The sequence below is a fragment of the Miniopterus natalensis genome, chromosome 3 (genome assembly GCF_054644295.1).
Source record: "Miniopterus natalensis isolate mMinNat1 chromosome 3, mMinNat1.hap1, whole genome shotgun sequence".
NCBI classification, from domain to species: Eukaryota; Metazoa; Chordata; class Mammalia; order Chiroptera; family Miniopteridae; genus Miniopterus; species Miniopterus natalensis.
Window position 1 is genome coordinate 8,539,068 of NC_142083.1, and position 64,530 is coordinate 8,603,597.

Below are 64,530 nucleotides of genomic sequence, written 5' to 3' on the forward strand. Positions count from 1 at the left end.
AAGCCCCTGCCACAGGCAAAGCCCAGCCTGCCTCAGGCTGGCCTCGCAGACGCCACAAAGACTCTCTTCCTGGGAAACAGAACCATCCTTCCATGAGCTGATCCAAAATGCTGTTCATCTTTGAAGAGGCTAACCTGCCTTTAAGCATGACATGGCAATCCTTCCTTTAATTATTAATCAAATAATTAAAGGCGTCCAAATATCCCTAATTCTTGGCTTTGGACATGGTTTTATATTCACATATGAGATGTTCTAAAAACTTTAAGAATAAAAGTAAAGCATGTTGCAGAGATCTGGAGTGAAACAGGCTTGAAAATAGCCTAAGACCTTCCTCTCCCTCCCTCTGGGCCTCCACCCTCCAGAGCGTGGGGCGGGGTGCCAACTGTTTAAGACCCCGGGGTACCCATGCACGCGAGTACTCTAGGAATTCCTAGAAGTGACTTCTCCGGAACCTCATTTGTGACTATGGACACAAATAATGTAACTGGAAAACATCTTTGGCCAGGGAAGTAGGCTGTTTCTGTTCCTTACGAGTGTGATTTTGACTCTGGTAGCAAAGCTTTGCTGTCCTGTCTGGAACCAGAAAGGTCAGTTTGAGGTTAAGCCTGAGTGAATAGTCCACCGTGAAATAAACAGCACAACCCAGGGCTACGTGCAATGTTATTCTTCCACCTTCTTCCTGGAATTTCAGAGACTGTGCAAACATCACAGTGCCAAATAATGCCAGCAGGGAAACCTGTTTCCTTGAGGATTCCAGAAGAAATAAAACATACTTTAACTATGGATGTGTACATCTCTGCTCCCTGCTCCCTAACACCCCCCTCTTCTCTCGAAAAGAAAAACTGAGTTTCTCTTATCTTTTCTTTCTTTCCACAAGATTTTTCTTGTTTCCAAAACCCTTTCTTTCTCCCTCTCTCTCCTATACACACACAGAGAACAAAGCACAGGATATTCACATTGGATGGGGGACCTGAAAAATCAGCAAATCCAGTGCTTTTCAAACTTTTTTTTACACCAAAGGATGTGATTATTGAACAAATGTATTTGTAACCTATATTAGCTATGGCTGCAATAATGCCATGTAACAAACCACCCCCAAATAAAATGGCTCTTAACAAAGTAGAACAGCATTTATTCTCATGCTCACAGAACTGTGGGCGGAGGTAAGCTGGTCTAGGAGGGACTCAGATGAGTTCTGCTTCAGGCTACAGGTTGGTGTAGGTCTGTTCCACAGATGTCTCCTTCTCCTTGGACCCGTGGCTACCCATGGGTACATTCTCATAGTAAATGGAAGAGCACAGAGACAAGCCAACCCATGCAAGTACATTTAAAACCTCTACTCACATCACATCCTCTCACCCTCCATTGGTCAAGGTCAGTCATATGGCCAAGCCCAACGTCAAGGACAGGAGAGTGACATCTGCTCCAAGGGGGAGAGGGAGGGGAATGATTACTTGCTGACCTATAATCAACTTATCACAGACACCAAATATATCAAATAGACATAAGTGGCCCTTTGCTAGTTGAACGAGGGATGAGGGGAGCCTAGAGCCCTTCTCTCCTTGTCCCCGAATTCCCAGTGAGTCCTCTGTCTACTCCCAGGGCTTCAAAGAACATAGCACGAAATGCAAGACAACCTTTTTTGCAGATAAAGAAAACTGAGATGCAAATAATAACTTGGCCACAACCTGAGAAATAACTGGCATGAGACCACAAGTGAGAGGAGCTTGCAAATCCGATGACAGCCAGTCATTTTCCAGCCTCCAGTCATAGTTAGAGAGATTACAACAGTTTTACAATGGTTTACAATTTGTGTCAATTGCTTGCAGCTGGAGAAAATGCTCCCAAACCAGGTAGCATAGTAAATAAAGGAAAGAGGGGAGTGGAGGATTACTATTCTGACTACCGAACCTCAAACCATTCATTTCACAGGGCAAAACCTAGAGCCAACCTCTTGCGTTCCCACCACCCACCCAGGATTCGATGTAGGCCAGAGCAGTGGCAGACAAAATGGGAAAGAACATAGTCGAGCTAAATTCTAAGTGCGTCTCTGATGAAGAAAATTTTCAAATGAAAAAATAAAAGTAAGACCGTAAGTCTACTTGTTGGTAAAGGAGGCCTTTAGAAGCCAGAGCTCTGGGAAGGGGAGAGAAGCTTTCCCAAGGCCGTGACTCCCGAGCACTGCAGAGAGCAGCCATGGACTGAGGATGTTGGCCACCAAAGAAACCTACAGGTCCAGGGAGAGGATTCAGCAGGAAGAGATGAAAGAGACAGAGTTGAGTCAACACCAAGAAAAACAGCTACGTAAAGGGACCCCAGGGTGAAGCCAGAGGCACATCAGAATCCCAAAGGGGGCCAGGTGTTTTCCACCTTACCTGGCCCACAATCGCAAAGTCAAGGATTGGTACAACGATGGGCCCCTCAGTGGTTAGGGGGTTGGGGGCGAAACCAAAACACAGCAGCATCTGGGGCCGAGATGAAATGGGGTAGGTTATTCCTTGATCTGAGGGTGCCAAGGGCTCCCTGCCCAGTCTTTGCCACGCTCCCCACCTGAGCTCTAGTTATCTTTGCCTCTCCAAGACTGAAATGGGAGGTGAGTAGAGTGCACAGGCCACTCTGTACTAAAGCTTCTACTGCGTATAATCTACGTGAGGCCCCCACTGTCCTGATCCTGTGCTGTGTCACAGGCCTAAGCAGGCACTACATTTCCCAGAATTCTCCCCTGTATGGTTCTAGATTAAGGCTACAAGCAAGAAAACTCTGCATGAGATTTGGAAGGTGGAATGAAGCCGGGACCTTTAGGCACAGTAGAAGCATCTGGAGAGTTTTAGAATTCACTAATGCCAAACCTCACCTCAAAACCTCTATTTTTTAATGTTCCCCAGTTCATCGTAACGTGCAAGGAGGATTGGGAAGCAAAGTGTTGACCCAGTACAACTCTGGGCTCAAGATTTTCTTCCATTTGAGCTCCCAGAATTTCCTCACACTCTAGTCTGATTTAGTTGGGCTCTTGAATTAAGTGACTGTGAGTGCTAGGTGGTTGTAAAGTAGATGAGAGAAAAGGATCCTTCCCAGGGTGGAGAAAAAGATGAACCTAATTTTAGATGGAGGACTCTACCTGCTTTTTACCGGGGATGAAAGAAGCAGGGAAATAATCTACAAATTAAAGCAGTAGAAAGGGTATATAAGCTGGAGGGGACCCCCACAGCTGGGATAAGGGGCAGCCCTTGTCCACAGCCTTGAGGTAGAGTTGTCTTATTTTCTACAATGCCCAAAGGCTGAATGGAACAAGAGAAATTGTAAACAATGATGGCAATTGTTAGCATTTGTCAAATACCTATCAAGGGTCAGGCACTCTGCTAAGTTCTTTTCATGTAGAAGCTCCTATAATTAATTCTCAGGGTAACCCTATGCTGTGGATGTCTACACTCTCCCCACTTTACAGATGAAGAAACTGAAGCAGATTGGCTGAAGAACTTGCCCAAGTTCACTCAAGCAACAGAGCTGGGATATGTGTCTCAGGAATATGCCTCCGGAGTCCATATCCTAACACTGCACCACACCACAGCTCTATCCCTGTGAGCCTCGGGTAGGTACTGTCCCCATTTTACAGGTGAGGAGACTGAGGTTAAGTGAGTTTCTCAAGCTGACACATCTCACTAGCACAGCCTGGATTTGGAGCCTCCACAAATGGAATGAACATTCTAGAGGCGCTGAGGAGTTTGGCTTAGAGGCAGAGAGATGTTTCTAAATGCCCGTCCCTCCCCTAACACCACTCCACCCTTCACACTCAGAGGCAACACAGAAATCACATGCCAGGATCTTTCAAAGTAACTACATTTTTAAACATCTACCCGAGACCCAAACCAGCACAGGCATGTGTGTGGAGTCTGAAAATGACACATAAATAGAAGGAAAGGGTGAATCCAGCCGTGCTCCAGGTTGGGCAAAACATCTCAGATTATTTGTTTCTAACATTTTGCAATTGGCAAGACCCAAACCACATTTTTCCAACCCTTCCCTTCTCCACCCCGCCCCGCCCCGCCCCCACTGCCCCACTTTACATCGTAAGCCCATGTGTATTTCCCCAAAAATGTGATCCATATGTCTCTGATCTGTTTACACTTAACTCATCAAACTGTTGTTTGCTAAGAGTTGTTTGCTGCGCAAGAAGCCTTCCGAGACTGTCTGTGAGGCCTTCAAAAGGCCCCTTCGGCATCTTTTCTTAGAAACAGGAAGCTACGCTTAGCCAAGGGCAAATGGAATTGAAAATGCTGGCGGTGGGAGGCGAGAGGCTCCGGGACCAAAAGGTTGTTCTTACTCCCCACATGGCAGAACAGCAAGGAGGTGCCCCCTGAGGGGATAGGTCAAGTCCTGGAAACTGGCCTGGGCTAGAACACCAAGGCCAAGGTTGGGTCCAATTTTGTTTTCAGCCACTCTCACAGTCCCCCTGTTGCCACAGCCCCTGAGGTGGCTGTGGGATGTCATGGGGAGTCAGTGGCATGACCCTGGCCTGGGTCACCTGTGATCCTGATGGTATGGACTTCTTTGCTGGAACTGGACCCTGTACACTGGGTTTCTATCTCAGTGGCTAAAGACCTCACAAGTTCTGCGTTTCTATCTGCCTTTACAAACCACGCACACATGTAGACAGCAGACCAAACACTTCTCAGAACAAACCATTACATCTGATATGGCTTAACTCATCCATGTTTTGTGGCTTCGGCAAAAGGTTCTAGTTTTGTGCTTTTGGTTTGTGTGTTTTTTTTTAATTGCTGAAGTTCAGCTAACTTCTGTCCTCTGGGAAAACTGATCTATGTAAATGTGATTTAACGAAAGGGCCTGAGCCATTCACATGTGTTTTACATTTTCTAATCATCCTGAGCTCTGTACACAGGGAGCAGACTGAAAAATGATGGTGGTCTCATTTCAACAGCAATTTTTATCCATTCTATCTCCCCAGAACACCGAATGATGGCTGGAGAGAATCCCGCTTCCTATCCAGACAATCAGAAGCTGGTATTTATGGAAACCCTGCAAGTTGACAGAATGGGAAGGAGACTCAAGGGAAGAGAGCAAATCTTTAAGATGTCTACATTCTTCAAATTGGCCAGAACTTTATTAGAGATTCATTATAAATATTCTATTTCCCTGATTAAATTCAACAAAGATTTAAGAAATGTCTGCTGCGTTCGTTTCTATTGTTGCGTAAAAATCTCCACAACTTCAGTGGCTTCGAATAACATACATTTCCTATCCCATAGCTCCTACGGGTCAGGAGTCCAGCATGGCTGACCTGGCTCTCTGCTCAGGCTCATAAGGTTGCAATTAAGGTGTCAACGGGGCTACATTCCCATCCGGAGGCTTGACTGGGGAAGAATCCACTTCCAAGTGTCTTTGGGTTGTAGGCAGAATTCACTTCCTTGTAGCTGTATGGCTGAGCTCCCAATTTTTGCAAAGTTGTTGGCCATGAACTGCTCTCAACTCCTAGAGGCCACCCGCAGATCCTTACCATTTGGGTCAATGTTCTGCCTGTTTCTCCTAAGTTAGCAGGAGAAACTCTTCCTTCAGGAAGGGCCCAGTCCTTATTCAAAGTCTTTCACCTAATTAAGACAGGCCTCCTCAGTATAATCTCCCTTTTCATGAACTCATTTGAGACCTTAATTACATCTGCATAACCCCTTACCTTAGCCACATAATATAAACTTTCAGGGGAGTGACATCAATCGTACTCACAGATCTCATCCACACTCAAGAAGAAGGAATTTTATAAGGAGTGTATGTAGGGCAGGGGGTAGAGGGTAGGAATCTCAGGGGCGATCCTAGAATTCTGCACATCACATCTTCTGTGTCCAAGGGTATAGTGATACATAAGTTATGAACCCCACTCTCACAAAACTCACATCCTAACAAAGGCAGTGGATATGCAACAAATAATTACTAGTCCATGAGATATATTCCATCTAGAGACATGTTCAATGTTCAGAAGTAGCACAGAGGTGGTCATATAGAAACTGGGATTTGTAAGATGTATAGGAGTTCACAAGCAAGTTTGCAGAAGGGGGAATTACGTAGGACTGGCTTAAAATGAAATGATGTTATTAACAAATTATCAGGAATTTGATTTTGCTAAGAGTTCAGCAAATGTGCTGAGCATTTGTATTTGTTTTATTTTTACTTATATTCTTAAAAAAGAAATAAAAGTATTGCCTTAAACCCTATGTGTATGACATGTTGCATGTGACTCGCTTGCTTACAGCAATCATTAGAATAACGCCGAGGGGAAATGCATAATGAGTTAACACTCCAGCTGCTATGGACTGAATTTTTATGTCCCCTCCAAATTCCTATATTGAAGCCCTAATGCTCAGCATGATGATATTCAGAGGTGGGGCCTCTGAGTGATAGTTAGGTCATGAGGGTGGAGCCCTAGTGGTAGGATTAGTGCACTTATAAAAAGAAACAAGAGAAATGATCTCTCTCTGCCATGTGGGGATACAAGAAGGCAGCTGTCTGTAAACCCTATGTGTATGACATGTTGCATGCATGAAGAGGGGCCTCACCAGAGCCCAACCGTGCTGGCACTCTGATCTGACTTCCAGCCTGCAGAATGTGAGAAATAAGTGTTTTTGGTAGAGCCACCCAGCCTATGATGTCTTGTTGTCGCAGCCTGAGGTGACTGGGACACCAAGCCTATAAGAAAATGTGCACTTGGCCAGAGTGGCTCAGTTGGCTAAGGACTGTCCTGGGCACACCAATAGGTTGCCAGTTCAATTCCTGTTCAGGGCACATACCTGGGTTGCAGGTTCAATCCCCCATGGAGGTGTATATGGAAGGCAACCAATGTTTCTCTCTCTCTGTCTTTCTCCCTACCCCCTTTCTCAGTATGTCCTTGAATGAAAAAGAAAGAAAGAAAGAAAGAAAGAAAGAGAGAGAGAGAGAGAGAGAGAGAGAGAGAGAGAGAGAGAGAGAGAAAGAAAGAAAGAAAGAAAGAAAGAAAGAAAGAAAGAAAGAAAGAAAGAAAGAAAGAAAGAAAGAAAGAAAGAAAGAAAGAAAGGAGAGAGAGAGAAAGAGGGGGGGAGGGAGGAAGGAAGGAAAGAAGGGAGGAAGGGAAGGAGGGAGGGAGGAAGGAGAGAGAGAGAGAGAGAGAGAGAAAGAGAGAGAGAGAGAGAGAGAGAGAGAGAGAGAAAGAAAGAAAGAAAGAAAGAAAGAAAGAAAGAAAGAAAGAAAGAAAGAAAGAAAGAAAGAAAGAAAGAAAGAAAGAAAGAAAGAGAGGGAAAGAAAGAGAGGGAAAGAAAGAGAGAGAGAAAACGTGCTCCTGGCTTTCCTGTGGAATGGGTGGGCTTTTACAATCAGAAGCTTTCCTTCAAACCTGTTCTATCCCAGGAAGGTGGAGATGAGTCCGTACCTACAGGCATAAGGACAGGAAATGCCAAGGCAGTGTCTGTAGCCCAGAGGACAAAGCAGCAGCCGGGCTGTGAAGCCAAGCCCATCCCCGAGCCTGAGTGACACATGCTAACTGTGCCCCACATCCTGGCCCTTTCGTAACCTGAAACAAGGTTCTCTTTTGAAACCTGAAGCTTCTGACTCTTCCACCGCAGTATATAAACATGGGCCAGGAAGAAAATGGCTCTGAGAGATACAGTAGCCTTTATGTCACCTCCAAAATACCTCTCGGGCCACTGGGAAGTCAACAACACTACACACAAAACACAGCCACCTTGCAGGCAGTCTGGGTCCACACGTTTACCTCCTTTGGCGAGTCTGATGGTGGGGTATTTCTGGTTACTCAGGGGTAACATTACTCAGACCTGCTCACGTTAGTTGGCCCCTCTGTGGCCTTCCTTTGAGCCAAATAGTGGAGGGAAAAGTACTTTAGATACGACATTAGGACACCTGGGTTCTAGTCTCAATTTAATTTGTTCAGTTTGTGCCCAGGACTATTGGGGAACAAGTGAGTTTTCCACTTATTGGGTAAGTGAGTTTTCCAGATAACTAGAGATGTGCTAGCTACAAGATATCTGCACTTTACTAAGTATTGGAAATTCTTGTCAGATGTGGTATATATGAAGAGCACAGGCCTGGAGCCAGGGCGCCTGGGTTTGCATCCAGCTCCATCACGTGCTTGCTCTGTGATGTTGGGCAAGAGACTCAACTTCTCTGAGTCTCTGGGGATAGTCCCTAGTTCATAAAGTAGTGGCGAAGGTTAAAGAAATTAACTATATAAAAACACGTAGAACAACACCCGGCACATAATAATCATTTCAATGAGTATTATCGTTATTACTATAAAACAATGTAAAATATGAAAGTAAGTGAGGCTTTTCTGTTTCGGGTCATTACCATAAACACTAACCAAGATACCATATGTACACGCACATACTATGTACCACTACACACCCACTCCCACTAACCGTGTATAAATGCACACGCCTAAATACAAATATATATTATCACGCCTTTGTGACCCGCCAGAAGACCATGCTGACCTTGAATGACCTCAGGGGCGGCACTAATGACCGGCCTGCCTGCCAGGGGTGGCGTCCAGCCCTGTCCGACTGTCCTCCCCTCCGGGCTGGTCTTCTGTCCTTCTGGAACCGGGTAACCCAGTTGCAAAGCCGTGAGAACTGAGGCTAGAATACAAGCACAGAGATCTGAATGAGAGTCTCACAGGCGCCTTTAAAAACCCACGGTATGGGCTTAACCACTTGGGCTTGTGTCACTTATTTTGATTGATCAGAGAACAGTATTTAGCTTGCTTTCTGGATCTTGAACATAGTCCAAGCCTGTGGTTTTCGGCTACGTTCACAGGAATTCATGCTCTGTGAGCACATCTCAGGGGCCCCACCGTGCGGGGAAGGGGGAGCACGAGGCGTTTTATTGGGTCGGGATCCAAGCCCTCCGCCTCCCTTCACCCGGAGAAGCTCTAATACGTGTTCTTTACAACGGGGGCTGCAGGAGTGCCACTGGAAGAAAGGGCTCCGCTGCTAAATCAATAAATAAAGTTGACAGCTACTGTTCTACAGAGTCGTGCGAGGAAGATAAATGATATCTAGACATACACACTTTTCTGTAGGCTTGAAATATTTCAAACGCCAGAGAGACAGAGACAGAGATAGAGAGAGCCAAAACATCAGTAGAAATTAAACATTACAAGAAATTTTTTTTTTGTTAATCCTTACTCAAAGATATTTTTTTCTGTTGATTTTTAGATAGAGTAGAAGGAAGGGGGACAGAGTGAGAGAGAGGAACATCAATGTGAGAGAGACACATGTGCCTTGACAGGGACTGGGAATCAAACCTGCAACCCAAGTACATGCCCTTGACTGGGAATCGAACCTGAGACCCTTCGGTGCCTGGGCCAATGTTCTAACCATTGAGCAACACCAGCCAGGGCACATATCAAAGAATTTATACACAATGAATGAGACTAGACATCTATAGAAAGTGTTTCTAAATAAGCCACCATAACTGTGATTTGTAAAAAATTTTAATGAGATTAGGCTAACCCCATATCCCACCATAGAGCTGCCAAGTTAAAAGTAAATTAATAGAAAATAAGTCATAATTTGGGGAAGTCTAAAATATTAATGATGGATACAAAGAGATGGGAGTGAATTGCATGGCTGAGAAAATGAGAATTAATAACAACAATTTGTCAGTGTTTTTCCAGAACTCACCAAAAATGATTCCAATTGCTGATGCTGGGTTTCTATTTGGAACCATCCTTAGAGCAAAGATGGACACCACTGCTTTAAAAAGCAGGGACTATCCCCCGAGACTCAGAGAAGTTGAGTCTCACCCAGCGTCACACAGCATGTGGCGGAGCTGGGACCCAAACCCAGGCATCCTGGCTCCAGGGCCTATGCTCTTACTATATACCACATCTGAGAAGAATTTCCAATATTTAAACAATAAAGTGCAAACATCTTGTAGCTAGCAAGTTTTTCAGTTATGATGTAAATGACCTTTTGGCAACATCAAACTCCCTCTTGTTCTCTAATTCTATCCTTACCACCCCTATCAGTTAGGATAGTTTGGTTGCAAAAAAAAAAAAAGAAAAACACAAAAGAGGCTCTTAAAAGCTTAAATGTGACCCAAGTTTATTTCTCTCTCGCAGTTGTGAAGGCTGGAGGTAGTTAGTCCAGGGCAGGCACAACAGGCTTCGGCTTCAGGGACCCAGGCTTCGTCTACCATACTGCTCTGCCATGGTGGCTTCCATTCTCAAGGACCCTTCTGGTCCAAAGTGGCTGCTAGAGCTCCAGACATTACGAATACATTCCAGGCAGCAGGAAGCAGGGAGAAAAGGAGGCGGAAAATCCCCTTCCTTTAAAGAGACTTTTTAAAAGTTTCACACACCCCTTCTGTTTCCATCATATTGGCCACAATTTAGTCCCATGGCCACCCTTAGCTGAACAGAAGCCTGAGAAATGTAGCGTTAATTCCAGACAGTTCTGTGAGCGGCCAACAATCAGGCTTTCTATTGCTATGAAAGAAGGGAGAACAGATACTGAATGACAACAACAGTCTCTGCCATGCCAAGTCACCTCCTGGTTTCCATCTGGACTCATTCCTACGTGGACCCAATCAGGGGAACAGAGCGTTAACCCACTATTCACTCTTCCCCCGATTACACTTTTTAAAGTCACATTTCAAGTCAAGTAATGCCACAAACACTTGTTAAGTACCTGTTATGGTTCATACAATGGAACGCTATTCAGCAATAAAAAGGAACAAATTCTTAAAGTGTAGAACAACATTGATGAACCTCGAAAGAATCTTGCTGAGTGAAAACAGTCAGCCCCTCCCCACATAAAAAAGAATACATGTTATGCGATTCCATTTCTATAAAATTCTAGTAAACGCAAGCTGGTCTATAGTGTCAGAAAGCAGGACTGCGGCCATCTGGGAACAGTGAAACGGAGGGCAAAGCATCGCGAAGGAACACAGGGAAACCTGGGGGGGATGAATATGTGCATTATCTTGACTGGCGTGATGGTTTCCTGAGTGTATACACGGATCAAGGCTCGTCCAATGGAAAACTTTAAAAATGCAGGGCTGATTCTACATCACTTATACTTCAAAAAAGCTGTAAACTATTTTTTTTTAAAAAAACTAATTGCATGCCTGGCACTGTGTTAGGTACTGAGGATACAAAAGAAGCTGTGAGTCCTGTCCCCAAGGGCCTCACAGTCCAGTAAGTTGTTGTAATGAATCAAATAGGCTTCTGAGTGAAGATGGGGCGAGAGGGTCCCCCAACACGGAGCACCCACCTTCCATGAGCGGACTTAGCCAGGCCCTCCATCGACCCACGGAGGGCCAGGCCCCGGCCACGCACCCAGCCCACCGCCACGCAGCCCGAGACGGCTCCCGGGCTTCACCCTTTGACAGTGAGAAGCGGTGTCCATGTATGTGCCACCCTTTTGATCTGTTTCTACATATGGCGATGGACATATATGGAGAATAATATTAATGCTTTCAAAGTCCCCAAGCTAACTGCGTTTTCCACTTTTAGAAACGGAACCCAATGGCGCTCTCTTCACTTCTCACATCTGCGCTGCAGAGCAGGGAGGGTCATGTGGCAAAGACAAGTAGCCGGCCCAAGGGATGCCTCAGACAGAACAGTCTAGCAAGACAGAGCCGGCTGTTTCTGATGACCAGCACCCCTCACGTCTTGACATTTCTTGGTTCTGCTCGTGTAGCATGGGCAACGTTGCTAAGTTCTGGAAATCTCAGCTGTCAGCTGAAGGGCAAATATCATAATCAAATTCTTTACACTCTTTTTCTCCTCGATTTCCCCCCTTAGTTCCCCTTAGGACTTCTGAAGGTTAATAGGACCTTTCCTTAGAACGAAAAGCTGTTGCTCCTGCCTTTTCCACTTTGGAAAAAAAATCATAACAGACCAGTGTTTGCCAGGGGCTGGGAGGTGAGTAGGCCGGGCAGTGAAGATCCTCTCTGTGATACCATAAGATGGATGCATGTCGTTACACACTTGTCCAAGTCTACAGGCCGTACACGGCCAGAGTGAACTGCGACGCAAACCATGGGCTGGGGGTGATGGTCATAGGTCAATGCAGAGTCATCCATTGTAACAAATACACAACTCTGGCGGGGGTGTTGGTGATGGGGGAGGCTATGCATGAGCTTAAAAAAGGGGTTATATGCAAGACCTCTGTCCTTTCCCTCAATTTTGTTTGTGAACCCGAAACTGCTTTAAAATTTTTTTAATTTAAAAAGTCAGCATTCAAAATAGTAATCAATTTCATTAGAGTTATGTAAACTCTAATAAAAATGGCAATGAGATGTTATTTCCCAACATACTGACTTTTTTAATAACAATCAAGGTGCTCATTTGCAGTAGGTAAGGGTATACATTGGCATATTCCGCTCGACAATAATTTGGCAAGATACATAAGGAGGTTTTTGAAAAGTTCTTGACAATATGTGCATAAAACATTTCCAAAAAATTATATAGTAAATTGTTAACTGATTTTTTTTTTAATCAAGATTTGAGCAAGTCAAATTTCATGTCAAAGAAAGAAAACTTTTTCCCATAGCCCATGAGGCCTTCCCTTGTGGGGCAGTGTGGCCCAAATATCACTGAGTAGGGTACGTCATGCACAGTTGCCTCAAATGCTCCCCACAACCCCAAACATCTCCCCTTCTTATCTCGCCCGACACCCCTGCATTATTGATCCGTCTGGGGGGGACGGAGCAAAAGCCCAACTGGCTCACATTGCCCAGGGAGCCTTACAGGACCGGTGTGAGGTCAATGGGCAGGGGCCACAGGGTTGGTCTGCGTGGTCCCCGTGGAGCTTGCGGGAGTGTGACAAAGGTCAATGAGAGATGCCAATAATGACAATAAACTTTGGTTATGGGAAATTTCCTCAAGAGCCAGTACTTCTTATTGTAAAAAAACTAATCTGGAGTGAAGTGATGAATTATTCCATACAAAATCACCACATTTAATTCTTTTCACATGTTGATGTATTTTTAAAGATCCATGATTCCAAGCACTCCTTTCACTTTTATCCAACTCCTGAATAAAAGCAGACTTGCTCTCCTCATTAAGCCTAATTGGTTGGCATTTGAAGGGTATTGACTTACTGGTATCTGATTGCCCTAATTCCAGTGCAACTTCCAAAGGCAAGGAACTCTGCTGATGCAAATAATCCCTCCTTAATATTTCCTTTCTGACAGGGCACCTCTGTGCATTGGAGACACATTTTCAGTGCAAACCTGCACGGGCTCTCTTAGCTCTTATTGCATTAATCTTGTGGTCTTACCTTTCCTACTGGAAAGTCCATTTCTTCTACAAGTCTTTTTCATAGAAGCATTTTGGGAATGGCCTGAGATGATGCATCATCAATGACAAGGCCCGGAGCAGATGTGAGAGAAAGGAGAGAGGAATCAATGACAAGCGTCAACATTTGTTCTTTAATGACAAGCAGCTTGACCCTCCGGAATAGAACACTTTAATAAACTCCTCACCCCTGAAGCTCATGGAAATCATTCTGTCTAAAACAGAAGTCCCTCATTAGGATGTGGTTTTCATGAGCTAATATTTCCAGGGGGGACGTGCGGAGGGTAGGGACAGGGAGATGTCAAAACAAGGCCATCAAACCTAACGTTGTAAAGCCTACAGAACTCATACAGCTTCAAGCTGGAGTCAGTCCCAGTTCCCAGCATGTCACAGAAGCATTCCGCAGCACTTACCACATCACCCCTGTGATGCCCCCAAGCACTGGGACCAGCTACTTCTGGCCTCTCAGTATCACTTCTCTTCCATACAGAGAAAAGGCTGAACTAGGGGGACCTCTATATCCATCACAGTCGATCCCATTCTCAAATGCAGTCCGTGGAATTACCTTGACTCTCCCCAGTGGTCATGCTTTGTCTCACTGCCTTAATTCTTTGTGACATCACTGTTCCCGAGACTCTTCAAGGAAGTGTACTGTGATATTTTTAAAAACAAGTCTAAAATGCCAAGACAGCACCTCTTCAGGTGGTTCATGGAGGACAGTAGTAAAGGCCTACTGTGTGCTGAAGAGTCCTTCTAGATACCATGTACACAGAATGTCCCAGACCTGGGAGGTGATTTTGACCCTCAGGGTACATCTGGCAATGTCTGGAGACATTTTTGTCACAACTTGGGTGGGGAGGGAGCAGAGGATGCTCTTTGCATCGAGTGGGTAGAAGCCAGCGAAGCTACTAGACATCCTCCAATGCACAGGACAGCCACCAATGACAACAAAGACTAATCTGGCCCAAAGTGTCAATGGTGCCAAGGTTGAGAGCCCCTGACCTAGTCCACAGGATCAGTGGTGTGGTGCAGCCAGCTCCCTCCAGCCCCTCAAAGTCCACTGTGTGCATCTCTTTCCAGTTCCACATTCATGAGGCTACTTGGTGGCTTGACATGAGCCACTGTGGGAGTGTTTACACCACAGGCATCAGCACACCCTACAGATGACGGCAACTTTATTTCTGAGAGCCAGGCGTTCAGCAAGTACCAACATAACCACTACTCAGAACCAACACCTGAAAAGACTGATTCAAAACTCGAAAGAGCTTTCATCAAGAGGCTGTGCTGTATGGAAACCAGAGATGACTTTACTCACAGACGAGGAGTCCAACCTCACAGCCTCACCATAACAACGACGACTAAGAGGAAAGGAACAGCACAAGGGGCGTGTGGCAGGTGCTTGAAGACTCGTGTCTTATTGTTTGGTTTGCTTAGTCACACATACCCTACTTTCTTCCAAAGAGTATTTGAGGGGACAGTTTAGGAAATAAGCAACAGGCTTGTTTATTAAACTCCCCAGAGGAAAAGCATGATTGAATAATGAATAATTCAATACAGTTAATTTGGGAAATTAGACATACAAAAATAAAAATCAATACACAACAGGTGCAAGGCCTGAGGAGCCAGTCAGTCGGTCCTTCTGCACCTGGCCAGGCCACCTGAGAGATGCATTTCCTGATGGGAATGAAGTCAGCGAAGCTGGACTCCCCTGGATCCCCCCCTCCCCCCCCAGGAACCACAGGGCCAGCTCTTGCCTTCCAGGGCTTTGCACAGACAATGGATCCCCCACCGAAACTCAAGCCTCGTTGCAGGGAAACCCGGCCCCAAGGTTCTCTCTCCTGCTGTCTTGATATTTGCCTCTGGTTGCTATGACAAAATGTGGTGTTGAAATTTTTCCGGAAACAAAGAGGAAATAGTTGGAGGGGGGGTGGTTCAAGACCCTACACACATTTAAGTTTGGTTATAAAGACTCCTAGCAAAATAAAACATTGACTCATTAAACCCAAAACAAACCCGAAAAATATTTTTTTAATCCCCATTCAAAAACTGTTGGTTTGTTCCAGAAGTGACCAGCTAGGAAGCTGTTTGTTCTTGTAGACAAGGTCACCAGCGAAGTGAATGAAGAGGGTGGAGCACTGAGCAGTGAGTGGGGTACTGGTCACCGTGTACCGAGACACCCTCTGCTTTTGATGCATCTGATTTCTGGAGCTGGATGTGCTAACCCCCCACAGCAGAGATTTTCCACTTGCCAGAGCTGATGATTTTGTCCAGCCTCACTGGAGAGAGAACCAGGACTAGGGCCATTCAAAATCCGGCTCCAAGAATCTGGAACATCTTACAAGGGCGTGCAGGCCTGTGACACATCTCAGGCCCAGATGTGCTGGGGTGTCTCTTTCTTTTTGTCTGTCTTTCTCTAAGGTCTCTATATCTGAAAATTTGTTCCAGAGTCTCCACCTTCCACCTAAGTCCAAATTAATCTCTCAGTTCACATCCATTGACTTGTCTTCTAGGGTAGACAAGAAGCAGCTGCCACCCCCGCACCTGAAGGGAGTGTGAAAGCCCACTCCACCCTCGGTAGCCTGGCCAGTGTGTGTCCACAGCATGGAAGGCTATTGTCAAACACAGAAACTCCAAGGAGATGCACTGGAGAACTATTCTATGGATCCTTCAAATGGCCATCTGGCTCCGACCCATTTTTCCCATCCTATCCCCTAATGCTCCCTAATGAAACTGCCCCACTCCAGGCACACTCGTACCTCACTATCTCTTGTATCCACCATAAATACTCAGAAACCATGATGAAGACACATTATCACATATAACAGTTTTCATCTCTCAGAACTTCACTCAAGAGAGAGATTTCTTTGGAAGGAATATTTAGGTAAGCCGCTTGGGGAAGAGAGGCAAGATCTCAAGGGCTGTTCAAATAGCAAACAATGGTCACTGAACCACTATTCATGAAATGAGGAAAGGGGGGAAAACAACAGACAACGGGAGGCTGGCCTGTGTGGGAGGAGACTAAACTGGTACTAACTATAAGACTAACTACTTACCTACTGCTCATCTCTACCTGGCGCTGCCCCAGGCTCTCAGCTCATTTAACTCTTACAACAACCCTATGAAGCAGTTAGTAATATTATCCCCATTTTACGGCGGGAAACAAAGGCCCAGAGTGGCCCAGTAACTTGTTCAAGGTCACTCGGCTAGTGAAGAAGGGCAGAGCTAGGGAGCAACAGGCTGACTCCGGAGTCTGTGCTTTGAACCACTCTCCTGAGGACCTCACTAGGGAAGCCTGTGGTCCCAGCTGAGGAAGGCTACAAGGGTTTCATCAAATATGAGAAGGTGCCCTTGTAAGTCACACCGTTATTTTATGTTGCTACGAAAGTGCTGCCAATTATACGTATGCTATGACACACCATCCTCATACGCCAGATTCTGGTTCAGAGATAGCAAATATCCTTGGGGTGGTGAACGCACAATACCGTGTACAGGTGATGTGTTGTGGAATTATGCACCTGAAACCTGTATGATTTTGTTAACCAGTGTCACCCCCAAAAATTCAATAAAATGGGGTAAAACATAAAAAAAGACATAGCAAATACTCAAATATGAAAAAGGTGCATCTTAGAAACGATGAAATACAGTACTGAAGGGGGATTATGGACCTGTTCGCTCTGGAGTGTGGAATGAACTCTTCTCCTTCATCTTCCCTTGGAAATCCACAGGGAAGTCTACATTTCTCACTAATGCTCTGCGGGTATACATTCTTGGGGGAGGTGGTAGCAAGAAAAACTTACAAAAGTAGCATTTGTGTTTGTGTGTGTGCGTGCACGCGTGTGTGCCCATGCTTGCACACAGGCCTGGGTGAACAGACACAAGGAAAATGCGGCTTCATTACTTTCTATAATTGACCTAATCTTTCTCCTGAGCCCTTCACCTTACTACATAAAAACGGAAAATTAAATGTCATCCCATCCAATCACTTAAACAGTCCCCCATATATTTCAATCTCATCGTTTTCCTCGCCCACTCTCCCACTCCTCTCCAACACGGCCCCTGGGGGAAGAGTTCACTTTACCTGGTGGTGGCATGAGAGAGGAGGGAGTCCTTGATCCACCTGATCCCTATGTGCAGTCCTTGTACCATCCCCCAGATCCTGGGTCCTCCCTGAAGGCCTCAGTGCTGAAACTGTGGCTGATCAAGGTCCACCAGGAGCTCTCTTGGCTTGGCCAGGCCCTGCTGTCTGAGCTCCACTTAGGCCCTCGCAGGAGCCGCAGATCCCCTGAGGTCTGGCTATGTTTCCCATTTGATCTCCAACCCCCTGGTAAGTTCATCAGCCAGCTTTACTCATGGCCCTCTTGCTCAGTGAGCCTGGGTGTGACCGCAGAATCCTTCCCGTCGCAGCGTCCCGCCAGCCACTGCACCGAAGTCAGCATTTTCAATAAGCTAGTACCATCTGGATCTACCAGTGATTCTCTAAGAGGCACATCTGTTGGCAGTTACCTGTGTCCGGGAGACAATAATCACCTAAAGGGGGAACGCAAACATTATAGACACATGCAGTCAGTACTAATTGAATTAATAAAGATCAGTATCACCTATTAAACATGTTAGCGTGTGTTCTAGTCCTAGTTCTAGTAAATACAGATATACCTCGTTTTATTGCACTTCATATTATTGTGCTTCAGAGATGTTGTGTTTTAATAAATTGAAATCAAGACCCTCCTCCAGCAAAAATATTGTGCTTCGCTTTATTGCAGTGGTCTGGAACTGAACCCACAGCACCTCTGAGATACACCTGTATCAAACCAGCATCTTCCGCTGGCACGGACGTGTGCTGTTCAGGTCAGCAGTGTGAGCAGCGTGTGTGTGTGTTTCAGGAGTTTATCCAGAACTTTGGTTTGTGGCTAGAGAAGCGAATAGTGGGCAGAGCTGAGATCTCAGCCACTTGTAGAAGCCTGGGATGAGTCCATCAAGGTCTCAAGCCTGAGCCACAGGGAGTGCATCGTCCCTCTCTGTGGACTAGAGCTGCTGAACATGCAGAAGCATGTCAACCCCAGAGGGCGAGGCCAGTGGATCTTTCTCCAGAATCCCACTGTTCCTCTTCCCACAACATCTGTCATCCGTCTGCATCAACTGACCCTCTTCCTGCTCAACAAGTGAAGAAAATTCCACATTTTCTTTGGGGGGGGGGGGGGGAAGACCCTTCAGAAGGCCAAATCTCAAAAAAAAAAAAAAAGACAAATGCATGTGAAAGTGAGCTTCAGAAGAGAGACTAGAACAGACAGGAGCAGTGCCACTCTCAGGCCCAGGACAGAGGGGCCCCGGGACCCTGCACTCTGGGTCCTCCGCTGGCTGTGTCCCTTGCAACAGGATGAAAAGTGTGTGGGGCCGTGGAGATGTGCCCACCTGAAGGCAGCATCTCCTTTTCCAGACCACGCCTTGGGTGCCAGGGGCCGGAATTCTATGCCTGAATGTTCTGGAGCCCAGTTCCAGGGCCTTCCCCAGGCTGGTTCTCTCCGGAGCAGGCCACACCTCCGTATGCACACCCCTAAGTCCAAAAAGTGGCCACAGAGTAGCTCTTTGCTGGGATGGAGCTTGGATGTGCAGGCTAGATGTCACACGTGTGGGACTGCCCGGGAAGGAAGAGGTGGGGACAGGCGGCAGGCCCCACTCCCCAAGCCACCACAGTCCTGCATGGCCCCCAGGAGCCCACAGATGTTTAATTCAAACCTGCTCTCTGTGCAGGTATATTTGTCGAGGCACTAGAGTAAAATATATTTTATTTAACAGTTTGTCAGCTTGATTTATAACTTTTAAACATTTAGGCATGGTATATGAGCCTCCATTTTTACCCTTGCCAGGGCCCCACAAGAGTCAGGGGACAGCCCGGGGGAAGGGAAAATGGTATTTGAGTTAAGAATAGGGCACTCTTGGGATCAAAAACGATCAGATTGTTTCTTTGCTGTGTGGTGCTTAAAACAGTGTCTGGCAGATGTAAGTACTCAAATATGTGTTGAGGGAGGGAGGGAAGGAGTTCAGGGAAGGAGGGAAGAAGGTGAGTGAGGAAAGAGAAAGGGAAGGACCTGTGTTAAACCCTTTGCACTTTCAGGAGTCTGTGATACGGAGTCAGAAAGACCAGTCAATTCCTGTCTCTACCATCTTCCACCTTGTGTGTCCATGGGCAAGTTATTCAACACCTCTATTCCTCAGTTTTCTCATCTGGAAAATGGGGAGGCCATGGCTACATACAGTGAGGGCAAATGAAAACAAAAACTAACTACTTTTATTATTCTCGGGGCCATCATTGTTTTCATTATATATTCCACCCCCTCAATTCCACTGAACTGATGTCATATTCTGAGGGCCAGTTTGTTTCAAACAATCTCAGGAAGGCTATTGCTACTGATGTACTCAATGCAGAGAGGGAAATACTTCATGATCCCCACTTTAGCCCCACCGACATCTTCAAATGCCCCACCACGATGGCAGGTGTGGTTGGTGCCCTACCCGGACCCCTGCGCACGTATCGTCTCAATACTCAGCAGCCTGACCTACAACGTCCAGAACCAGCATCTCTCTGCGTAAGGGCATCCTCAGTCCTCCAGAGCCCACTTTGTCACTTGAATGGCAGGACAGCAGTGCCCGAGAACTGATGCCCTGGAAGCAGCCTTCAACCCATGTCAGATGGGAGTGGGTATGAATACCCCAGTGCTCGCACTCCTAGGGCAGGATAACTCTGAGGGGCACGTTCTAAACTGAGTCCCAGCAAGGTCACCTTCCAGGGGCCCTCAGTGATGACTTGCTGGATAATGAACCCTTTGGTTGCACACAAGCCTGCATGAGGGGCCACGCCAGTTACCATGGCCAGTGACTCTCCTTCTAATTGCTCAGTGCTCAGGTCTTACTATTTGATAAATATTTTGAAAGCCGCCCTTCATATTTAACCAATAAGTTGCTTCCACAAGTGCTTCTTGAGAAACATCCATATTCTATCAAACTAGATGCAACGGCAATTTCCCCTAATAAACTAATAAGTATTTTTTTTATGTTCCCCTCCTTTGTCTGGCAATGCATGGCATGAAAATGCAATGTTAAGCGGAGAACAGACGATAAAAGGCCATTCAATGCCTCCTCCACACACAGAAGCCAGCGAGCACCGCAGATTTTTGTTGTTTTTATTGGAAACCTTCCCATATGTTGAAGGGAAGTGCCACGACCCCACACACACTGTATCAAATAGGGTATCTGCCCTCAAGTGCTTTTGTACTTGGCAGTGACCTCGGGGCTTGACAAATATGTCGCTCATGTTTTATTTATTATCTCGTAATCCTTCAGATGGCGGAACATTCTGAAACTATAACAAATACATTAACATCCCAACATGAATATAATGTAACCAAAAACGATGACCTAGATCTCGAGTGGGCGACCGCCAGCGCAAACAGTGGCTGCTCGGGGCAGCTGCTCGCAGTTAGGCCCAATTAGCCGGGAGAGCAGCGTGGCCGGGCCTCCGGCAGGGCGCCGCCCCGGGAAAGGGGCTTCCTAACGGAGCCGGCAGAGCCCGCAGCCGGGCCGCTCTACTTCCTATTTTGACTTAAGTGTCGCGCAGAGGTCACGGTTTTGATTCGTTTCCCGCAGTTATGTGTATAAATATCTCGAGCACGTAATGAAGTGCCTGGGAAGGCATCTTTGCCGAAAAGAGCATTTGTAAAGCCGGGGGGGGGGGGGGGGGGCCCGGGGGCAGGGCTCCTGGGCTCTCACTTGCATTCTGTTGAATTGCCAACCTCTACTAGAAAGGTAAATTGTAAAATCATATTTTTGTGTTTAATAGGCATAGGAGAGCATTGCCTACTCCGAAAGAAAAGCTCCATGAGGCCGAGAGCTTTGCCTCAGTCATCACCTTACCCCCAGGCCCTAGACAGGCACACAGCAAGCCCACGGGAGACGCTAGCTGGGTGAGTGAAAGGACGAATGTTTGCTGAATGCATAAGCAAATAAATCAAGAAAGGAACATATTACATACATATGGAAACACAGGCTAAAGTCCCTACCCTACATATGTGTGTGTAACACAAAGGCGCGCGCACACACGAAAGGGAGAATTGTCTTCATTTCCTAATTATTTTGCTGCTGCTGCCTATTTGGGACTTAAACCTCAGCTTCATCTTTCAGATCTGACAAAAAGATGAGGAAGGTCAGGTTCGGTGGAATGCAGCTAGCCTGGTGCCTGGCACACAGCAGGAACTTAATAGATACTGAAGGACAGATGGATGAAAAAGCTAAAGGGTGCTTCGTTCCCTGACCCCTGACCAGATGGGGCTCAGATGTGTGTGTCTCAGTCCTTGTGTCTTTCCTAGTCTTGTTCACTGACCTTCCTGCGTGACCGTCTCATCGGTAGACACTGGGCCGAGCCACACAGGAGAGCTTTGGAGGAAGAGGCGGGGAAGTCTCCCCCCCCACCCCCAGGGCGCCTCATCTCCGAGTCCCTGGCTTTGCTGCAGGTGAGGAAGATGGGAGCCACTCTCCAGTCGGCAGGGGATGTGTCAGGAGCCAGGGGTTCTGAGGCTGGGGCGTCCATTAAAACGCAGATTCCTGGGTCCCAGGCCCCAAAGGCTCTGACTTGGTGGGTCTGGCTGTAACCCAGGAATCTGCATAGTAACTACCTCCTGGTTATAGGGATTCAGATGAACTGCTAGGGACACTGGGCTGAAGCATCCTAGGAGGAAAGGGTTCATTCCTGAGTTCCTCCAGGGAAGTAATTTCCACATTGGGAGGTTGATGCCAGCCTGGGCACATCTTTGGGGAAATCCTCAAACATTCTCTAAACAGGACTTCAACTTACTTTAATTTAAGAGAAATAGCCCTGGCCAGGTAGCTCGGTTGGTTGGGACGTTGTCCCATATACCAAAAGGTTGTGGGTTCAATCCCCGGTCTGGCTTGTTGGGGAGGCAACCAATCCATGTCTCTCTCTCTCTCTCTCCCCCCACCTCTCCTCTCTCTCAAAAAAGCCATAAAAACATATCATCAAGTGAGGAATTTTTTTAAAAAAAGAGAAAAATATAGCACATATTCTTTCTTTTCTATGGTGGTAGGGGCCACACACACCCATACACACACACACTCCAGCAACCAAAGTGGTTTTAGCTCCTGAAGAGACACACAACTGAAGAAAGAGTCCTTGAGCACAATTTGGGAAGCCATCCACTACTCCTACATAGAAGACTCTCTTTCCCTTCAGAGCAAATCCGAGGCTTGGATGTATCATGGAAATAAAAGGAAAGATAAGTAGGAAACAGTCCTTGGATATGTTGATGCTAAAGAAAAGCAGAAAAGAGCAGCAGAGGCTCTGACACCTGGAAGCAACCGGGATCTGAAATTGCCCGGGTGATGTCTCGGGACAGAAGGGAGGCGAAACAGAGCTAGACTCCATTAAAGTATTGGCATGACAAGCTCCTGCAGCTCGATAATTTAGAGACCTGTAATGCATCTGTCCACACACCAGCCAGCTTCAGAGTCAATGGTGTACTCCTTGAAGACAGCCTGGAAACCTGGAAAATCCAAGATGAACGGTCTGTTAGCATAAAGGATCCCAATGGTTTAAATCATCCATACATCACGCCGGCATGAAAGGCCTCCTCTGTAAACAGAGCAGCAAGACCACACTGCCTTGTATCAAGGCCTGCCTGGCTTGTTTAAAAGGGGCGTTAGTTTCCACTGGGCATGGGGTTTCTTCACAATCTCACACATACACACACAAACCCTATCTGTGCACATGGCAGAAAACTCTAATGGCAGGTTCTTGGGTAATGATATGCTTGGCCTTTCTGTGCTCCCTTGGGAAGCTTAAAGCTACAGGCTAGACGGACGCTTCTGCAGAACCATCCAGTCCAACTTCCTTCTGTCTCCGGTGGCCATCAGCATCTCTTCCCTTCCCACCACCTTCCCCTCACCCCTGCAACTAGCAATCTATTTGCTCTCAAAACTCTCTGAGTAAACAAAGGTACTTATTTTTTGTTTATTTGCCATTAAATAGGGCTTTAAAAAGTTAAATGGTATTTGTACATAAGCATTTTATTTCAATTATGTACATAAGAGATTCAAATCTATTTCTATTGATTCCCCACCATTAGGGTCAGGCAAAGGCCTTATGACTGTCTGAAGGATATGGGTGAGTCACCCATGAATGTCAGGAGGAGGAAACAGGCCTAGGGAGGTCAAACGGTTTTTCCAAGTTCACGAGGCTGGTAAACAGCAAGGATTTGAGTACAGTCAGGCTCCAAAGCCCCTTGCACTGACCCGGAGCGAGAAGATCCTAGGCCCAGCTTGAACACTACTGGCACGGCCATCACAAAGCCCGCGGGGTGAGCTGGGGCACAAAGTTTTCAGTTGCTTGAAAAAGTCACTTAACCCAGCTGGCTTTCAATTTCTTCTTGTGTGAAATGAGAATTATATTGGATCTCTAAACTCATTCCAGGTATAAATTTAATGCCAAGATTCCATGAACTCAGCGGAACATTTACCATTAACCTGACAACAGCCATAAATGGAAACTTGCTAATCACTGACAGCGAGCCCACAAAATGCCTGATTTCAGTACAGGCAACCATCGTCTCGGCGGTCACAATGAGATGGCGAAGTCTCTTTGTGTAGGATAGCTGCCGATTTAATTCTCACTTTTTAATATTGAATTTTGCTTTTTGGTTGATCCTAAAAGCACTAAGAAAAAGTAATTCACTCTAAAATTAGATGAATTCCCCTGTTAACGCAGGGTTTTGCTTCAATTTTTAACTGCAAATTGCAGTTCCCATGGAAGCAGTGAGGCTGCTGGCAACTGGTCTCGTCCTCTGCACTCTGCACCTTCTCCAGGGGAAAAAAGAGCGAGGTCGGCACTGGGGGAGCACCTCTGGGTGCCCACTCGGGCAAATTCCACTCCAGTAAGAGCAAAGTAAGGGCTGAAATTGCCTCACATGTATTATTACTTAAAACAACCTCCTACGATTTTCTGAGGCTTTTAAAAATATATATCTTTATTGATCTCAGAGAGAGGGAGGGAGAGGGAGAGAGAGAGATAGGAACATCAGTGATGAAAGTCATTGATTGGCTGCCTCCTGCACGTCCCCCACCAGGGATCGAGCCCACAACCCGGGCATGTGCCCTGACTGGGAATTGAACCTCGATCTCCTGGATCATAGGTCAGTCGATGCTCAACCGCTGAACCACACTGGCTGTGCTCTGAGGATTCTTTTAAACATGTACTTCTCTAGTCTCTCCAAGTGGACTTGCAGACTTAGAAAGCAGAGACTATTTCTACTTGTTTGCAACTATGTGATCACTTGGTACTAGACTGTTCTGTAAAATAAGATGGATGGATGGATGGATGGATGGACGGATGGACAAGTGAACACACTCACTGCACCTGTTAGAAATGCTCTTTGCATTCCACTCTGCCTTTCACCTATTAACTCTATTCGCACATTGGTCCTCAGGTCAAGGACCGCTTCCTCCTAGAAGCCTTCCCTGCTCCCCAGGCAAAGCCAGGTCTCTTCACTTCCTTCCACAGTGCAGTGTTCTTTTCTTTAGAGCACTAATCTGAGTGTAGTTATGCATCAGTGGATGCAGATAGATGCTTACACCCATCTCCTCATTCTAGGCTGTAAACTCCATGAGAGCAAAAACTGCGTGTGAGCTATAAAAACAAACAAATAAATAAATAGATAGATGAATGTACAGACAGGCTATGAGCTTAGAACTTGGGTATAAAGACAGTTCTGCTCTAATCATAGAACTGCAGCATTTAAGAAAAGAAGGGACCCTCAAGGTCAAAAGGTGCTCATAAGATGAAATATTCTTACAGTTTTGAGGGGCCCTTGGTCAACCTCCCACACAGTGTAGGAATCTCTGCCTCGTAATGAGGCTTGACCTGCATGTACAGAGTGTATAATTTGTGTGAGGTTTTCTTCCTGAAGTAGGCATTTCACTCCTTGGGAAATGTCATTCATTCTAGCACCCTGGAACCCTGAGATGTTTAATTTAGTTCACATCAGTGGCAATTTTATCCTAACGGACTGTTTTCCTCATGCTTTTTAATAAATTTATAGCTCTACCTAGCTCAGTGTAATGCAGCTGTGTGTGTGTGTATAAGCCCATATATAAATTACGTGGAAATCATATTTTCATCATTGAAATGATTTAAAGTGCACCAAAGTATTTCACTATTTGAAGAGATTTTAAGGTAAATTCTTCTGTAAAATGAACACTATTTCAAACTTTATGTTGCTGACTCCTAATTTGTGTTTTGTGAGTTTCTATTTTTAATATGAGTTTTTCAAAAATGGGACACACTTGCAAAGGTACCTCCAGAACTGGATTTTACAACAAAGGGACTCCTCAGAAAAATGACTGTGGAGCATTTTATCATAATAAATTATAATAGATGGTGATTAAATTGGTTCTCTCTAGTATATTCCAGAAGCCCTAAGGAAATAACCTTCAGGTTCCTTCCTTTCTGCTTCCTTCTCAGGTTAGTGCAGGTTGATATGGAAATTCTGTCTCAGCTCATCGCCTGACCTGGCCTGCTCACTACAGTGGTTTTTCTCTGTATGTACCTATGGGAACAGCATGGATGGCACCTGAAGGAGTCATCTCTGAGCATCCTCAAGGAATCAGTTCATCAGCTACTCACTCCCCCAACCTGCCAGCCACCACTAGTTGCTAGCAGAACCCTGACCAGGCGATGCCATACCCAATTCCAGAAGCTGACTCATGCTTGGTCTACAAACCAAGCATATGAGCCCTCTTCCCCTTTGCCAGTGGTTGGGCCAGGATGGCAAGTGAACTGGTTCTGATCAATGAGATGTGAAGAGAAGGCTGCTGGAGGATCCCTTTTCTCTCCATTCCCTTCTTCCTTCTTGTCTGGGACACTGTCATGTGAGAACATGAAGTTATGACAACCATCCTGCACTGTGAAAGGAGGTATAGCGAGCAAACGTCAGGTCTTCAATGACATCATGGAGCCACTGCACCAATCCTGGGATCTTGGACATCCAGATAAGTGAAAAATAAAGGTCTCTATGGGCTTAAGCCAATGTTTATCCAGTTCTAAGCTTCTTTCAACCAATGACATTCTTGATACAAATCATAACATAGTCATATCTTACCTGAGCATAGCCCTTCACTCTTCAAACACTTCCCTATCCATTACTTCATTTAATCCTGCCAACGATCCTGGGAAGAGATGATGCAACTACTATTATCCCCTATTTTGCAAATACAGAAACTAAGGTTTAAAAAGAATTAGCCTTGTATTTAAATAAAAAGAGCCAGGACTACAACTGATTCAAGATTCTTTGTCAAGGGTTGGCAAATTATGGTCCATGAGCCAAATACACAGCTGGCAGACTAAGAACATTTTTTTCATTTTTAAATGGCTGGACAGAAATCAAAAGAACGGTATTATTTCGTGACACATGAAAAGTACATGAAATTCAAATTGCAATGTCCATAAGTAAAGTTTTGCTGGAATCGAGTCATGTATACTCATTTACATATTGTCCACAATTGCTTTAGTGCTACAATTACAGAGTCGAGCCACTGTGACAGACTGTGTGGCCCACAAAACCGAAAATATTTACTACCTGGCCCTTTACTGAAAAAGCATGCTGACCCCTGTGGGTCCTGTCATGCACACTCAGAGGAACTCATGTTCCTATCAAAACCAGGTAGAGCGATTAGGACACCATATTTCACACGCTAGCATAGTGACCTGAAGTTGGGTTTGCTGTCATTTTTCCCCTCATCTGAACTGAACCCACTGACAGCTTCATAAACCCCAGGCTACCCAGAGAGGAACAGGGAAACATCTTGACTGCTAATTAATCATCTGGCTTAAGTTCTCCCCTCAGTAAACACCAGGACACATCTGTTTGAAACCGTGTTTTGATGAAACAGTCCCTCGATCATAAAGAGAAAGCTGACATCCCAGGCATGCCATGCTGTAGTTTTTCATCTCTGAGCGTGGCCATCACATGCATGTAAATGGATCGTGCGAAAGCGGGTGTGAAATGGACAGAAGACTTGAGATTCTGGGGAAGTGTCTCATGCAAACCGAGACTCTGCAGTCCAGAAAGAGCAGATGTAAAACAAATACATCGCTTCATTTCCTAGTTGTCTTCTGTTTTGATCTGTGTAACATCACACTATTTAATGAACACTGTATTTCACTGGATGAGAAAATATACATGTGAACATTTAAAATATACATATGAACAGTGCTTAGTACATATGTTGTTGAACCTGAAGTTCCATGAATCATGAGGAAGAATATTTTTAAACCATTTAATTGTTAAAATAGTAGGGTTTTTTTAAAGTATGCATCTTTAACACAAATGCTAGGAGTTGGCAGTCTACTAAAATTCATCCGAAAATATATTTTTTCTCATGTTTGTGGCTTTGGTTTAAACCACTTCATAGAACCCCCAAGACATGCCTTAAAAGATACAATGCCAGCTTTATTCCAGCTGACATGGTTATGCCAGTTGACAAATCTTTGCATTATTGTAAAGCAGAAGCAACATGCTGGTTTGTAAAGATTCCTTTAAGAGTTTTACATTGAAATTATACTCACCTTACTATCATCAGATGGAGGCTTGGGTTCTCCATGATGAAAGATTCTTTTTTGGGGCTTCAGAACTCCGGGCTCCCTGTCCCCCAGAGAATTTGGTGTTCTGAGGTTATCTGCTCCCTCTGCGGCCCGGCTCCGTAGTAATTACCCGGCTCCCGGAGCTGGGCTGACATCTCGTGATAGAAGCTCACAGGCAAAGAAGTAAACACAAACAGCTGCGTTAATTCCAGCCGTGTGCAAACCTCACCACAGCTGAGGGAAAGCTGCTGAATCAAAAAGGAACAAACTTGGAGTGGGGGGAGAGCTCTCCCATCATTCTAGCAAAGAACCCAAGGGCTACATGCAAGAGGCCCAACCTCTTGGATGCAAAAGAGAAGAGACTGTAAACTGTGCAGACTTTTAAAATATAATGGTTAAAAATGTTCTTTCTTTCCTAGACAAAAGCTTCGCTTTAATGACTTTACATTCTCTAGAAGAACTGGTAAGATTTTACTAATTGTGTTACCTGGGAAGTGGATGGCTTGAAGATAGCACAAGAAAAGGGATCACTTGTCACTAAAAATCCCTTTGCATCTTTTGAAGGTGTAACATGTGCATGTATAATCGAGTCATTAAGATTTTACGATTACATATGACACACCAAATACATATTGTGAATAGATCAGTTACTAAAAGCACACAATGCAAGTTACGACTTCTAATGAAATTCCTCACTTTCCCTCAACACATACAATTTAGATGCTAAAGATGCAAAAATAAAAGAAGGGACCCCTGCCCTTGCAGAACATTTGGCATCATACAAGCAATCGCATACAATGAGCATGAAGTACAGTAGGAACAGAGGAAGGATGCCCAGTGAACACCGGGGCATATATCCCCAAATGTATGTTACAGCTCTCCAGCAGTCGCCTGGAGACACCACTTGTTCCAGGGACGTTGTCCTTGTTCAACATGGGGAGTTCCTCTTTTGGAATCAGTTACAAGCTGTATCAGTTATCCACTGCTGTAACTGTGCTGTGTAACAACCACAAAACCCCAGCAACATACAAGAAGTATACACTGCTCATCTATCCAGGGTGGTCAGAAAGGCAACTCTGCTGATCTTTGCTAGACTTACATAGATGTCTGAAGGGGGGCGGGGGTGTCAGCTGGCTCTCTGCTGATCTAAGCTGACCTTGGCTGTGACCAATGGAACACTACTCTGCTCCATGTGACTCTCATCCTGGGTCAGGACAGCCCAAGCATGTTCTCATGGTAATGGTAGAGGTTCCAGAGAGAAAATGGAAACATGTTAGCCTCTTGGGTCATAGGTTCAAAGGCAGCACATCCTCACTACCACTGCTTCCCACTGGCCAAGACAAGTCACCTTTTAAATAAGAGGGTCTGCAAAGTCACATGGCAAAGTCACATGGTAAAGAGCATGGATACAGAGAAGGAGTAAGAACTGAGCCATCATTGCAACTTACCAAGCCATACCAGAAGGGCAGTCTCTAAATTACCTTCTCTTGGTTTTTACCCACTTTTTCCATTAAATTTATTTCAGCTGGTTTAGTCTTTGCCCCAAATTAAACTCACCCAGACAATTGCCAGTACTGAATATAGCGATACTATCTCCTGCCTTTTTATGTCCCTTGGCAATGGCCAACACAGGACCTTATGAAGGGAGATGTCTACATGATATCTGTTGAATGAATGAACAAATCCATTCACAGAGCATAAACTATTTTAAGCAACAGCTGCATATTAGGACACGCAGGCAGTCTCCTCAGGTGACCATTTTGATGCATTTGAATATGTAAGTGCTCCTGCATCTGTATAAAAAAATTGATCTATCATATTTTCATATTCCTACCATTCAACCTTATAAAGCAGATATCTATTACATTTACCTTACTTTCAGCTTTTGTTTTTTACTCAAGTTTCTAAAATGTACTTCCCAATCTTTCACCCATTATTTTTCAAATGGTAAAGTCATCCTACAAATATGCTACTCCCTAACCCCACGTTGGGTATATTATGACCTCCCATTGGCTAGAGGATGTCTCTGGAAAGGGTAATAAGGGCCCGCCTTACAGAATTGTTCTGGGGAAACCTACACGATGGATTCCTTGAGGAATGGCCTGCAAATGCGCCTTTTGTAATATTAATTCCTTGCATTTCTAGAGCCAACTTCCTCTCAAAAAGCTCCAAGCACTCCACATATGGTCAGCCAGGTCCTGTCTGAGGGTAAATTATGCCCCAGGAGTCAGTGAATTGCTTGGAGGGAGGCATTAACTCTTTCAGGTCACTGGGGTCCCACTTAAAGCACAGCAGGAGGCCAGTAATTTAGCAAATAGGACCCCGGTGGCCGGAAAGTGTATGTGCAATATAAATGATTCCCAGGGAGTAATTTATGAACTCAGAAAACCTGGTTTATTATCTCATCTATTCACACAGTGCCCCAGTGAGGAAGCGAAAACGCAAGAAGAGAAAAAATAGGTGAGGCTGGGGATGCTAGAAGTTTCCCAAGTTCCAGTGGCTTGTCAGGGCCAGAGCACTAAATAATTTTCCTCCTTAAAAGGCCATTCTATTTCTGTGATTGGCTTTTAGACATCAGATATACAGGATTTCATCACAAAGGACAAGGATATGATGAGAGAGAGAGACACACACACACACAGACTCCAGTTGCCTGATCTTGGCCACGACATCCTCCTAATTAGTGGCTTCAGGATTTTGGGGGCTGTCAACTTGAAGATTCTGCTAATCGGGGAGGAACTAGAGTGAGGCACCTACAATGCAGAATTAAAAGCCTCAGCTGCCTTCTCCTAGTTTTAGTCTTGCTGCGAATTCAATGAGGGATGTTTGGGTAGTTGCTTGAAACAACTAAGAGACCAGAAAATTCACACTTACATTGACTCCTTGCTTCTATTAAACCCACAAATGTTGATGAGAATTCATTAGTTCGTTCATTGGTTTTAGGGAAGAGGAGAGCCAAGATTGATGTCTGTATTATGACATTAATACACAGCAGAGAGGTCTCTTGGAATATTTTGGCTTGAAGGTCCAAATGCTGAGTCCGCCTCAGAGTCAACTATGGTCTGCAGCAGTGTCTTTACTGTCACCTGTGAATTTCAACTCTGTAGGAAGGCCCCAAGAGCTCTGCAACGGGCACTAGGTGGTCTAAAAAGAATTAGGATGCAGGTATCTGGATTCCTCAACTCAAATCTCTCTCCCAACATATCCCTGTGCCTCTGTGATAAGATCCTGTCTGTCGGCTGTCTAAAAGCCAATCACAGAAATAGAATGGCCTTTTAGGGAGTGAAAAAATCTATTTAGTGCTCTGCTCTGCCTGGCAGCTCTGTAATGCTCTAAAAGGCAGCCATCAACGTCTTTTCCAAGTTCTGTTCCCCATTCATCAGCCTTTCCAAGTTCTGTTCCCCATTCATCAGCCTCTCCCACCAGTCAAGATTCCAATAGGTTTCTCTGTATTTTGACTCATTGTTTGTCTCAAAAAAATATACTAAATAAATCACAATTTGAAAGATGACACACCACCCCTTCATGCACTCCCCACTGCACCAAACCTACACATGCGTGTGCATGCACGCACGCACACACACACCAGTAAAGTGATCTGATCCCACACTTTCTTGGATAGTAGGGGTGTGTCACTCACTCAAAGAGTAACCTTAGATAAGCTACATAACCACTCTCTGCCTCAGTTTTCTCTCTGGTAGAACGGGGAGACTGGACTAGAAGCCTCAGGTCTCCTCCAGGTCTGGGGTTTCATAATTTCTAGAGCAGACTCATCTCTAAATCGCAACTTTCGCCTAAGGTGGAGTCAGCAAACCATAGCCCAGTCCTGCCTACTTTGGTATGAGCTAAGAATGGTTCTCACATTTTTTAATGTTTGGGGGGGAAAAATCAAAAGAATAGTAGTTCACGACATGTGAAAATTAAAGAAAAATCAAATGTCAGTGTCCATAATAAAGTTTTATGTTATAGGAACACCGTGCGTCCATGCGTTTCTATAATATCTGTGGCTGCTTCTGCAATACAAGGGGTAGGGCTGAGTGGTGACGACAGAGACTGCATGGCCTGCAAAGCCAAAAACATTTACTATCTGTGCAGAAAATGCCTGCGCTTTAAAGAAAGCTTGCCAACCCCAGATCTCAGCCACTAGAACATCTGCATAGTAAGAAAGTCTTGTGGTGTTAGCACCTTACCTACCAGATTGAAGTTTTCTTTCTGGAAAAAAGGAGTCTCATAAAGTTATGTCAAGAACCAAACACAAAATGAATGGATAATTAGACAATCTGGTCCTCATAAAGGAAACTGCTGGAAATCACAGATAAATCTACCATGTCAATGTCAGAATCAATTTCTCAGGAGAAAACAATTGATTCCAAAGAATTTGTCTCTTACCACTTTGCAAAGCGGCCATTGCAGTCCACCCCCACTCCCTCTCCCCCCCTTTTTTAAAGTGCTCTGAAGGGTAGGGAATTTATCTTTTCTTTATGAGTAACTATATCATTGGTGAAAATGACTGTTAAAAAGCGAGCGAGCATGAAACAAATCCCTGCCCAATAAAGTGGTGACTTTGAAAAGGAAATTGCCCTGCTCAAGTGATGGATTCCGTTTCAGCCATCATGACCCATGTTATGAGGGAGTCCAGGGGCCCGGGGCCTGGCCCTTATCGGCAAAGCAGCTGCAAGGCCCCACTGGGAGCCAGGGCGGAGGCTCTGTGAGCGGCCAGAGGCTGACCCACGGCCCCACGGCCCTACAGGCTGCAGCACTCAGCACTGAGTCTCCAGAGACGCCTTCCACCTAGCCTGGGATGCCCCCCACGCGAACCCCCGCTGACCTACCCCAAACAAGGCCTCATTTGAGTTCCACACACGGTAATACTGACTCAGGGCTCCCAGCCCAGCCCTGTAGTACTTTTTATCATTTTAATGCTTGTGTTCTCTCTTCCCCAGGACTGGAGGATCCTCGGGCACAGAGAGCACCCATCACTTAGACACCCCTCAGTTAGAGAGCCACACTAATTTCCGGTGAAGATGACCATAACGGGAAGGGGGAAGAGGGTTTTGAACCCCTCTTTTTGAAAGAGGAGATGAGTGGCTGGACAGTGCTTGCTTCTCTCTGATTCTCAGGCAGGGCTGAGGCCCGGGGCAATGTGAGAATTCCCAGCAGAGTGTTCTCGTTGCTTTATCACGGGACCACCTACCTGTGCAGAGCAAAACCAGCGCTGCGAATTCTTCTCTCTGGACTTTCTGAGGAGCAGCTCCCAACCAAACATGCTTTCATTTCCCCCAGAAAAAGAGGGCAGAGCCGCGGAGCTACGCGGTGGGCCCTGCTTTCAGAGTTTGGGGGCTCTGAGATTGTGACATCAGGACAGCATCAGGTACTTGCTTCCTGGCAGTCACTGTGGAAGAAGCTTCGCTTCTCATTGTCCGTAAAGGTGAGTCTGAGAAGACATTTGTCAGTACTGACTACCTTACGTTTAAATGCCGGGCTCTGTAGCAGGGCAGCTTGAAAATTTTATAACTTTTTCCCTTTTCTGCAGTCATCTGAATGTTGTAAAAATGCAAATAAATGTTCTTTCGGAACTAGCAGTATTTGCTTTATCTCTAAGTTAAATTTTACACTTTCCTTTATGTTACTGTTTTAAGGTAATGAGTAGTATTTCCAAAGAGTTTAGTATTTTGGAAGGGGCAGTCCTAGAACCTATCAAAATAAGTGCATCTCTTAGTTTTGCTCTCAAAAAGAATCATAAAGTGATTATGATCATTGAAAATAAATCAAACTAATTGACACCTCAACCTTGATGCACATAGAACAACCTGGGGGAGGTTTTAAAAATACCAACTCCTGGGCTCCACCATCCAGGAGTCTCGTTTAATCACCCAGGAGCAGGGCCCAGACGTGGCTGTATTTTGTAATCTCCCCAGGGTTTCACTCACCATGTGGCGATCAGACCTGAGCAGCCCACATACACCTTTATCAGAGTACTTACCATTCCATCCCACGATTACCTGCGTACATCTCTCTCTTTCCCTCTTTATAGGCGGGAAGCTTATGAAGAGCCAGGAGATGCATATTACTCGTCCCTGAGCCTTGTAATAGACAGAAGTTTGTTAAACTCCAGGTGCCTGCCACGGGGGCACAAATCCTATGGAAGAAAGGCAAGGAGGAGCCCTAGGAAGTTTCTTAGCAAAGGTGGCCAGGCCCTGTACCCTGTGACCCGACACTGTGGACGTGGGTGATTAGATTAGCCCTGACCAAGGTCTGCTGAGCTACAGGGTGTCCCATAACCCATAAGGCGGCCTGACACAAACGCTCAGTCCAACTCTAGCACCTGGTTAGTGCCCAGCAGGGCCAATTAGATCCTTCCACTAAAGGAGTTTAAATGTGAGATCAACAGAGAGCTGAGCAGTTGGTAGCAGGAGCAGAAGCCAAGAGACACCCGGAGAAAAACAGCAAGAGAGAGAAGAGCTGAATCACCTCGGCGGCTAAGCCTGTTAGTAGGGATCGGAGGCAGATGCCTGCTGCTCAGGGGGCAGCGAGATAACCCAGTTACAGATCTGTATCCTGAATGACCTTCCAGTTCCTGAACTTCAATCCAGTTTTCGTGAGGCCTGGCTGGGTGGCCCTTCCGGAAGGCTTTTCGGGGACACGTGGCTGAGCGGTGGAGATTCCGGTCAGCCTTGCTTCCACAGCAAACTCCCGTTACTTAGGGTGAAATCAGCGGTGTCTGCTCTTTGCAACCCCCAAAAGGCCCAATCAGCACAATTCTCAGGGTCTAGCCCTTTGCCTGGCACGTAACAAGTGCTAAATCATCGCATGTGCTTGGATGGCGTGACCATCGCCGGTGAGCATCTTCCTGAAAACGAAGAAAGCGTTCATGGTCAGAACGCTTACTAGTGTTGCCTTCACATTCCAGAAGCAATGCTAAATTAGGGTAAATGGATGAAGCTTATTCCGCTCTCCCATTTCCAGATCCATCTACACTTCTACCGTAAATCTATCAAAGCACGCGGCACATCCTGCAGAACTACAGCGAGCATCCTAATTTCAGCTGAGGGATGTTTGCATGACTCAATTTTCATTCCGCTTAATCTTAAATCACAGTAACAATTTCCCTCCCACACTAGCTTCACTGACAAATCTCCTTAGTTGCTGGTCTTTGACTTCTAAGCTTAATATTATGTGATCTTCCCCCCACATATTTCCCCTTGTCTATTGTCTGTATCAGCTACTTAAGGATCACACACTCCCCAACAACCGGATGAGCCATAAAAGAAGAGGTACATGGTTGTAAACTGAGCCTGTTTACGCTTTCCCTGGCTCCAGCTAATAAAATCAAAGAGGTCCCACCGAATTCAGGGCCAATGGCTTTCAGAAAGCAGGTTTCTGCTAAGCAAAGACATACCTGGATTTAGTGCATTATTTTAAAGGTCAAGCTAATTCCATGCCTTGTGTGAATGAAATGGATTTGTGGGTAGAGTCATGTGCAGGGTTAAGGACTTGCCCTCCTCCTGTCCTCTACAAAAGAAGCCTCTGGCTGCTTCTTGTGGTAACCAACCAAGGAAAGAAATGCCCAAAGGGTCTCCCGGAGATCAGGGACGGGAGCTGGGTCCCTGCTCACTGGCAACTCAGCACCCAAGGGAGTGCCTGCTTAGGTTTGCCATCTACATTTTCAAAAATCTGGATAAAAGAAAGTTTAGCCCAACCTCCCCTGACCTGTTCCTGATAAAGTGATCTTACGCCTCTGGAATTGGGATTTTGAATGTATGTGCCTACCCCGCGTCTGGTGTTCTATTACAACAGCATGAAATGGAGCCTAGGACTGAGGAGCCGGCCAGCCTCAGAAGCCTTCTTCATTGCCTGCCATGTAATACATGATATGCAAAGCCTCTGACTTCAGCCAGCAGATATTTGGAGACCGTGTTGGCCCAGTATGGGACTCAACTAATGTGTGTTTAGGTCAGAAAGCGAATCAGAAAAGGCACTGGAGGGCACGTCACGGAGCGAGCGCCCTATAAATTCACCCCCACTCCCCGCGGCCCCTGGCAAACCCTCGGCTCCTCACCGGCCGCTCCACGCCTCTCCTTCGCGGCGCCAGGAGAACTCCGGCCCCCAGCTGCCCTCCGCGCCGCTGCCGTCCCCCGCCCCGCGGAAAAGCGAGAGGGCTCGACCCGAGGAGGCAGCAGAGCCTCCGGCAGGCGCGAGGAACGCTCGGCGCAGCCCTCCGCCCGACGGCGCGCCCTCCGGCCAAGCGCGCGGACGAAGCGGGCGCGCACGCCCGAGTCAAGCGCGGATTGCCCCCTGCGGCCGGACCGCGCAGAGCTCCGCACATTCCTCCGGATCTACCCCGGGAGCAGCAGGCGCGCGCCCCGCGGCGTCTCCCGGCGCTGAGCAACCGCCCTGCACCCCGGGGCGCCTCGCGTCGCCCACTCGCACCCCGAGCCCCAGCCTCGGGAGCTCGGGCGCCGCCTCGCTGCGCTCCTTTTCCCTCTTCCACCGCCGCCTCCCGACCCCTCCCCTCCGGGGGCCCCGCGCCTCCCCTCCCCCACCCCGGCCCCGCGGCCCCCAGGCCCGGGCTCTCAAGGACCAGCCTGCGCTCCTGGCGCCCTCATGTCTTCAACCGACTCCCTGCGCTGGTTGACGTGGTGTCTCGTTGGGATTTCCAGGCAGGATCTCAGCTCCGGAGGCAGCATCAGCCCGGCCCATCTCGCGCACTTAGGCGCTGCGCCCCGAGAAGGCGCAGAGCGCGGCCGCCGCCGCTGAAGCGCGCCCCGCGCCCCGGGCCCACGCAGCCCGCGCTAGGAGCGCGGCGCTCGCAGCCGTGTCGCCCCCGACTCAAGGCAGCGGCGGCAGCTCGGACCGCGGCCTCTGGGGGTGCGGGGGGCCGGCGGGGGAGCTGTCGGCATCCTTCGCCCTTCTCGCGGCGGCGGCGGCGGGAGCCTTGGCCGCCGCCTCCTGCGCGCCCTCGCAGCCCCGAGAGGCCCCAGGATTGCGAACTCGTCGCGCCCCTGACCCGTGGGGCGGGGCTCCGCGCTCCTGCCCTCGGCCCGGATGGGTGTACTGGCTGGGACTTGGGGCTCCTGGAGTTAATGTCCAACTGGAGGTCTGCGGGGACCGGATCCGAGGTAAGTGGAGGAGCGGGCCCGGGTGGAGGGGGCGGGTGGTGCCTGAGCCGCCGGCGGGCTCGGCGAGCTGCGGGGCGCCGAAGACAGGGGGCGCGGCGGGACCCCGGAGCGGGCGGTGCGATTGGGAAGGGGAGAGACCAGAGGGAACCCAGGCGCAGGGCGGACAGGAGAGACAGAAGTTGAACGCGAGAGAGGCTGGCCTCGCGGAGGGCAGGTTGCCCTCCTACGTGAGCAGAGGTCTGGGTGCAGCTAATGCCTGTAGACCCTGGAAAGTTCGAGAGGGGCAGTTTCCCTCCCCGACCCGGCGGGGCGCTCTCCTGTTAAGTCCCCAGACGGAGCGCTGCCGGGGTCATCTTTGAACCCACCGCGGCCGGAGAGCGTCCTCTCGGGACTCACAGCTGCACAGATGTCACTGCTGGGAGTGCAACTTACTGATGAGCTCGTTGGGGTCTGTTCCGAGCGAAAGCGCAGGCCCCGGAGGGGCTGTAAAGGTGCTGAGAACCTAAAGTGGAGGGGTCCCCTCCTCCGGGTGCGGTCTTGCAAAGCTACGTAGCTCGCCCGGTTGCTTTAACGTTCCTAATGCCTGCAACCCCGACTAACCGTCCCCGTCGAGGTTAGGAGAGGGTCCCTCCCTGGACAGGTCAGGACTCGGATCTCCAACTCAAACAGACCCTTGAATCTCCCCAACGTCTCCGCCAGGCCGTGGAGTGATTATTTTAATAACCTCTTTCCTCCTGGACTCAGTGCCACCTCCCCCAGTAACAGCCCCTCCACTACTTGGCACCACCTCTGGGCAGGTTTCGACTCAGTTTGGTTTCCAGGCCCAGCCGGTGAAAACGAACCCTCATCGCGGCGGGGAATGAGGGTCCCCCCCCATTTCACCGGATCCCCCCCCCAACCTGTTGGCGCCCCCTTAGTTTTGGCTGTGGCAAACCTCCCGCAGAGCCGACCCGCGCACCCCGGGGGCGGGGGCCGCGCGACCCGGTGCTCCCTACACGTCTGCTCACTGGCGGGGACAAACACAACCCTTCCGGCCCCGCCGCGGGTTCGTCAGAGCGCGCTCCACTCCCCCTCAGTATTTTGAATCTGCACTTAAAGTATTCCGAGGGAGAGATGCGGCTTCCAACGTCACGCACAAACCTCTTCCCCAGAAACCCTCCAGGTGAGAGACGCTGCGCCCCCCCCCCGCCCCGACGAGATCTCGCCCCCCCTCCCCACGCTGTTTCGTGAACGCCTTTGCTTTGGCGGGGAGGAGGCGGATTGTCGCCTTTTCAACAAGCGTTAGGTGCCCAGGAAGCCCGCAGCGTCCACACCCCCACTCCCGCGAGGGGTTCGGGAGGTTCCCCGAACCTGAAACGCGGCCTGGAGCCGCTTTACAGAGACCCTGCCCCAGACGGTCCACAGAAGGCGTCCGTCATTCTTTGCCCGGTCGTGGGCCCAACACGGGGAGAAGTGCTCTGACAGTTTAGGACACGAGGCACAGTTAAGTGGAGCAATGCACCTTTCAGCAACTTCTGTCCTTGCCTCAAAGGGAAACCCCGAGCTACAGCGCGCACACACACACACAAACGCGCGCGCGCGCGCACACACACACACACACGCCGCCTCCCTTTTCTCTCCCTGAGATCTGGATCTTGAACGCAAAGCCCAAAGAAACCTCCTAGCCTGCCAGACACAAGAAGGTGCGGGGGCCCTGGCGGCGGGAGCGCTCGCCCGCGGTGAAGCTGTCACCCAGACCCCGGGAATCTGGGGGGGAGGAGTTCTCAATGTAGGCTGCGGGGATACCAGCCCAGGTGAGGTGGGAAGATAAATCTAGGGAGAGAGGGTGGAGAAGTAGGCGCCTGAAAAGCGGGGGTGCTGGTGAGGACAGCCAGAAGTTCCGGGAGTCATTTGGACTTGGGGAGGGTTGTAGGGGGAGCGCTTGTTCACCGGTTTTATGCTTAAAATGACAACGAAGCCTCCCGGCCTGCGTTGGCGCTGCGGGACTCCGGCGGTTTCTGGTGCCCCCTGGTGCTGGGAACTCAGAAGCGCCCCGGCGGCGAGCGGCGGCTTCCGCGGGCGCTCAGCTCTCCATAGCGTCCTTTCCCCCGGGTCTGGGGACCATCGGGTGCTGGCGCCCGCTATACGCCCCTTTTGCCCTGCTTGGTGCGGAGGCGGACCAGCCAGTGGGGTACAAGAAGGGGTGCGGAGGTACCAGGCGAGGCCGACTTCGGGATTGGAACTTGGTTACGGCACGTGGCAGCTGGTTAAGAAACTCGCGGGCGCAGTAAAGGCGGCAGAAATACGTCGGGCAGATGTGCTCAGATACAGACAAACCCGGGAGCCTCGGGCGGGGGCGGGGCGGGGACAGGGCAGGAGCGCTGGGAGAAAGCGTCCCTGTAGATGCTCGGGGTGCCCAGCCCCCAGCCCTCCTCTTCCTCCGGGAACCGCAGAGCCTCTCCGACTGGAGCCGGCCCCCGCGGCGCTCGGAGGGAGGAACGCGCCCCCCGCAGGCGGGGGTGCGGAGAGAGCTCTCCCCCGGCCTGCGCCGCACCCGGCCGCGGGCGGGAACGGGAGCCCGGAGCCGCCTCCGGCGAGGCGGGGAGTTTCCTCTTTTGCCCTGTTCGCCACACTTCTAATTGGGGGTCTCCACGTCCAATTTAAAAAGCCCTCCGTCGGCCAAGCAGGGGGAAAAAGGAAAACCCCTCTTAATGCGGAAGGGGAATCTGGTGCCCCGCCGCTTCCTGCGGGCGGGCGCTGCGACTTGGAATGGCGCAGTGACTAACTCCGCAGGGCGCCAGCCATTTCGCACGCGCCCCGGAGCTGGCCCCGGGAGAGGGGCGGGAGACCTCGCGCCCCCCAGCGCTCTCCGCCAACGCGCCTCGCTGCGCTCGTTTTGCGCCACCTGGGTGCAGTTTTGCCTGGGCCGGTGCGCCGGAGCGCAGAGTCTTTGACTTTTCCCGGGATTGTAAACGAGGCGCCCGGAGCTGCAGGTTGCCCCGAGTTCCTAGTCCCTACCGACTCCTGGAGCCCCGCAGCTGCGGGCGACCGGACAGATGCCCTGGGGATGGAAAATGCATTCGTCTCCGCAGCGGTGGGAGGTGGCGGCCGAATTAAACGCTTCCCAGGGTGGCCTGCCCGGGAACCGGGGCCGGAGTTCTGGGTGGAGGTGGGAGGGTAGGAGGGGCGGCTGCTGGAAGGGAAGCGGCGGGCCTGGGACATTAACAGAGAGAAAAGGCGTCCAGGCTTTTTGCAGAACCGGGAAACTGCCTTACCCTCTCCCAGGGAAAAAGTTCCGAGGTTTTCCTAAGAATCCGTTTTATTTGGAGGAGAGGAGATAATCAGCTGCACGGATCTCGTAGTTTCCACTCGAGAATTCCCTTAGAAACTGGATCTCTGGCTTTGGGAAGGTACCGGATAATACCGCGCCCCGAGGCGTCCGGGTTGCGTCTCCATCTCCCAGTTGGGTGGAGTTTGGCCCAGAGCTGACCGAGCCTTTTCCTCGCCCGCGCCCCCGCCGAGTGGCCCTACTCTCTAGGGGTGTTAGAACTGAGAAGCTAAACGGAGCCCCCAGGCCGGGAGGAGCTGAGCTCCCACCCCTGCGCGCGGCGGCGACCTAGGCCTTCCGGCGCCGGTGCGCCCCCGCGGAGGCCGGGACCCGGGTGCAGTCGCCCCGGAGGGATTGTGACGCGGGCCCCCGGAGCTCGAGACTCCTCTGGGAGGCGGAGGGATTTAGAGTCGGAGTCTCGCAAAACTGCAAAAATAAAGGTGTTGGGGCATATCGCGAAGGATTAACATTTTCCAGACGTGCAGTGCCGAAGCGCTGGCTGAGCGCTTACTCTATGCTCCTCGAGGCTTTTTCATGTCGTTTAATGTCCGTAGCTTTGAGAGGTGGAACTAATATTTTAAACCGAGTCGATGCTTCGGGAGTTATGTAACTTTACGCAGATAATCTCCTACCGGCCCCAAGTCTCCAGTCTCTACTTACTTACTGTGCCTACGACAAAACAGGTGGGAAGACAGTTGACGGTGCCAGCGAGCCTTCCCGCGCTTAGCTGGGAGCAGGATCGGGGACCCCCGGTGCAGGGGCGCTTGATTTTATTCTGAAACAAAAGGCCCGGTTGCGTACTTGGGTTGAGAGCTGGTTCCCAGAGCTCACGGGAGCGGCGGGGAGGGGGGGCTCTGGCTGGGGCGGCGCGCAGACACGGCGTGGGGGCTTCCCAGGCGCCCCCAGAAAAGGAGGAGAAGGGTGCGCGCCAGAAATGGGGGTTGGGCGAGAGTCCTGGTGCCATCGAGGTGGCCAGGCGTCCTGGTGCCGTCGTATTAGATTGGAAGCCGCGGGGGCAGCGGCCCTGGTCAGAAGTAAGACCGCTGGATAAAGTGGCGAAGGAGAGAGGCAGCCGCGGCTGGGCGCCGACGGAGCCCCGCGCTCGGGCCGCGCCGGGAGGGGGAGCCAGCAGGGGAACCGCGGGACCGCGGCGGCCGGGGAGGCGGGCACTGACCAAGTCGGAGGGGGCGCGGGGATGCTGCGCCCGGGGCGGCGCCCAGGCTTAACGTGCGCTCTCCGGTTCTCTCGCCCGCGGGCGCAGGTGCCGCGGCCGGACGGGACTCTAAGATGAAGTTATGGGATGTCGTGGCTGTCTGCCTGGTGCTGCTCCACACCGCGTCCGCCTTCCCGCTGCCCGCCGGTAAGAGGCCTCCCGAGGCGCCCGCCGAAGACCGCTCCCCCGGCCGCCGCCGCGCGCCCTTCGCGCTGAGCCGTGACTGTAAGAACCGTTCCCTCCCCGCGGGGGGCCCGCCGGCGGACCCCCCCGCGCACCCCTACCCGCTTCCCGCACGCACCCCACGCCGGCCCCAACGGCAGCGCTACCCCCGCGCCCCGCGCTGGCGCTGCAGGCTGCGCCCAGACGCCCACGCGCCCAGGCTGTAAGACGCACGCCCGTGCGCCCAGCACGCAGGGTGTCCAGTTTTTAAGCTGCCCATTTAGCATTGCGATGAACAGGTATTTTCTAGGCCGCGCCACCAGCAGCACAGGAGAACACGGTTGTCCTCTCTGCTTCCCAGCCCCCCCCCTCCCCACACACACACGTTTTATTCTTTCTTCCAAAGCCCTTGCCTGTGGCATTTCCATCCTAAACTGCCCTTGCAAGGCAAGAGGCTGAGGTCTCGCAGAACCAAGTCCGAGACAGAGAAAACGCAGAAGGGACCCCGATTTCCAGAACAAGCATCTGGACAGTGTCACATCTGTTCAGAAAAGTTCCCGGTTCTAGAAAGAGGGGGGAAATTGTGCTCCTGGAACTGGGGTGGGGTGGGGGGAGAGGGGAGGGAGAGCGCTGTAGTTCACCCCACACCACATGTGACAGTGGTAACTCTTAAGAAAAGCAAGCAGGTTATTCACGTTAGAAAATAAGCCTGTGATTGTGCCTCTCCCAGATGTTCTAGAGGGAACTTGGTTAGGATACGTCAGCTACGATTTGACATAATTTACCCTCCGCGCCCCAGTTTATCTGAGTGAGGCAGGTGTGCCAGGTCACAGGGTAGAGGCCACCGGGGAGGTATGTCGGTAACAAAGGTGGAAAGCTTGACACAATCCCAAAAATAAAGCAGTAGTGAGCTCCAGCCAGGATGTCACCCTGGCTACTCCCCCTCCCGTGACCCTCCAGCTAGTCTGCACTTGAAGCATACTGTGGTCATTTGCACAGAAGTGGTCCCTCAAGTCAGCTGCATGGGAAGGGTCCCCCAAACCCTGCAGCTTTGGGCTCAGAACAGCCCAGGAAATAGGATGTATTTGTTTTATGCTTCATCTCAGCAATAAAAGCATATTCTGCCAGAAGTCCCCAAAAGAGAAAGAAAGAAAAAAAAAAAAGTTCATTTTTCAAGGCAAATTAAGACTTCAAGAGCAACTTAGGTTAGAAAGAGGACCTGCTTGATTCCTTGAAATTAAAGCGACTGTTCTGAGAGTTCCTGTCAATTAGTTGTACTGTATAAACCTATTTTTTAAAGGCTTTGGCTTCGACCACGAATTTCCATCTTAGTCTGTACAAAAGATTCTGCGATAGAAACTTAAATTAAAAATGCCCCTCAGTGCCCATGAGAGCTAAGTGGTTTCATACTCATTCATGCAGCTTGGGCCAGAGGACCAGAGACACAGTGGAAGGTAATAGTTCCCTAACTAGGACCTGCAGGAGAGAAGAGTGACTGCCAGGTTATGAAGCTGATTAATTCATGGAGCTCTAGTTAGCATAGTATCCTGTCTTCCTAGGCTTAGTTCATGCTGGCTCCCAGTTCTGGCTCTGCTTCCAGCTAACTCTGTGACTTTGGACACGTTGCTTACTTGCTTGAGGACTCAATCATCAATTTAAAACTGTGCAGTAAAGAGGCCTGTCCACTCCAAAATGCTAATGGCTGTGAGTTTCGCCCCCTGGCCTTCATGTCCCTGCCCTAATGTCCTTTGGGAAAAGACTCATGAGAGGCCCTCGCTCGCTGGACTGACCTCGGGAACCGGAATGAATACTGATACTGTGCCTCACCTGAGAGATTCTGACTTAATAAGGTTGGGGTGTGGCCTGGACATCTGGATATTTAGATGTTCCCCAGATGAGTCTAACAGGCAGTCAGGGTTAGAATCACTATGACCTGATAATACCCTAAGAAAATCTGTGCCTCATGTAAGGTACCACGGATCACAAAGCAAGGGTGCGGTGTTCCTGCTGATTCGGGGGGGGGGGGGGGGGGGGGGAGCACCTTGTGGGGGAAGGGAGATTACTTCCCTTTTCAAAACTGCTGCTCAGTCACCAGTGGACAAGATTCTGACTCCACTCCATTTACACTTGAACCAGCAGAACATACGCAGTCCTGCTTTATGTCCCACTAGGTAGATCCTAGAGGAAACTTGAAGAGAATCGGGGCTGCATTCTAAGCCAAATTGACTTCTCTCCAGGTATGTTCAATTCGGCAGCAAGCTGTCAGTGCAGGGAAGGCAGAATAGTGACAGTGTGCAGGCTTTGAACACTCGGCCATGTCAACGCGCCCGTCACAGTGCTGACATTTATATCCTGCACCGTACACCTTGCCACTGGCTAAGGCTCATGGAGAAAAACATTAAGTCACTTGTTCCTTTTGAAAATGTAAAGTACTGTGAATCCTAGCCCCTCTTCCTTTCAAATGCTTGTAGCTTAGCAATCGAGCAAAGGCTCTTTGCTGCCACCTGAACAGTCATTCTGTGCTGTTCAAAGGGGACTGGGCTGGACCCCATCCATACACTCATCCTGGTCCCAGGGTGCATGTGTTCTGCTGGTCCCAGTGTCAATGAAACAGCCAGGGCTCTGTTCCCAGGATGAACTACCCAAGGAGAAGTCATAACTGGCTCACTTGCTTCCCCAGAGGCTGGCTATAAACTAAATGGCCAGTGGCCGCCTCCTGTAGCACCTTCGAACTTGTCGAAACTCAAGGACCTGTGATTTTCCTTGTGGGGCGTCCAAGGCTTTTCCCTTTAGCTATCTTTGCTCTTTTACTTTGCTTTTCATCAATATCTTCTCCAAATGGACGATTAAAGTAGGCATGAGGAACCTAGAAAGTGGAACTCACAGATGTCATAGCATTTTAGAGCTGAAAGGAAGCCAGAAAAACAGATTGTCCAGGATGGCAGGAGGCAGGTCTGCTGAAGCCGGGACTAGAGTTTCTCCAAACCTCTGAAATGCGCAGAGAGCATTTGGTTTTGCTATCTGGGGGAACACCCTTTATGTGGGAGGAAGGCCTTCAACTACCAGCTAAAACCGTGTTGCACAAGGTTATCTGAATTTATTAGTTAATCATAGTCACATACCAGATCTCAGCTGTGTGTGACAGCTCTAAATGTGCTTCACAAGGAAAAGCATAAAAGTGTGTGGTTTTAAAAATCTGTGATCTAATAGCACGTATTCATTTAATAAATAGTTAAGAGTGTGCCTGTATGTGCCAGGCACTGTCCTAGGTGCTAGGGAATCGTTGGCACATGTAAAAGAGGAAAGCCCCTGCCTTCATAGAAGGTACTGTCTAGTAAACGTATGGTGTGTGATATGATTTGGCAGTATTGTAAACTAAAAGTAAACATGAAAAACCTTGGGCTGGTAAAGTGGGCCTTTTTGTGGGACTGAGAGCCAACTAGAAGAAACATTGAGCATTGTTAAATTGTAATGACGCGTCATCCAGGGTTGGTTGTAATATAATGGGATTATATTCCACCAGTTTGGTAACAAGTCACTAAATTGCCTTTAGAAACAATGTTTTAAATAAGCTATCAAGTTCCCAGGCTAGCCCACAAAAATCTATATAAACCATGATATAACTGAAATATAATTCACAATATCATCAGGCTAGAGTCCCTTCCTGGGGTACAGGAGGTCCCTTAATCTGCAGGAAGGCAGACAGCAAGAAACCAGAGGGTTTCAGTAAGAAAGAGCTCAAGTTCATGCATTCAGGTTGGACTATGGTTTGTGTCCCAGCCTTGCCACTTAACCAGCTGTTACTTAACATCTCTCGAACCTCAGTCTCCTCATCTATAAAATAAGGATAAAAATATTCAGCCTGCCTCACAGGGTGACTGTGAGGGTTAAATGAGGCAGTGCTTTGTAAAGCCCCAGGGAGAAGTATTGTAGTTGCTATTTGTCACCCTCCTAGTTGCAATGGCCCCTCACCATGCACCCCAGGAGCGCCTTTCCTCCCCCCACAGCCAGCCTCTGCCAAGATGCTGCTCTAAACGGCGGAATTTCAAGCAGCGCAACATAATTTGGTGAGGGAAAGAAATGCAGGCCTTGCGGGGAGGCTATTTCGGGCCCCACGGTCATTTGGTTGGTCAGCACATAGGCAAGTAAGCCTTGCCTGGGAGTCTGCCCCTGGGTCAGCTCCCCCTGGCTCTTCCCAGGTCTCCCTTCCCCCATCTTCTGAGCCCACATAATTCCTATGGAATTTTTCCCATCACATCCCCCCTCTTCCCCATGGGGAGAGAGGAGCCAGGGCAACCTGAAATCTTTATATGCAAGAGGTAAGGGGGCTGTGGGTTGGAGGCTACCTGTATTGAGATAGAGTATTTCTGTTTTGAATGATCCCAGCTGGATATTTAATTTAAGATGTTTCGTAAACCCAGCAAAAAAAGTTTTTTAGTGAATTTTAGTAAATGTTCAGCCCGTTGTTATCCAGCTAAAAAAGCTTCTGGTGCAACTGGCTGGTTAAATGGTAAGCCTTCAAATTGAGCGTGATGGGATATATAGTTCAGGATAAATACCCTCCATCTGTTGCTTCGTATAGCTTTAGGGACTGTATGAATGAGCAATACTGTAATAAAGTGACTACCTGAGCTGGAAAGGGGCTCCGCCATGGGAGATGGGGTTCCTAGAATCAAGAAATTGCCTGTCAGCCCTGGCCGGGTTTTTCAGTGGTTAGAGCGTCAGCCCAAGGACTGAAGGGTCTCGGGTTCCATTCCAGTCAAGGGCATGTAACCTCCGTTGCAGGCTCAGTTCCAGTGCAGGAAGCAACCAATCGATGTGTCTCTCTCATATTGCCATTTCTCTCTTTGTCTCTCTCTCCCTTCCACTCTCTCTGAAAAGCAATGGGGAAAAAAATATATCCTCGGGTAAGAATTTAAAAAAAAAAAAAAAGAAATTGCATGTCAGCCTTTTAGGAGGCACTGATTCCTCACTTGAGATCTGAGACCAACATCTCCCTCTGGCCACAGTCTTGAGACCTATTTCAAACTGTGACTGTTTAGAGAAATCTATTTCAGGCTTCATTTGAATTGGCCCGTCTTAGGACCTTAGGCTGATCCAACAGCCGAAGAATTCTGCTCAAAAGATTCCACTTTTGCTGACATAAAAATAAAAGCGATCTGGCATGTTCCCCTTCAAACATCCCTTTCATCTTTGTTGACTTAGTACTTAATGATCCATAGCACCTGTATGTAGTTAAAACACTTGTTCTCTAATCACTTGAGCTCGATCAAGGAGCAAGTATTAAATGTATTTTGTGCTCCAGGTCCTGTGGGGCACGTAAAAGCAAACCTGTGAACTTAAATAGCATATGATCTAGTTGTAAACTATGGAGGGGCAGATGGGTGGGTGGGTGGGCAAGCGATGGTCCGTCAGACAGATAGCTTTGTCTGCCCAGGGGTTCACCTTAGCTGTGTCATGGTAAGAATTCCTAGCCATGAGGTCACTGGGGTTTGGAGATCATAGCAGAAAAGGATTGGGGGACAGGGAGGATTTGAGCTGGTACTTGAAATTGAAAGATGGGTATTAGGAAGGGGAGGGAGAGGGAAAAGGGTGCATTCCAGACTAAGGAGAGACGTGGGCAAATTTGTGGCCACTGTATGGGGCGGGGTCAGGAGGAGACCAGACCTGTTGCCAGGTACTGGGAACAGGTAGCAGGAAGTGGTGTGAAATTTAGGATGTCTCTGTAGGTGATACCTGGATCATAAAGTCCTGTAAAATCCAAGAAAAGAAGGTGCTTGCTCTGTTTTTGGTGGCCGTGGGCGCCCCTGGGGCACCTGGAGCCGGCAGTTGGCAGCAAGTGGGATCTGGCTGCAAAACAATCGGGCCACAAAAGTTACGCAGGGGCCAGGCTGCTCATGAGTGGGGTCTACAGCACAGGCGTACTTTTCCCTTTGAAGTGCGGTGCCCTTGTTTTCAAAAAGCTTCTAGGCATAGGCACAATTGAGTCGACCTATTAATCCTCCAATAAGGGACTAGCACCTTTTAGCTACCCCCGTGCTAACCCTGTTTTTAACAAGCAGGTTTTATATCTTGTCCTAAAATCAAGTATATCTGAGCCCCAGCAGATGAGAGGAGATACTATTAGCCCATTTTACAGATGAAGAAATGAGACCTAGAGAGTTGCTTGAGGTCACAAATTCAGGGATGGCAAAGCCAGGATTCAACCCTCCGACTTCTAGCCCCAAAGCCGATAATTTTGGCGCAACACAGACTGTACTCCCGTATCAGAGGATTAAGATAACACAAACGCTGGCTTGCTTCAAAGTACACTGACCAACACCGAAACACAGATTTCCAGGAAAATCAAGCAAGCCAGCTAATGCAAGCAGCTGGGAATATAAATCTCCTTCAAGCCCTTTCCCTGACTTCCCTTTGGGCTGCGGCGGCGCCTGGGCCCCTGTTCCTAATGGCTACTTCACAGACCACATCAGGGTGTTTTAAGGGGAGAAACATGAGTTTCTCTGCCTGCTCCTATAATACCGATGCTTTGGGCAATGAGAGAAGGCCCCCGAACTATTCAGGACATAGTGAGGTCTTCTCAAATGCTCAGCAGGCTGACCGCCTTTGGGAAGGTTCTGGAAGGTGCTACTTCTCAGATCCCTTCTCCTCTGCCCAGGGATGGAGAGTTCACACGGGAACCCACAGGTGACTGCTCACCCACGATTATTGCCACCGTGGGAACAGGAGGGGGCATGCACAGGCGGGGTTTGGGGCACCGTGGAGAAACAACTAGTTAGCCCAGTATAGACAGAGCCCACTTTTGTACGACTTTAATAACTGAGGCGGGAAGTTTTCAAAGTGTTTTGCTTTGTGAGCCTGCACCAATAATGTTGTAAACGATTGCACAGTTCTAAGGCGACTTCTGCCATTTTTTCTCCTAAGTTGAGTTAGCTGTACCTGATGTAGTTCCCAGCCCACTTGGGAACTGTGTCTTTTTGGCAAAACCTCGAAGCTGCAAATTCAGCTTATTCATTTCATAGAGAACTTAAACTAAGCGGCCCAAATAAATGGACTTTTTGGTCAGAAAAGCTCCAAGTTCATTTTCAATCCAAATATACATGGTAATACACATCCAGGAAAACCACCGCACTTCTAGGTCTTCATTGTAAGGTGGCTAGGTGGACGGGTGGATGGACAGACGAGCAGATAAAGTGCCGAGCCAGAGTGAATTCCAGCACCACCAGCTTCAGTATTTCTTGGGTAATTCACGTGGGACTTTCCCCTGGTAAGTGTTCATAGCGCAGTGACACTCATGTACCCTGCACCAAGGCTCGCCTCTTGTTACCATTTTGCTTCTTTTTTCCCCTGAGTTATTTGAGAATTAATTGCAAGCAAACCATTAAATAGCTCAGCAGGTGCCTTCGAAGAACAGGGACCTTATCTTATGAAACCGCAATTCTGTTATCAGTCTCAGGAAAGTTAACACTAATACAATACTGTTATCTAATAGATAGTCCATGTTGAAATTTCTCTAGTTGTGCCAATAATGTCCTTTATAGTTGTTTTCTTAATCGGGGGTCACAAATGGCATTTGATTGCCATGTCTCTTTAGTCTCCTTTATTCTAGATTAGTCCCCAAGCCTTTTTATTTTTTTCCTATGACATTGACATTTTTGTAAAGTCCAGGCTGTCTTGTCTGCTGTTTTGCTGTTTTGTCTTGCCTTCAGTTTGGATTTGTGAGGTTTTTCCCAAGTCATTGGATTCATGTAAACCTCAGAATACTAAGTTCATGATGTTGGGCTCCCCCATCAGGAGCCACCAACATCAGTGTGTCCCAAGAAGCCATGCATGCCTTAATTGTCCCTCCCTGGCACCTTCAGATGTTATCCCTTGACAGTGCCTCGCAGTGAAATGAGTGGGATGGGTGAGAAGCACACCTTTCTCAGTGAGACAAGAGGGTGTTGGGAAAGGAGAACTGGACAGGAGTGTTTGCCGGCAGACCAGCTCTGGGACAGACACAGCATGTGTGCAAGTTGGAGGCTCTGGAAATTGATTCTCTTAAAACAACCAATAGGCACTATGAAAAGTGTGCCTGTGCCCCCAGAGGGGTGCATGCCACAGTCTAAAGACACTGATCTAAGCCAGAGAGGACACAAAACTATTGTTCATGGGCTGAGGAATCAGTTGAGGCTTGTATGGTTAATTTTCGGGCATTTCTAGGAACACAGAAGACACAGCACAAACTCTCAAGACAGGCCTGTTCCTTCTGCCCACAGAACACAGCCACCATGCCAGGCCCTCTCCTCTGTGAAATAGCTGGACTAACATGGGACTGGCGTCTGCATCCCCTTTGGGTAATCTTGCTTTGTCTACAGCTAGGAGAGTGGACCTTCGTGTCCCTGCCCTTTGTGTAGACTTCACTCAAGAATTATCACAGACGTGACAACCATGTGGCCTTACTTACACCGTTAAATGCTTTCAGGCACTGAGCCAAAAACTTTCCTTTCATTATGGGGGAATTGAGACTCTATATGGTTGAGGAACTTAGCCAGGCCCTGGACCCCGGGGCAGCCTGAGCTCAGCTCTCGCTCTTCCGACCATATCCCAAGATCCCTTCCTGCCAGCCCAGGACACTGCCATGTAGCTCCTCTGGCTGTGACTGAAAGTCAGTGAGCAGAAAAGCCAGGCATGGGGGGTCTTGTAAAGGTGGTCATTTTTTAATCTACTTAGAGCTGATTACTGAAGAGTCCAGGATTTATTCCAATAGGTGTATTCCCTGGGGGTGCGGGGGTGTAGAAAGTCCTTCCTCACGCCTGACCACAGGGTCTGTCAGACAGACAGAACGCTTTTCTCTCGCCCCCTGGATTGTCCTTTCTTCTCCTGGTCCCTCGTCTTGCCCAGGTCCCCTAGGCCTTTCCCCACAGCTCAGCCAGCCCCTGGAAGGGCTGCGGGAAGTCGAATGCAGAATCCCCAGCTCAGGCTGCAGGCAGGGCGTGGTGGGAATGAGAGCAGGGTCCTTTGCTTCCAGGGTCCATCGGGGTTTCCCTCAAAAAACCACCTGCCTCTGATAACACCATGGGGGTTACTTTCAAAGTGGCTTTTTGTGCACTTAGTTTTATTGGGTCACTTTCTCGCCCGTCCACGTGAAGGTCATCCCAAGGGCAGGAGCAGAGCCCGTGGTGTGCGCTCCGCAGCGCGGGGCCTTCATTGCTGACCGTGAGTGCTCTTCGCTCGCACCAGGTGTGCGTGGATTAGCTAACAAATGGGCACCCTGTTGGGTGTTTTCCTGACTTAAAAGCAGGAGAAGGGACATTTTCCCTCCGGGGAAGCCTTGCTCTATTACTGTAAAATTATTAGCATGAGTATAATCAGACGTGGACACATAGGTGGAAATCAGAGCAGGTTAATTAGAATCTGAATAACAAAGTGGATAGTCCGGCTCTTCCTGCCTGAGGTTTTTGTCGCTGGTTTCCTCTCTTTGGGGGGCTGTTTGTATTCATGCAGCAATTTCCATTACACTCAGGACAAGTTTTCTTAGTTAAGTTGTAGGATGAGAAAATTTAAGATGCGGTAAAGCAGACAGGTGCGTGCGACACTGGTCCAAGGAGGTGGAGACGGGCAAGATGACGCTTTGGCGGCCAAGCGGCTGTTAACAGCGTACCCAGGCCCCGTTTTCGGATTTCCGAAACCGCTTGCCTTCTGGTTGGTCTTTTTCTTCCGCCTTGAGAGGATCCAGAAATGCTGTTTTAAAACAACAAAACACCGGTGTTTTTACAGCACAAATACTATTCAAATAAACACATGTCATCGTGCCTTGTCAACAAAGCCCTGGTCGCGGAGAGAGCGCTCTGGTAGCTCTGGCAGTGGTCACGGGGACTTCGGGGACTGCCTCTGCCAGTGACTGTTCTTAGCAAGTGGGTGCTGGGGACCCCTCTTGAAGTCAACCCAAGAGGAGCACAGGGTCAGGGCGGTCTGCCTCATGCTAGATGAATACTCTTCCATCCAGAGCAGGAGCGCAGGCGTGGCCATTGCACAAAGTGAGATGCGTCACCTCCCAGGGCTTAGTGACTGGCAGGCTTTTTTTTTTTTTTTAATTAGTTCAAATAAATGGCAAAATTAACACTGTTAAATAGTAGCAGACGGCAGATCTTGGTAGAATTTTTCGGGGAACTGGAATGTTCTCATGGACTAACATCACACATTTCAGAGGTCGGTGAAGGTCAGATGAGAACAGGAGACAACAGCTTCCAGAACAGGCTGTGTGTGGGGCTCTCACGACCTGCTTGGTGGCAGATGCAGTGGGTGGGTGACGCCAGCCTTGGGGTCATAAGCCGGGTCTGACCTATACATGTTTGAAGTAGCAAAACCAGAGATGAAGTAAAATAAGGGATTAAAGAAAGTGGCAAGTTTACTGTTTGACTTTTGGATGCTGGAGACGGAAGGATGGTGGCTTAGGATGTCCCCTCAGAGCTCAGGTGGGGACTGAGGGGTAAGGATGTCTCCCATTAGAACCTGGTGTTCAGAGGCTCACATGCAGGGCCCTTCCTGCGCATCTCTTCCCCTCTCCTAAACAGGGCACAGGAAGATGACATGATGTGTTGACAGACGCTCGGTGGTTATTATTTCAAGTGTAACTGAGACGCTGAGCCAGAGCCTAACTGAACAGGTTGAGCACTAGAACCTCAAATACTTCCTGTGCCGCTTCATGGGGCCCGATGGTGGTGGCTGATGCAACGGTTGTTGGGGCATCACCAAGGTGGTCCCCTCCCTGACAGGTGACTGAAAATGAATGTCGCAGCAATTTCCACCAAGACTTTGTCCATATCTTAGGGTTTGAGCCCTGGGAAGGGCCCTGGAGAGGGTCTGGTTGACCTCACAAGGCTTGAGTAGACCAGCCCAAGGTCACGAGGCTGGGCAGGACTGACCCAGACTGGAATCCGGGCCCTGTCCGCTCCAGCTCTGCCGCAAGAGCCCCGCCACCCGGTGCCAGGGCGCGTTTAGGAGCTTCCGGAGCCGGGGCCTCTGTGTCTGACTCCCAGGCGCCCTTGGCTGCCTGTTTTCCGGTCTCACCTGGGCAGATGCCAGCCCTGCCTGCGACTGGTGTGCAGGAGCCAGGGCCTGGGAGAGAGGCCCCGGAGGCCACGCTCTCCCTTCGTGGATACGATGTGCTGAGGCTGTGGCCGAGGGCAGCCTAATTTTAGAATTTATACTGAATTTTCAACAGAAAGTGTGTTTCTCACTTCCTGTCCTGAATTTGGTGGCTGGCCATGTGCAGGTGAGACCAGCAGACCTTGAAACTGAAAGCTGCGGGTAGTCAGAGTTTCACTTAAAAACAAACAGGCGTCATGCAGAACTAAGAGCTTGAGCGTTGACACCAAATCACCTGAGTCCACATTCACGAGCCAGGTGGCCCAGGACAAACGTTGATGGACGCTGAGCCTCAGTGTCCTGGTCTGTAAAGTGGAGATAAGACTCGATCCCTACTTTAGCCTTGCAGGGATGCTGTCAGGTCTAAAGTTAATGCTGCGTGAAAGTCGGCATCCATCGCACCTTTATATTGGTAATATTTTTTAAGTGCATCAAGGAAGCTGTTATTTAAAATATAGAATAATGAAATTTTGTACTGTAAGGAATTAGAAAAGACTTCGCTATGTAGTTCCAATAATATCGCAATAGTAGTGAAAGAAAATCATGTTTGTACCTTATTGAAAAGTAAAAATAAGCCAGTCCAAAGAATGACATTAGTTGGGAATTTTCTTGAGAGGTTATATCAATCTTAGGCTGATCTTTTCATATGAACATGCATGTGTGTGTGTGTGTGTATATGTATGATTTTATACACACACACACACGTATATATGGAGGGAGAGAGAGAGAGGACTTTTCTTTTTCATATACTTGGCTTACAGAGCAACTTGTACTTTACCTGGCGTACAAGTAGGCAAAGAATATTAGATTAAATGTCCCCCCCGGGGGTTTCCACTTGCCTCCTGTCTGCGGACAGCCTTAGGGGAGGCTCTCCATTGAGCCCCGGCTGCTCAGCACCTCAGCAGCCCCAGCACAGCACACGTGGGTCTAGCCCACCCCAGTGCCGGGCACCACCTGGAGCGAGGGCATCGGGTGCTGGTTCCAGACCCCCTGTCATGCGTGTGGCCCTATTGTGGGCAGTAGCTCTCCCCCATGGGCCTGAGTGTGCTAACCCTTGCCCGTGTGCTACACAGACGCTGGACATTTTACAGAAGCACAGAGGCTGGTCCTCCCCAGAGCAAGCAACACCTGGGCCTGCTCTCTGGGGCCCTGAGTCCCTGAGCTGGGAGCTGGCTCCTGCATCCTGGGACCCTCAGAGCCCCAGCACCCTTCCCGTGGTCCTCAGAGCCCCCTTCCACTCTGGGACGGGGTCATTTCCTCGATGCTTTGCAGCCAACCTTGCGCAGCCTCTCTCCTGGACTCACGGCTGAAAGACAGACTAGAGTCCGGCCTAGCCCCTGAGCCTGGCCAGGGAGAGGAGGGGCAACTCCATACAAATATTAAATGGCCCCTTGGCTTAAAATGCAGTTAACCTGTCCTGTTTTTAAGAGAAATCTAACATTTAGGAAACTACTCTATCCAGTGAGCGCCAGCCTAACCAAGATAACGTTTTGAATTATGTACCTTTTAGTGCAGCTATTACAGGGAGTACTCTGAGGCATCACCATTTTTCCTATAAAAACCCAATGAACCTCAAAAAATAGTCAATATCCCAGTCCTTTGTTCCCGAGGTGACGTATTTTTTCCCCATAATCAAGGGAGGCAGGTCTCTGCAGTGAACGGCTTGTTCCAGGAGTCGTGCCCCAGCACAAGGTTTCGTTTGTTTAAATAGCTCTGTTTATACAAAGGGCACATCAAAGTTAAAATATTTTTAATAGGATAATGCCAAAATATTTGGTTGCAAACTGAAAGATGACTTAAATGCATCTGGGTATTTTGATTTTTCAAGAACTTGAGCTTTTAGATGGACGTGTTTTCCAACCAAGATCTCTCTTGCAAGTTGGTCTGGGAAGTGAGCAAGTGTTTAAAAAAAAAATGATGGTCCTCTTTTGTGGTTTGCAAGTATTTTACTATCAAAGTTAATACTGATGAGGGCCATTCATGTAGCTGACAGTCTGCCAAGCCCTTTATAGCATGAAGAACAAAGCGATAGGACATTAAGTCTTAATTTAGGGAACCAATCCAAACCCAGACGCCTTTCTTCCCCTCAGCTGGGTGAATTCCTGAAAGACTGGGGCAGCTTTGGGCTTCTTGGATCATGACAGGTTTTCTGCCTGGGCCAGGTTCAAGGCCTCTGCAGAATTTTTGAGGACAGGCTCAATGAGGTACATGGCTCCTGATGCCCCCAAATGCCTAGATAAATTGAGACCTCTCTACAAATGAACTCAGTTATCACCAAAAGGCCCAGAATTAGAAATTTAGTTGGAAGAGGCAGGACTATTTGCTCTGTGGTTTGGAAAATATAATGTTGCCCTTTTCTGCTTTCCAAAATTTATATCTGTGTAAGACTTTCAGCATAATTTTTTTTTTTTTTTTTTTTTGCTCTACTTTTCAATAAGAAGAAAGAGGAGAGGGAGCCCTTCAGCTCCGTAAGAACTGCCTATGGCCTGAACTTGGGGCTGAAATAAATATTCCCACATTAACAACAGGTACGAGGGAGGTTTTCCCGTCAGATGGAGAAGTTCTCATTACGCCCTTCAATTTAACACAACCAACATTTCTTGACTACTTCCCAAGTGCCAGGAAGCCTTTGAACTCAGGGTCAATGATCTGCTCACCACCCCTCAGCCAAAGCCTCAGTGGTTGGTGCATTCACCCTGCCACATATATCACCCAAAAAAGACCAAGTGGAATTTGAAATAGAGAAAAATGCCCAGAGATCACCAGTTCAATTCCCGTCAGGGCACATACCCGGGATCCCCAGTAGGGGGCGCGCAGGAGGCAGCCGATCAATGTTTCTCTGTCATTGATGTTTCTCTCTCTCTCCCTTCCTCTCTCTTTAAAATCAATAAAAACATATTTTAAAAGAAAGAAAGAAAAAGGGACTGAACAGTCTCATAATGAAGTATAAGTATGCCCCAAACATTATGGAGGACTACTTATGCTAAAAGTTTATTTTCACTATTTATCTGAAATTCACCTTTAACTAAGTGTTCTGTATTTTGTCTGGCGAGCAAAGCCAATGGACAAAGGCATGCAGTCAGTGTCTTAAAAAGGAGGGAACGTGTTTCTTCAGGAACTTTGAAGGTGTCTGGTAATAAATGAGAACATTATAAATGCTGATTTCAATCATTATTATAATGCTAGTCCCATAAAATTATGGAATTTATCATGTTCTATAAAGTAATGAGTCTCTAAACCAGTGTAAGTTGAACTTTTGTAACTCAAATGTTTCCCCAGTAGTTTACGTTAAAATTTTAGTAATGTTTCTTCCTCCTCTATGATTAATCTTCGGTCGATTCTGGATCGATTTTAACTTTGTATGTTCCCAGGTTTTTTAGTTAATGATCTATTCAGGAATTCTTAAATGGCTCCAGGGACCCCATCCTGTGAGCCCTTTTGCAAAACAAAGAGTCTTTTTTAGGCATTTGAAGACTTTTCTTGTGTTTTGATTAATCACCCCTAATATATCAGTTTTAGAAGTTCAAGTGTGGATGTCTGAAACTGAGCACACCTAATTTCCTCTTTTATAGCTTATTATTGAAAAAAATCACAAATAGCATAAGCAGCTCGTTTTTCAAAATAAGTATTCATTTCCTTAAATCAGAGTGATTTAAAGTTTTGTTTTGTTTTAAGAAAAAAGAGAACTTCCCGAGGAAGTCCAGTGAGAAAGTGTTCAGAGGAAGTGTTCAGGGGAAGTGACAAATTCAGCACACTCTCCTCTCTTGGGTCCCGCTTGGGAAAGTGTGACTCTCAGGGAACGGGGCCCTTTCTGACCGCCCAAGACGACCCTGTGGGCATTGAGCGCTAACACTCCACGCTGCAGGGAGCTGGCAGGGGGAGGGCAAGTCCCCTTGGAGATGGTTAGTCAGCTCCACTCTCAGGTGGAAAATGACTGTGCCGGTCGGCCACCCGGCTAACCCCGTGAGGCAGGCTATTCATAGTGGAGCCTTTCATTTCATAACGGTGTCGTTCACACCTGAGGTCCCAGTGTCCCCGTGAAAGATGGACTCTTTCTGTCCCCTCTTAATGTGAACTAATTCATTCAAAAATTATTGAGGGCCTCCAGGGACCAGATGCTATTTAAGCCCTGGGGATCCACTGGTGAGCAAGCCAAGCAAAGGTCCCTGCCTGCTGGAGTTCACATTCTACCAAAGAAGACAGACAGTAAACCACAGACGTAACAAAGAAGGCCCACCGTGTGTTGGGAGGGAGTAGTGTTATGAGGGCAGGAGGGTCTGGATTTGGGCTTGAAAGGAATTGCATCTAAGTAGGGAGGTCAGGGTGGGACTTGGCAGCCAGGACATTTGAGCAAAGATGTGAAGGGGTCGTGGGGAGTAAGCCACTGGGTGCTCTGAAAAACTGTTCTAGGCAGAGGGAAAACAGCCCGAGTCCCTGCTTGTGTCTTACTTATAGTTCTCAACCCACATGATTTTGTCACCAGGGGACATTTGGCAGTGTCTGGAGGCACTTTAATTTGTCACTACTTGGGATAGGCGGAGTGCTACTGGCATCTAGTGGGTAGAGACTAGAGATGCAGCTAAACATCCTACTATGCACAGGACAGCCCCCCCCCCCCCCCCCCCCCAGCAGAGAATGAATGATCCAGCCCCAAATGCCAATAGTGCTGAGGTGGAGAAACGCTGTGTTTGAGGAACAGTGAGGAGGCCAGGGATGCTGGAGGGAGGCAGTGAGAGGATGAGGTTGGAGGTAGCAAGAGCTGGTGGAGCAGCAGTGCTGGGTCAGGGAGGCCTTAGGCCCTTGTGTACTTTGGCTTTTCCTCCAAGAGAAATGGGGAGCCACTGGAGGGTTTGGAGCAGAGGAGGGGAGTGAGTTTTAAGAGTGCTGCTCTGGCTGCGGGTGGAAAGCAGACTGAAGGAAGGTAAGGCTGGGATGAGGGAGTCATCCAGGCAGGGGAGATGGTGGGGTACAGACCAGGGTGGAAGCAGCTTCATGACCTCTGGGCAGCAGAACCATCCAGTGCCAAATTTTAGACCTCGGGCAACAAGGTGCTTGGGTATTTCACATGATCCCCACTCTGTTCACTACTATAGATCTTATACTTTATATATGTTATCTGTATCTAAATGGATGGATGGATGGATGGATGGATGGATGGATGGATGGATGGATGGATACATGGATGTAGTTAACTGCTCTAGGCTGTGTTTTACACAATAGGATACCTGATAACTGTTTTAGCAACCAGTTCATGACAAAACAATTTGCTGCGGGTTAGACACAGTGTAATCCTTTCCTGCTTTAACAGGGTCTTGGAAAAAACATTCGCTCTTGCTGACACCTCTTTTGTGGTATATTTCTTTAAGCTACGTATAAGCCTAAACAGGCTAAATTACCTGAAAATGGGATGAGAGGAGCCTAAAAGGTCTCAGACGTCATAAACAGGCATTTGAATTTCTTCCCTCTTTTAGAAATGTATCAGATTATTCAAATGGCTAATCCTCTCTTACTTGATCAGCCAAAGCAAAGGCTGAAACACAGCGGGAAACACCAAGAGACAGCTAATGCCTGCTTTCACCCAGAGGTCTCAAGCATCACGGCGGGGGCCTCCTCATTCGGCCGTGTGATGTCCCTGAAGTGCACGCCTTGTCCCATTTCAACTGTAAACACTGGGAGTTGTGTGACAGCCACAGCAGGGGCTGGACCCACCTGGGCTCACGCTCCACCTGTCCACACACAGCATCGCATTGCACTTACGGCTGATATATTTCGTTACCATCTTACAGTATTACCCTATTTCTTATCTCATGCTGTTCCAACGAAGTAGTAAATTCGTCTCTTTGTTAGTGAAAAGCAGGCTGCTTTTCAGTCTCTTCATGTTTTCTAAAGAAGTTTTCAAATGTACTGGACTCCATGAGCTTTTCATTTGTTCTATCAGAAAGGTTCTGGTTCCACTCAACCCTGCAGAGGTGGTAGGTCGGGTAGATTTCAGGAGGAGCCGGATAGGACCAACGTTGGAAGACTTCCCTGTGCAGAGTGTGGTCCATGGATCACCTACATCAGCACCCCTCCAGGGCTTGTTTACAACCCCTGACCCCTCGGCCCCTCCCACACCTTCTCCTAAGGGTAGGAATCTGCATTCAAGTGCGTATCCCAGCTCATTCTCATGGTTTTTGATCCACTACTCTAGGCTGTGTTTTTAGACAAGAAAATTGGCCTCTGAGGATCAGCCTGCTCACAGCCACCTCCAGACAGACTTGTCAAAAATGGCAGATGTTCTTCCAATGAAAACCACACCTCTAAGATTAGTTTCTACGGGGAGGCGTGTCGCCCACAGTGTTGGTCTCTTTCACCGAATCCTTTTTCCGCTGCGGAGAGTTGGAGGGTGCCCATCAGTCTCTGTTCTGGGGGATCACAGCGGTCACTTAGCTGGCAGGGCTGCTGGCTTTGCTGTGTATCCAGTTGTGGCTGAGTCTAGGTGGCACTCACTTTGATCTAGAAGATGGCTTGAAATGATCATTGTTGTCTCACGTTCCCTCTTTTCTGTTTTTTCTCATTGAACAGTCAATATGCCAGAGGATTATCCCAATCAGTTTGATGAGGTCATGGATTTTATTCAAGCCACCATTAAAAGACTGAAAAGGTCCCCGGACAAACAGATGGCCGTGCTTCCTAGAAGAGAGCGCAATCGGCAGGCCCTGGCCGCCAGCCCGGAGAATCCCAGGAGGAAAGGCCGGCGAGGCCAGGGGGGCAAGAACCGGGGCTGCGTGCTCACGGCCGTCCATCTGAACGTCACTGACTTGGGGCTAGGCTACGAAACCAAGGAGGAACTGATTTTTCGGTACTGCAGCGGCTCCTGCGAGGCCGCCGAGACGATGTACGACAAAATATTAAAAAACTTATCCAAAAGCAGAAGGCTGGTGAGTGACAAGGTGGGGCAGGCCTGTTGCAGACCCATCGCCTTCGACGACGACCTGTCGTTTTTAGACGATAACCTGGTTTACCATATTCTAAGAAAGCATTCCGCTAAAAGGTGTGGATGTATCTGACTCCGGCTCCAGAGACCGCTGAGTATTGCATTCCTGCTGCGGTGCAGAGAACGGGACCAAGGTTCCCAGGAAATGTTCGCCCGGAATGGAAGATGGGGACCAAGGCGGCGGCGAGGCGAGGCGAGGGGGAGGCGGAGGAAGCAGCCGAGCGGGAGCCTGGTACAGAGATCCAGCTGCATAAAACTGGACAGCAGAGAGAAGACGGCGTCTGGATTCTCCCGGGGCAGCCGATGCCACCGGAAGCTCAGGGCTGGTGTCCCTGGTTGGGTGTTGCCACCGTTCCATCTGATACAGTCCACCGTCACCTGTCGTGGGCACAGCTGCGGATGCACTTGAAACCAAACCAGTGTGTCTCCTGTGGTTGGTTTTCGCACGTCTGGAGACACCGGGGAGACGGAATCCTGGTGTCATTCCTTGTCATTACGTTTTACTGCTGAAAGCAAGAGAGGTTTATTTTTCTGTCACTCAGTGGAGACATATCCCAGAAAGGAGGGAGGGGGGGAAAAAAGCAAAGACACAAGACACAGTAACCTTTGAACCGGAGAGTTTGAGGCCTGAGGTTTACTACAACCAGCGTGTTGGGAACGGCTGGCGATTCGTTTTGAACTTGGTGTGTGGGGTGGGAAGAAGCTGGCCAGGAACCAAAAAGGCTGTCCTCGGGACTGAGCACCAACCTGAAGGCGTTGCCCCCACGGCCTCGGAAACGGGAAGCCAGTGCGGTTTTCGGCAGCATTCTTGCAGGAGAGCAAATGGGGAAGGCCCCCCGCTCCCCGGGGCAGGGAGACCCACCGCCTGTCGGTTTACAGAGAGACGGATGTTACATACGCCCCAGCTCCGGCTATGCGTGGTCACCAGTGACCAGAGAAGCTACTCGATGCAATGCATCTGTTCCAGATACGGAAATAGAGAGAAGATATTTATTGAGATTTAAGTTATTGTTATTTATTACCGTTCACTAATGAGTTTCTCTTTCGTCCCTTATTTATTAAAGTTTCTTTCTCAAAGGTGCCAAAGTATATGTGCTCGAAAACGCAAAGAAGGGTGACAAAGGAAAGCTTAATTGGGAGCAAGGGTCCATGCTTTTTGAAGTATTAAATCATTTTTCGCTAGGCAGAAATCACTCACTTTACCTTTTCAAGAAAAGCACTCGTTAATTTCCCCAGATTTCAGCATCTTCCCAGTTTTTCTTTGTTTTTTACAAAAGAAATGTGTCCGAAGGAACGTGTCTGACAGGCCCCCTTTTCGGGAGCAGTGTGCAGAGGCCGTTGGCACTTGGTTTTCTTTCTTCGTTGCTCCAGCTCTGAACAGAAATGCCGTATGCTCCATTTTCTGTTGTATTTAAGCTTACTCCCCGCCACATATATCTATCTACGATACGCATAACCATATATATGAAAGGTTAAATTCCTTTTAGTAGGTAATTCTGGATCCAGTGTTGACCTAAAAGTAAAATTCCTGTCAGGTAGCCAGGGTTCCACTCTGAGCGGAGACCCTTCCTCGGTCCTTCCCACTGTTCCCGAGACAATGCCGGTGCCCAGCACAGCCACGGAGCACGCTGCCAGGCTTCCAGAACAGGGTCTGCTGGTTGCCATAAAAGCCCCTTGGCTGTCATCTCGGGGCAATAGTTGCTGTCCCTGTACCCCCGATCCCTCCCTTGGAAGAAGGCGGCGCAGAGGAAGACATGTCTGGCCTGGCCACTCACCAAGCCTTGTGCTCCCAGCTGTGCCACCTTTATGATGACACCACGGAGGAGAGAGAGGCAGGGTGGGAGCAGCCACCTCCTACGGGCCCCGGGCGGTGCATTCGCCTGGCAGCCGACCCCGCGCAGTGCACCGGGCCCTATACCAGAGTGGGCCGCACGTTTCATAAAAGGGATTTTTATCGAGATCACCTATCACTACTTTAGTGGCTGTTAGTCCCAAAGTAAGACAGGTTTACCAAATAAAAGACCCTACTGGCCTCCCTCAGATAATGTTAATTTTACAAAGTAGCCAAGAGGCAGTTGCCAGACATCCCCTGCCCTCAACCCCAGACACCCAAGTTCCCCATCATTCTGCCCCTGTCGGCCCTGTCCGCTCCCCTTGCAGCTCTTGGAAACGGAGGAAAAAGGCCTCCCCACCCTGCTCCTGGGGCCAGAGCGGGGCCCGTGCTGAGGAGCGGCCTGCTCAGAACAGTGGCAGATCCAGCCATCGGGAAGCACAGTTAGATGTCGCTCCAGGGTCATCTGTCCAGTTCAGAGAGTCCTGGCAGGTTTGGTTTTCCCGTCTCCTAGGCGTCAACTCAGCCCCAGCTCCCCTGGAGAGTCCCTGCCCAGAGAGGCTATAGGGCGAGCGGGTGTTCACGACTCACCGACACACCAGAGCAGGTTTCCACAGAAGCGAGCAGCTCCACCGAATCCACAAAAGGGTAAAGTTTGTGATTTTTCTGTATCGTTGCGATTACCGCCCCATCCAGTAAAGAGTGCCCTTCTTTGGAAGTTCCGACTTCTCTCATCTGTCTCGGTCGTTTGTGTTATTCAACCAAAGTTCTCTACAGACTTTATTTTTGTACAATATCATTTTGTAACTTTTTACAAATAAAAACTCATTTCTATGGCTCTCTGTGCTTCTGTACTTCCTCGAGTGCCTGGGGACCACGAGGTCCAGGCCCTGGGCTAGAAGGCCACCCCGCCCCCTCCAACACCGCACAGCCTGCTGGTTGGTCAAAGGACTTGCCTATCAACTCTCCACAGCCAATCACCACCCAAGTAGTAAAAAGTTCTGGGTTCACTCAACAAATACTTCTGGGGTGCCCACTCTGTGCCAGGCACTGCCCACGGCACCAGCCCTCCAAAGTGGCCAAAACAAAAATCTCCGCCCTCGTGGAGTTGATATTTAATTTGAGTGGAGAGAGACAATATGCAAAAAAAAGTAAAACTATGTAGTGATCCAGGGAATGATAAATGCTCTAAAGAATCCTATTAGGATATTATAATAGAAAATAACACAGGGCCTGCTTTAGAGGTGACATTGGGGGCAGGTCTTGAGAAATAGTGCCATGAATGAGCATCCTGGCCAACCCATTTGCCTGAGGCTGGCAAATGCTGGGATGGAGCCACGACGTGGCTCATGCCCATGAGCTCACCTCAGGCTGGTTTTCTCCAGTGTAGCCAGTGCTAAGTGAAGTCAGGTTTGAAAGGACTTTTAAAAGAATCAACCCACTCCCCAGGTAAAGGTGGAAAATCAAAATTTCCTGAGCCTAAGTCTCAAAAACAGAAAGCCCTGCCTCCCCTCACATGCAGGGTCCTGCTTGGGTCACTGCTGGCTGGGACCAGGAAGCCTGAGGCCTGACACTGTCCACTGTGGCTTCTCAGAACGGTGGCAGGAAGGACAGAGGTGTCGGCCGTGGGCTGGGGCTCAGGCTCCAGCTTTCTTCCACCAGGTAATGAAGTGTCTGAGCCCAGAGTCTTCTTGGGACATGTGTTTGTCAACATTAAGTGTTACTGTAACCCCATGCAAGAGTTAACTCGACTTCTGTCTCATCTCACAACATCCTGAATGAAATTACAGCCACGTCACCCCTGAGAGTAACGAGATAGTGGGGGAATCAGGGAAAGCACCATTTACTCATATGTGACATCTAAGGCATTGCCACATCCCGCCCGTGGCAGGTGAGGGGACCGATGACACAGACGGGTGCAGGGGGTGCGGTGACAGGTGCAGGGTGAGTGCCGGAACGCCTCAGCCAGCAGCAGGTGGGAGGAAAACCTGAACGGAAAAGGAGTGAGGGACAGCAACAGAGCAGGGGAGCCAGGGCACTGGAACCTCAGATAAACACGCACCACTTCTCACTGCAACTCCGTCTCGTGAAAGACTCGGGACATGCGGCATTTGGAACAGACTTATAGTAAAATGATTACTCGTTGTTTATCTGAAATTGAACTGGGCATCCTGTGTTTTAATTTGCCAACTCTGGCAAGAGGCAGTGACATTCGAGCTGGGCCTTGAGTATGAGCAGGAATCTGTCAGGTGGACAGGGACAGAGGGTGCGGCTGGGATGAGGGACAGACATTCCAGGCGGAAGGAACAGTGCGACCCAAAAAGACCGAAGGCAGAGTGGTGGGTGCAGGCCCAGCAGGCACCCTGCTGGGGGCCACAAGATTTTTAGAGGTCCGAAAGTGTTTTAATTTTAATATTTTTAAAATCAGAACAAATATAACAACAATGAATATACAATAAATCCTGCCTGGATTATATTCCTCTCTATATACCAATGCAGCTGTATACTTCTTAATATTTTTTATAAAGAAAGGACCCACAAAAGTCACAGCGCTGCTAGTAATCTCTGCATCTCTACTTGCCGTTTCCGTCTAGCTTTCCCTTTCTCAGTCCATCACTAAAGCCAAGCTCCTCTTAAAAACAAACAAACTAACAAACAAGACCCTTCTTGTCACCCTTCAAGACTGTCATCTCGAGATATTTGCATTTACCTCCTATTTAGGGAAGCAAACCTCAGGGCAGGCCATTCATATTCCAAGCCCACTCACTGTCCTGGAGAAAGGACACCTGGCCCAGGGGACCCAGCAGCCTGGCAGTTCGTGATGACAAGGAGCGAGGTCAGAGAGAAG

General features: G+C 48.6%; 1 protein-coding gene and 1 long non-coding RNA gene across 3 annotated transcripts; one reads left to right on the top strand and one right to left on the bottom strand.

Moving 5' to 3' along the window:
* Positions 1-8,177: 8,177 nt before the first annotated feature.
* On the bottom strand, positions 8,178-26,718 carry LOC107545755 (uncharacterized). Of its 2 annotated transcripts, none has more exons than XR_015714207.1 (4): positions 26,464-26,718; positions 22,783-22,854; positions 13,287-13,349; positions 8,178-8,633 (listed from the first exon to the last, which is right to left on the bottom strand). It is a non-coding gene; the product is annotated as an uncharacterized LOC107545755 (long non-coding RNA). The 2 variants fall into 2 exon arrangements; XR_015714208.1 differs by lacking the exon at positions 8,178-8,633 and adding an exon at positions 11,360-11,743.
* Positions 26,719-36,664: 9,946 nt separating this feature from the next.
* GDNF (glial cell derived neurotrophic factor) lies at positions 36,665-59,939 on the top strand. The gene is made up of 3 exons (XM_087815048.1): positions 36,665-37,063; positions 41,632-41,808; positions 59,440-59,939. Exons 2-3 carry the CDS (start codon positions 41,658-41,660, stop codon positions 59,922-59,924), a joined length of 636 nt encoding a protein of 211 aa, XP_087671174.1. The 5' UTR covers positions 36,665-37,063; positions 41,632-41,657; the 3' UTR covers positions 59,925-59,939.
* Positions 59,940-64,530: the final 4,591 nt, after the last annotated feature.

Excerpts from the sequence above, each read along its gene's own strand:
- GDNF (XM_087815048.1), top strand. The coding sequence starts at position 41,658 with ATGAAGTTATGGGATGTCGTGGCTGTCTGCCTGGTGCTGCTCCACACC. Across the intron at positions 41,809-59,439 it reads CTTCGCGCTGAGCCGTGACT|TCAATATGCCAGAGGATTAT; the intron begins GTAAGAACCGTT and ends CTCATTGAACAG.